Genomic DNA, 72089 nt, shown 5'->3' with positions numbered 1-72089 from the left:
TACTTGATATGTACTTAAGTAAGTAATTTTAATAATTTTTTTAACATAACCACTTTTTAACTAAGCATATTTCTATTTAATTATGTTTAGATTTAGCTAAACTTGTTTTTTGAATTGTGTTACTCGTTTAAACTTGATCTGGTTCAATAAATAATGGGGTTGTAAACAACTCATAATACATTTTGTAAGATAACACTTTAATTGTTCTTATGGTTGTTAAAAAACTTTTAAGCCAAAAACTTGTTAGTTTATTATTTTATTACTATATTAAAATCGAGTTTTTTTTTTTTTGCTATTATTTTTAGAATGAGTTTGTATTATAAATTTAAAATTAGCTAAAACTTTTCTATATTGATCTGGATAAAAGTTTTAAACCTAAAAACAGCTTAAAATTGTGTAGAAATGCACAATACAAAAACATATTGAAGACACTTAAGTCATGTAAAAAAAACTTAACTCAAAACAAAGTTTATTACCATAAATATTTAAAGATAAAAAAAGCTTATATTAAAAAGGTAACTAAAGTAATACAAGCCTAAATGAGCTTAACGTTAAAATATTTATCACTAAATAAAACTCATTGAATTTTTATAAACAAAGTTAAAGTAGTTATGTAATCTAATAGTAGAAAATTGTGTATATAACCTTTAAACTAAGTTTACTTTGTGTTAAAAAAATGCTTTATAAAACTAAATATGTAAAATATGTTTTTTATTATCGTCGAGGAGTTCAATGTAAATACTTAGAAAAGACGTACGATAATAATAAAGCACAGTTAGTAAATTTTTTCTCTAACTTTAGTGTTGAAATATATTCTAAGTAAAACATTTTTTCAATGTAACATCTTAACAAAAAATGTTTTAGAATTTAAGTATTTCAAATTTATTGAATAAGGGGTGCACAACTATTAAAATTTGGACAACATAAACTTTTTAAAAATGTTTAAGAGGCCATATTTAAAAAAACAATATATAAAAATACTTACATTTTCTCTATACATATACACAATTATTTTCTCTATAAAGTAATGTTTTTTGTATAAACTTAATCACTTTCAGCAAAGCCTACTTGAAGGGCTTTTAAATACTTTACTAAAAAATTCGGTTAAAAAAAAACCAGAACATACTTTTCATAAAAACAATAAAGTTGTTTTCAATGACCAGCTGATGGTTTGAAACGAATAGCACTTTGCTAAAAAATGCTACAAAAGTTAAAAAAAAAACTATGGCGTAATTACTAATTATTGTACAGTACAGATATTCAGTGCAAAAACTAATCTTCCATCTACACCAGCGATTCTTAATCTGGGGTAAATTTACCCCTGGGGTTAAATTCCCTTGTTTCAGGGGAAAATATTTTTATTGCAAGTTATATCAATTAATGTTTATTAATTGTCCAAAAACATTTAATTTTTAATTTTAATTTAAATTTAGTATTAATTTTTTTTTTAAAGTAAAAAATATTCTTTAAACATTTTACAATTTCTTATACTTACTAAACTTTAAGTTAAAAAATGTTGTTTTTTTTCTGATAAATAAACAATACTTTTTATACTGGGAGTAAATTTGGTAATAAACTTCCAAAAAGAGGTAAATCATGAAAAAAAAGTTAAACACCGCTGATCTAAACAAAAAACTAAAATTGACATAACTACAACTAAGTGACTATGAAATACTTTAAAACTTATTGCATTTTAAGAGGAGCTTTTTCATTTGTCGACAAGACGATATGAATTCACTCCTCTTATTTAAGCAACCCTCTTTTTTCAACGCATAAACAACGGCCGTTGATTCTTTTAAGCACAGCCTACAAATTATTACTATCTGCTATTGGCTGTGCTTTTTTTATCACCTCCCAAGTTATTCTATAATCAATGTTTTTGCGCTTTAGGTCGCAAATGTACTTTGAAAGCTCACTCTCATTTTCATATACACCACCTTTAAAATATTTTTTATGGTTAGCATATCGGAATCTGAACTGAATTGAGCATAAGCCGATGTAGAACTTCTTCTTCCAAGGTCAAAGTTAACTGTTGCCTTGTAAATAATGTTCTCCGAACGGCAATTGCTTCCTTTCAAATCATATTTGCAGCCACCGGCGCAATTACATTGATTCTGGATTAGATATATTGTTTATTGAACGACAAAAAAATACGCTCAAAAGGTTTGGTCCAAGGACCTGGTGTACAAAAAACCTTTCGGTTATCGAGTCATACACCAGAACAGTTTAATGTCATGCCTAGAACAAAATTTTAACGTCATGCCCAGATTACTTTTATTTATCGTCTTGTCGACGGTTTACTATTATTTCTAACTCGCTATCATTTCTAACCTGATCATTTCTAACCTGATCACTTCTAACCCGATCACTTCTAACCCGATCATTTCTAACCCGATCACTTCTAACCCGATCACTTCTAACCCGATCACTTCTAACCCGATCACTTCTAACCCGATCATTTCTAACCCGATCACTTCTAACCCGATCATTTCTAACCCGATCATTTCTAACCCGATCACTTCTAACCCGATCATTTCTAACCCGATCACTTCTAACCCGATCATTTCTAACCCGATCATTTCTAACCTGATCACTTCTAACCTGATCATTTCTAACACGATCACTTCTAACCCGATCACTTCTAACCCGATCATTTCTAACCCGATCATTTCTAACAAGATCATTTCTAACCCAATCACTTCTAACCCAATTAAACCCGATCATTTCTAACCCGATCATTTCTAACCCGATCATATCTAACCCGATCGTTTATAACCCGATCACTTCTAACCCGAAATTTATTTAGTCGATCTGTATTAATATATTAATTTATTTTTTTTAAGATAAGGATTTTTTTTAAAAACAAATTAATTTCAACAATTTTTTTTTTTGTGAAGTTTAGTTTATTTTGTTTAAATTAAAACTTAATATTCAGATAGCTTTTGTTAAAATTTAATTGTTGATATTAATTGGTTTATTTAATGTTTTGACAATAAGATTTAAAATTGGATTATTAATTAAGTGTAGTTAATTATTTTTAAAAAGCATTAGGAAAAGTATAAGTCTTTTGTATTCCAAGGATTAAATATTAAGTTTTGATAGTCGTCAATGTAAGAAATATAATGAGTATCGCAGCGGTTAAAGTCTATTCTGTACTTTCTTTTGAAATGATTCTATATGGTTAATATATATTTTAAAGTGTAGAAATCAGATTACCAATTTGCCTCCAAATTCAGGGAGAATTTATATGAAATACAACTTTTTAAAAATATTAATATCAGCGTTTATGAAAATTTAAATAATACAGTTAACAAAATTTAGTAATTGTAATTATAATGGTGGTTTCATTTAAAGTTAATATCATTAAATTCTAAGTTCTTTAAACGGAATTGTATACTGTTTAATAAAAAGCCAAAAGTAGAGGTAGAAGGTTTTTTAAATATTTAGAACTTGTCATTTACTCGAACTTTGATTTAATTTTAATTCTTAAATTAACAGGTAAATTGTATATAAAGATTAACTGTAATTAAGTTATAATTAATTATAATAAACTTAACTATGAAAGTTTAGTGTCGAAAATTTATTATTACGCATTTTTCTTTTTCTTTTGAAATAAAATTTATGTAGGGCAAAATAAGTTTACATTTTTCATAAAAATTTAAAAGTTTTCAAAATTTAAAATTGCAAAAACGCGATTATTCTCACGATTAATAGTAGATATTTCTAAAATAACTTTCTTGATATCTATTGAAAATTGTTGTTTTACAGGTTTTAAAAAACACAAAAACTTTAGATTATTTAGCGATCATTGATATGAAATGTAAGTATAAATTATTAGAGTAAATTATATAACTTAAAAACTTATAACAAAATAATAAAACCATTTTGTATTGTGAAACCTATTGTATAGGTTTAAATTTTTAATAAAGAAAAAACTCATCATATTTATAGAAGTTTAGAGGTGCAAAAAACCACCGAGAATATAGTCAATAGACTGCAAGCTGGCTTTACAGTAATGAATAAAAAATATATACGTTTTGCGTAATAATCGTCTGGAAAAAAATTTGATTAAAAGAAACAAAGAACTTAATGGAGTTTCTATAAAATTCTGCTCCTAATTATACTTAAGTTAACTATAATTAATTTATTATTCTATTTCAAAATGTTTTACTTTTAATACTTATTTTGATTTTACTTTCGTTATTTTAACTGCTTATAATAAAGTAATTTAAAAGAAATGTTTGTCAATTAAAGTACTAATTTAAGTCGCAATTAAAACATAAGCAAAATTTAATTACCCTCAAACTTGTTATGCAAATAAACTTGTCTTTTTAACTATTAGTGTTAAACAATTTTTTTGCTCTAAAACTAAGTAGGATTTTATTAATGATGTGAAATCTAGACGGTCAATCGACATAACAACTTTTGCGGTTTAGTTATATGACATAACTGTTTTAATAGCTAGTTTATTTTAAAAACCAGGCTTTTCCACTTAATATAACAAAAGTTTTTAACTTCTCTTAATGTTTGTTTGAATTACATTATCTTAATAGGCCTATGCAAGTTGCATAACAATTTGAATAAGTTATTAAGATGAAACTTAAAACTATCCTACTATAAAAGGTTAATACATTAGTAAGCAATAATAAAACATTTACGTCAGACTTTCAATGTAGTTTTTAAACCGTAATATAAAAGTGTTTGTATCTGAATATTACAATTGTAAGAGTTTAATTTTTAAAATTTGCTAATGTTAAAACTAATGTAGTCACGTTAATTACAATAAGATCCAATTAAAATATAGTTATCACTGCTTATTTTAAAATCCTACAAAGAAGAGTTCAAAATACTTTAAAGTAAACAATTTATTAAATTGTATATGATTAACGAAAAACGTCTCTTAAAATGTATTGAAAAAACAAAAAAAATTATGTGTAGGTAAAAAAATAAAAAATGAGGTAAAAAAAATATATTAAGATTATGTTAAGTTAATACTAAGATTAAAATTTATACTAATTTTACGTAGGACATTAAAATCATTATGTTTTAAAGTAAGTAAAAGTTTATTTTTTTTTTAATAAGTTCATTAAGACTAGTTTGTTTTTGCATGAAGTCCAGTAAAAAAAATTAAAACGTAACATAAGTAAAATGGGTTAGAAACGATCGGGTTAGAAGTGATCGGGTTAGAAGTGATCAGGTTAGAAATGATCGGGTTAGAAATGATCGGGTTTAATTGGGTTAGAAGTGATTGGGTTAGAAATGACCTTGTTAGAAATAATCGGGTTAGAAGTGATCGGGTTAGAAATGATCGGGTTAGAAATGATCGGGTTAGAAGTGATCGGGTTAGAAGTGATTGGGTTAAAAGTGATCAGGTTAGAAATGATCGGGTTAGAAATGATCGGGTTAGAAGTGATCGGGTTAGAAATGATCGGGTTAGAAGTGATCGGGTTAGAAGTGATCGGGTTAGAAGTGATCGGGTTAGAAGTGATCGGGTTAGAAATGATCGGGTTAGAAGTGATCGGGTTAGAAATGATCGGGTTAGAAGTGATCGGGTTAGAAATGATCGGGTTAGAAGTGATCGGGTTAGAAGTGATCGGGTTAGAAGTGATCGGGTTAGAAATGATAGCGGGTTAGAAATGATCGCCTCTTAAAATACAATAAATTTTAAAGTATTTCATAGTTACTTAATTGTAGTTTAGTGAGTTTTAGTTGTTTGCTTAGATCAGGGGTCGGCAGGCAGTTGGTGGTCGCGGGCCAAATTTCAAGTTCACAAAGTCTTCGCGGGCCGCAGTTTTAGTTTTAGTGACAATTGAAAAATATTTTGGTTTTAGTTTTAGTCACTTTAGAGAAAAGTTTTATTTTTATTCACCTTATCATTATCAATAAATTTTAGCTATACATAGAATGACTATTTAAATTAAATAAAATTAGAATAAAATTTACATTGACTAATATATTTAAGTGTTAATAAACTATGTACTTTCATAAGCACTTAATAAGTTAAATTTAATAGTTTTGTAATTGTACATACAATTTAACTCTTTATAAAAACCAAACTTAAAAGACAATTTATTAGTTACTTTTATATATTTGTTAAATTGTCAACCCCTTTTTTCATATTTCTAAGAATATTAACTTTAAAAAAAAGTTTTTGCGTGTTTAATAGTTTACATTCATTAAAAAATTTAGTAATTAGTTAGATTAATAAAATTAATACCTGTTTGTATTATAGAAAGCTAGAACAAATTCTTTAACGTAATTAACTCTCGAATACTTAAATAAAATATCTTATTAGTAACTAGTCTTTTACATGGTTGTCACTTAAAAAGCAAAAATGTCTGAGTTGTCTCAAACCAGCCTAAGTTCATTAAAAGTTTAAAAAGCTAGTAAATCGTTGTAAATCAAGCTCAAGTACCTAGTAAAAATATCATCATCATTAAAAAGTACATAAAGTGTGAAAAAACAAGAAAAAAACTACAATTAGTAAACTACACTACAGTCATAAAAACTATTCTGGGAATTCTAAGATTTATATAAAGTGTTTGAAATAAAAGTTTCACACACATCTGAGTTTAAAAGCTTTTAAAATAGCCTGTTTGTGTAGCAACCCAGTTAAAACAAAGTTCACAACATAGAAAAATAACGAAACTTATTTACAGTAAACAAATTAAATGCCAAAAAAATATAAGTCAGCTGGAATGGACAATTAACTTTCTTAAACATTTTTAACAAAAGTATAAAACTTAATTGAGTCATTAACGAAGAGTAAAACCTCTTTTTTATTAAGCATTACAGCATATCTTTATCTGCAACAAGAATTTAAAAATATTAGTTGTAAAATAAAAGACGAGCAACAAAAAAAAAACGTTAGTTAGGAGTTATTGCGAGAAACGATAAAAAAACAAATCACCAAAGTCAGTTCCAACAAAACACATGATTATCTTTAGTAACTACAGAATTATCAGAAAAAGTTGTTAGGGCAAGTTATAAAGTAGCAAAATTTATTATTAATAATGAGATAACGTTTATAATTGAAAACTTTTTTAAACAACTTTTGTTGGCAGTAATGAAAAACTTTTGTTTATTTCTTCAATGACAACAAAAAGTCCTATTTAGGAAATGCATTAAGGTTATAAAGTCGCATAAATAAAATTATGACATTAATCAATATGTTAAGATGAGAACACTGATAGAAAAACTATTGCTCATCTCAGAATTTTTATTAGAGATGTTTTTTTAACTTTGACACTTTAGTATAATTTCTTGGTTTAGTTTAAACACGAAGCACAACAATCGGTGAAATTTAACAAGTAAAGATGCAATGCACCAAAAGTTTTTAGAAGTACAATTCCTTCTTTTATTTTTAGTATAAAGTTTAATTAAAATTTAAAAAGTGTCTTAAAAAGTATATCAATATTAAAAAACACTGTTAAGCTACTTTAGTATATTTTTTAATAAAGAAATGTTTATTTGCTAAATTTTTTGTGTCCAATCGAAATTTCACAACTTTACATGTAAAAATTGTTTGAAACTCCAGGCTTTTTCAAAAATTCTCAAATTCAAGTTTTTTTCCAAAATTTTTAAGCATAAATTTTAAAGTTCAAAGCTTGAACTTGATATATTATAACATATATTATAACTGAAACTAACACTTTGGGTTGGGCAAAACTTACATCATAAGTTTAATTTACCACTCTTTTACGCAAAAAAGCCAGCCTGAATTAACAAAAACATTCCTGATATTTTTGTATACAAAAAGCAATTCTAGCCAAAAACTTATAAAATGACTTAGTTGGTCTGAGATTTGAAGTCTTCAAATGGTGATAGTCTGAGTGTGTGTCAATGTTTATAAACTATCTCTAAGTCTAGTTTAAATTAAATAGGTAGCTCCAAAAAACAGCAAATGTGTGTATTGATATGCAAAGCATAAAAGTTAACTTAGTTCGACAAAATCAATGTTTTGGTGTGCATATAAATTAGTTCAAGTGCAAAGAAAACTTCTAAAAAATTAAAATGTGTCAAAACAAAACTTAAATAAACCTTTTTTTCTTTTTCCTATGTTATTTCAAATGTTTTTACACTAAAACATAACATTAACAAATTAAAAATTTATAAAAGAAACTTAGGTATAAAAAATATTGGAAAGAATATCTAAGCTATAAAGAAATGACACTTTAGTTAATTACTGTGCATTACTTTTGTACAAAATGGAAAACATTTGCATTTAGTTTATTTGATAAATAGGTATAATATAACTAACTTATTAAATTCAAGCACTCTTTTTTCAGATAATTACTTGCTGTTGTAAAATAGAAGTTATTATGAAACTCAGAAAAATATCTTGTTAGATTGTTAATCTGTCTTTTTCACATTTTTAAATTAAAGTAGCAACTTTTTCTAATTATTTTTAAATGTTATACAGAGACTTAAAACCAAACTAAACAAATTAAATCGAATTACCGAAAAAAATTTTCCTTGAAATATATTTTTGCTCAGCGGGCCACTTTTACATGCTCGCGGGCCACAAAATTTTCTTTCGCGGGCCGCATTCCATTCAAAAAAATAACGTGCTCGCGGGCCGCAATTGGCCCGCGGGCCGCAGTTTGCCGACCCCTGGCTTAGATGGAAGATAAATTTTTGCTTTGAATATTTGTACTGTAAAATTTTTAATTATTACGTCATATTGTTTTATGTATAACTTTAGTATCACTGTTAAGCAAAATGCTATTTATTATTTCAAACCGTACTATCTGAAGATTAAAAACAATCTTTGTTTTTATGAAACGTATGCTTGTTTTTTTTTAATCGCTCTTTCTAAATAAATTATATTTATGAATATATGTGTGGTTGTAAATTTAATAATTACTAGCAAACGTTTTCATCTTTTTTCGAAGCTTTTATTTTTTGAAATAAGGCTGAAATAGGTGTTAAAATAAAGTAAATTTTAGTAATTTATTAAGTTCTTTTTAAATAAATACTTATTTTGATAATTTTGTTTAATTATATTAACCTTAAATAAGACCTACAACTGCTTTTTTTACTTTTTTAAATGTATTCTATTTTTTGAGACGTGACCACTAAAACAATTTTTTTTTAAATTTAAATTGTTGGAATTTAAATTGTACGAGTTAGATTTTTTATGTAACCATGAATATGTCTTATATTTTAGTTTTATAGGTTTAAGTCTTAACAATATTAATTTCAATGGTAGACATAAAATTACTGCTTATATTTTTAGTAAAGTTAATTATTGAAAATTAAATTAAAGTTGAGTAGAAACAAATTTAGTTTTGTTAAGTACTTAAACTTTGTATCATAAACACCTTCACAGATTTTTTTTGTAAATTTTCTATATGTATACTAAAAAATTAAAGTTAGTCTAATAAAAAACAATATTTAATCTAAAAAAAAACTATAACATTTACTTCAGATTAAGCACTTTTACTTCGAAAGAACTACTTATAAACAACAGGTAAGTGTTTAATTATTAACTAGAACACATCTTAACGATTATTATCAATACTTTAAAGTTTAATATTGTTTACTTATTATACTATTCAAACTATAATACAAAAAATAATTGAAATAAAAAAGGCTTCAAGTTTATAAAAAATAATAAATGTTTGTATAAAAAAAGGCATATTGTACAACGACGCTAGTGCGTCATTAATAAGTATATTAATAATTTGTCACAACAAATGAGAAACACAGAACTCCTTACTTTTAATTCAATTATGATCGCTATAGTCACACATGAATCTTTTATAAAACAATTATTTACACGTTCTTTTCCTATCAAACTACGGGCCAAATGTCTTCATAATCGAATTTATTAAATGCTGAAATCTTTTGTTTGTTTTGTCAAAGGCATTGAATGATGCAGTTGTGCAAAGGAGAAAGTAAAAGTTTGCATCGTAAAGACATTGTTTGTATTATTGAATTAATAAAACCTCAGCTGACAAAGTATTGTAACAGTTTTAAACATTTTTCTAGATTTATTTAGAATGATTCTTTAAAATAAAGTTTTAAGCTTTTAGTTTAACAGATAAACAAACATTTTATTTTTTAGTTTGATAGGCAAACGGTATAGTAATTGTTTTAAATGCAAACATACCCCAAATTATAATAATAATTACATTTTACTTAAATCCAAATTTAAAATGAAAAGTTCTTAACTTTATGTTAGGCTGTATTTTTTTTGAGCTAGTGTAACTTTTAGATAAAAAATAATAAGTGTAGTTATTAAACACAAAAATATATTAAAATTTTACTTTAATAAAGTATACTTTTCAAAAATTAATAAAAAAAAGAACTGTAAAAGTAAACTTAACTAGTTATATAAAATAAACAAGTTTTAATATTTTCCTGTCAAACTATATTTAATCACTTTGTTGTAAAACTCGCATATTTTAATTATTGTTTAGTAATCTAAAATTTTAAGACAAAAAAGAACAAAACAAAACAAAACGTAAGACTTAAATTTACACTCTAGTATTATCTAATAAAATTCTAGTAAAATATAACCTAAACAAATTAAGCTTAATTTGAAAAAATCTGAACAAATACAAAATTAGAAGTTATTACAAGTGAAAAATGTTATAAAAAATGTTTTAAAATGTTTCAATCAATAAAACAAACGATGTTTTTACTAACTTAAAGTTTATGAGCTTTATCCCAACAATATTAAAAAACAACTCATTCTTCTTTATTTCTCAAAGCTACTTGATCTTTAGCACATTGTTTTATCTTATTCAAAGCTGTTTTTACCTGATTACCTTTTACAATGTATTTTAATATTAAAAAAAAATACTTGTTTGATAGAAGATAATTTTTTAAACTTATTGAAACAATAATAACTTTAAATACATTTACAGAGAATTTCTGTTTTTTGTATATTTCTAAAAAAAAAACTACTCTTTTTGTGTTTAGTTTAATAAAAAACTAAATTATTAACTAACCAAAATAAGTAGATATAGACAACGGCTTTTAAGCTACCTTAACAATATTTATTATATGGTTTATAAGTATCAATAATAATAATAAAAGTAAAACTATTAGTATTAGACTCTTCTAAATTAGTTAAATTCAGAGATGACAGGAATACTTGTCATACTTTTCCTTTATTTTGTTTAGTTGAATATTCAAAGCAAATGAAGTATAGTTTTAAAGGAAGAATATCACACAACTAATTCTCATTATGCTCAATACTTACTTTTGGAAACGGTAGAAACTGTCAAAAATAAAACTAGTTGTAAATAAAGTTTGTTTATAATTTTTGTTTTCGGCTTAATGTCTATCTAAAACCAAATTTACATCAATGCTCTGAATCTAATTTAAGAACGCAATTAAATAAGGTTGGATAAGGTTGTTTGACAGAGAAAACAAAATCATGTGATACAAATGTAGCAGTAATGCATCGGTATAAATAAAAAAAAAACAAATTGTTAGTGTGCTTTAGGCTCATTAAAATAGTTTAAGAAATATCACTATTATTATCCTTAGTTTAAAAAAAAAGAAAGATTTTAAACAACTTTTAGATTAAAAACTGGGCGATATTTTGAATTTAATAAGACTTATTACTTCAAATTAAAGAACTAGTTTGAATAGTTATGTTCTTTATTCTTCGATAAAGGTATGCTATATCTGTTTTTTTTTCTTATATTTAACGATATTTTTGTTGTATATTATGTTAAACTTAATTAAACAAACGAATTTTTCTGTCCATTTGAAATTAACAGCTAAACAACGATTTTTTTATGACTTTTAATGCATTTCTTTACAGTGCTTTTTTACTTATCCGGTCCTCACATATCTGTTTCCTCGCTAATCCGGCCGGTTTAAGTCGAGAAGTAGATTTATTTAATACAGTTAAAATCTATGCTTAACTATAAATAAATAAATGTCTAATTTGATTTTAATAACTAAACAAGCAGTTTATAGGAACGTGGTAACTCTCAAAAATTAAAACTTGATGTTATAGTTCATATCTTTTGCACTTTAAAATACAAAATTATTAAACTTCGAGCTACTCCAAACATCAAGTTTTTTATTGCGATAAATTCGGGTTGTATTTAATAGTATTGCCAGACATACCACAGCATTAATACACAACCGGCCGGATGAAGCAAGAGACCAGAAACCACACCAAAAAGTGTTTCACAACTTATTTGGTTCCGTGAATTTTATGCTAACGATATACGTCAAAAAAACCTATATTCCTTATTTTTTCATAAAGAGTTACGATATTAACTAAACTTTTTACAATGTAATTTGTTGAAGAAAGTTAAAGGAAACTAAACTAACGTATAGTTTAGTGTACGTTTATTACATGAATTGTATAATATTGATGTGGCAAAGTATTAGAAAAAACTATATTTTGTTTTTATCCGTCTAATGGCTCCGGCCTTATTTATAAAAAAACTTGCCGAACATGGTCGGATAAATGAGGAAGCACTGTATACTACAGTTATACAAGGCTAAAAGTTAAATATTAAACATTTATAGTTTTTAAGTAAAGCTGCATAAATAACTGTTTTAAACTTTTAATATGCATTCAGAAACCTACACTTTGTAATACTGTTTCAAATTAGCATATTTGCTTTACATATAAAGAGTAGATTTAGACCTAATATTAAACAGATGTTTTTATCAGTAAGCTCAGTAAAGGTATTTTAATAAAATGTCATACTAAACGTTATTAACTTGCTTTTCAACATTTTCAAACAAATAGTATTTAGGATGTTCTACTAGGTACAGTTTTTTTAATTAAGCTTGTACTACTACTTGTGATTAACTGTTTAAAAAACTATAAAGATTAAACAAAATATTAAAACTGGTACTTACTATTAAAGAGATTACTTTGCAGTCGGCCAGGGCGTGTCTAGACTTTTTTCAGTTGGGTTGCCCATTTTTTGGTTCAACAATAGGGTATTTTGTGTAATAGTTTTAATAAAACACTTTAGAAAATTACATAACTGTCTACTACATAACTGTTTAAAATTTCTCAAGTTCATAAAAGTGTTTGAGCTTCATTTAAAAAATTTGAAAATAGCAGTAAAACAGATTTATTTGATTTTTAGTAAAATAATTTGAAAATAGACCTAAGCCATGTTTTTATAGACAATGAATGAGTTAATTTTTTGAACGACAACAAAAAAGCGCTCAGAATAATTAGTCCTAGTGCCTGGTGTACAAAACACCTTCCCGAAAACTTACCTAATATTGTGAAAATTGTGTCTAACATTATGAAGCTAACACGAATATAGAAAAACCTTAAACATAAAAAAATAAAAACGAAGTACTAATTAAAACTGTTAAACAACTTTTCTTGATAATAAAAAAACTTATTCAATAAAATGTAAATAAATTACTTAGTCAAACAGCTCATTTCAAAAAAAAATTAGCAAAAAATAAATTTTAATCAAAAACTTATTATACATTAGAAAACAAATTATTAGCAGACATGATCAGTTATTTTACAAATTAATGAAAAAGTAATTTTAAGACTAAGGTTTTTCTATTGTTGTAAAAGTAAAAACAAAATGTGATTCGGTTTCTAAAGTTTCTAAAGTTGAAAATGAAACCCTTTGAGTTGTAAAATAATATCAAAAATAGTTTTTTAAAACACTTTTGATTGGCTAATTTTGAATGAGAAGTTTTCTATTTTAAGTTGTACAACTTTGGTATTTGTATAAGTTTTGTAAGTATAAAATGTACACTTTTTTCTACAAAAAACTTATAAAACTACGTCATTTTGATAGCTTAGTTTCAAAAAATAATAATATTTGAAAAAAGTTAAAAAGTGATTGAAGATGTTAATTAACAAGATTATGGTATTAAAAAAAAAAATGAAAAAAGGTTGTTAGAAATATAATTAAAAAAAAAATATATATATATATTCTTATAGTTATTTTAGCTAGCCATATTTCAAGAAATCTTTTAAATTTTGAAAAAAGAAAATAACGATCTGTAGGTGTTAATTTGATAATTAATACTTTTTTTTTAAATACTTTACTTTATGAGTTGCAGCCCTTTAAAAACATTTTTGAGAATTTCAACTGTCTGAATTTGAATTGTCGTGCACCTTAAAAAATTAACATATAAATATATATTAAAGGTTTTATAAAAAGTTCTGGTCGATAGTGCTCGACAAATTAAATTGGAGCTAAATGTTTATTAAATTATATAAAAACTATAATTTTTTAACAAACATTTCATGTGTGAAACAGTTGTATAAATTATAGTTTTTATATAACTAGATAAATATAAATAAATAAATAAATATATATAATTTTTGATAAAATAAATTAAAACAAGACCATATTCAATAGATTTTTTAACACTTTTCCAGTTGTTTCAGGGGTCGCACAGGAAACATTTAACCAGTCAAAACACGTCCCTGCAGTAGGTAGTTTGTTTAAGGTAAAATTTACTTAGTTTATAAATTTACAAATGCCCAACATCATTTTAATATATCATTTAAAGTTTAATTATCTTTAAAAATATTTGGTTCGGGAAACTTATATCATTTGAAATGATAAATATAGTCCCTTGCTTTTAACTCAAGAAATCGAATAGTAATTAATATTAGAAGAGTGTAACCTAGCTTTTATTATTTTTATCAAATTTTAAAAATGAATTTTATAAAACTTGAGAAGCAGGGCTTTGACAACTCTAACAATTTACTTGGTAGATTAAATTAACAAAAATTTCTACGGTACGTGTGTTTTTATAAACATTTATTAAAGTACTAAACAGTAACACCAACACTAAATAAATACTTTTTCTTAAAAAAAAAACTTAATTTAAATGTTTGTTTGTAAACATAAAAACTGTAAAATTGTGTTTTTAAACAAGTTTAATAAAACGACTAGTAACTAACTATCATAAAATGGTTACAGTATGTTGGTTACATGAGATTCTTTAGAAATTCAAATTCTTTAGAAATTTTTAAGCGGCTAAATTTCAAAAATTCATGTATATTTGAAAAAAATAAATATACGTATGTAAGTCTTATTAGTATCTTTAAGTCGTTTTTTCTCTTTCGCATAACTTTAAATACTTTTTAATATATTTAAAAAATTCTAAAATTGATGTACTTTAAATTTATTTTAGCCATAACAAAAATTTATTGAAATTTTTGAAAAAATAAGGGGCTTGTAAGTATTTATAATACTGGTATAGGTGTTTTTTTCAAATATCTAATACTCTGCGAGTTGTGGCCTTTTAATTTTTTTTATAGAAACTGAATTATCTGAATTCAAATAGTCGTGCAATCCATTACTATGTAATTTGAATTCACATTATTTGAGGGTTTGGTTAATTTAACATATTTTCGACTTTTAGGTAAAAAATAGCTAGAATTGTTTTGAACTATCTCAGGATAATATTAATTCCTTTGCGCTCAGTCATTTAATTATTTAATTGTTTGTATGAACTATCAAAAAGATGTAAATAAGATATTTTACATACTAATATCAATAATAGAAATAATAACTGTATTTTTAATGAAAATAGTTTATTAAAGACGATGAAGAAATCAACGTTCAACAATATAAACAAAGGACCTGGTGTATAGAAAGACTTTTCGGTTTTCGAACTAAACACCAGTTTCTAATTATTTTAAGTTATTGAAATTCTTTTTGACAAAAAACATACAGTAAAATTTAACCAAACGTAACATTTAACTCAGATTGACGGTATTTGAACGGTAGAAAAAACTGCATAGTGTAATAAACTCAGAAGCATAAACCTGTTGTAAGATAGTATTAGTAAAACATTAAAATTTAAAGTCTATGTTCTTTCAGAATTAGTGTTAGCTAAATAGTTTAACTTCTTTAAATAATCTAAAATACACTAACCTATTACCTAGGTACGCACTTTGAACACAGCTCAAAAAGTTCGTACCAAACCGGCAGTGCGTACCTAAAAAACTTTATTTACCTACACTAAGCCTAATACAAAACATGTTTTACCCCTAAAGTTTACAGATGACTATTACACCAAAAAATCATCTTAATTATAATATTACTATAATTTATTAATAGTTAAAGTCTAGTTATTACGTGATATAATGTAGTTGTAAAATAAATAACTGCAACTCAAAAAGTAAAGTATTTTTGAAGAAAAAAAAAAACGTATGTAGATCTAGTTAATATCTGCAGATAATTTTTCATTTTGCAAAACTTAAAAGAATTTTTGAGATCTTCAATCACTTTTGTTATTCTTATCAAAAATTTTATGGTTAAATTAGGTTTTTGAATGCTTTTTAATTTATGTTTCAATCATAGGTTGTGCAAATATAAATTGCACTGTTCTTAACTTTTGTTAAATAAAAAACTGTGATAGGTTGTTTTAAATATTAAAATTTATATACTAATTTTAAGTTCATAAACTTATTTAGTTTTCGTTTTATTTGAATTTAATACAATATAATTTATTTTAAAGTATAATAGTTTTCTATTAACACTTTTAGTTTTTTTTTCAATTTCACAGTAAAAAAGCATTTTGAACACAGCGTTTTACAGCTTAAAAGTGCGAATCTGATCGGCAGTTCATATCTAAGACAGGGTAGCTGTCTAAATTGCACGAGCGTACAAAATTGCACGAAGATACTTTAGCACGATGGGTCACTTTTGCACGAGCAGACAATTTTACACGGGTTAAATTTTCATTTATATATTTTTTAGATTTTTTACAAATTTTATTATTATGTTTTTAATTTAGTTTTTTTTTTTACTATCACTGTTACCCCTAACCTTTACTCTTGGTCGGTAGCTTTTTTTTTTTAACTTTTTTTTTTTTAATCTTTATTAGTTATTTTTTATTTTATTTATTTATTCTCACTATTACCTCTAACCCTTACCCTCAATCAGTAACTTATTTATTTATTTATTCTATTTATTTGGTTTTTAGTTTTATTTTTTCTGATCAATTCTAATTAAATTTTTTTATGTATTTTTTTACTCTCGTGCAAAAGTCAAATTCGCGCAAAATTGACTCTTGGTGTAATATCGTCTTCGTGCAATTTTGTTCCCTCGTGCATTTTTTGCCCTCTTGCAAATTTGGCTTCGTGTAAATTTGGCTTCGTGCAATTTTGTTCTCGTGCGATTTAGTAACCTCGTGCAACTTTGTCTTCGTGCAATTTAGACCCGTTCCTCTAAAAATACCTACCTAAGTAGCAGGTTACTGTATAGTAAAAAAAATAGTAAGTTCTTCAATCTAAACCAGTAATTTAAGCTAAATCAGTAAATTGCAGCAATATTATAAACCAACTATCTGTATTTTCTAAAAAAATATTACAATCATAACACCATGCAATTTATTTGTATTTTGATTACTTTTTTAGTAAAATGACTCTCAGTTCAATCTGGAACTCTTCAAGAAAGCCTAGATGTTTACAAGTCATTAAGTAATAAGTCCCGTACCCTGGTAAGCTAGAGATTTTTAGTGTATAAAAATAAAAACAGTTTTCTTTTTAAATCAGTATTTACTGAAATACTAACTATAAGAAAAGCTCTTTAATTATTGCTATTGAAAAAAACCAAGTTACTTGGAGTGCTAATTATTGTCACTAAAAATCAGCAAAATTAATAATAAATAACTTTGAAAAGGATCAAATTTAAGTTGATGCTTGAAAATTATACACTTTTTCAATAATTGTGAAAGTTTGTATACTCTATGAGATGAAAGAAACACGCATCAGAAATAGTTTAAAGTTAAAGTATACAGTAATTATAACACTACAAATAATAGTTTAACATCACCTTATAAATTAAATAAATGATTCATAAAGTATGCTAAACACTATGCAGAAGAATTAGTATGCACAAAAGTTAATTTACTGTATACAGAAATTTTGAAGAGAAGTGAAAATATTTCATCAATTATTTTATAAAGTTTTTAAGAAATAATCGTATATATTGTTTTGAACTTAAAACTAAATGGTTATAACAGGTAAAGTTATATTAGACAATCTAAAAAAAGATAGAGTTAATTTGAAGCTAATATATACAATAATTATAATAGAGGTCGGCAAACTGCATCTCGAAAAGTACTTTTCAAATGAAAACGTAATCTAAAGTTTTTGTGGTGAAAGTTTTTAACTAGGTTCTTAACTTGATAATACGTGGTTACTAGTCATTAAGTACAAATAAATAACACTCACTATTATTTTTTCGTGACAGTTTATCATATTTCACTACTTGTCGTCAGAAACTTACTGCAGAAAACAATTATAAAACTTCAAATGGTTTTTCACCATAAACAACGTACTTGTACTCTATTATTGCTTGTTCTATCACATTTTTAGTTTATGAAAATGATTCTCTATTGATTACCACGAACATTTTAGAATAAGTGCGGGTCGAGCAAGGCTTTTTTCAATTCAGTACGGTCCGTGAAATATTTTTCTAGAAAAAAGGTCCGCGACTTAAAAAACTTTGCTGGTCTATATTTCATAACGTCACTGATATTTTATCGTGTCTAAGGTTTTTCTAGCGCTTACTAATCAAAAATTATAAAACAATACAAATTTTGAAAAATTAGATGAAAACTAGACTAAGATTTTTTTAGTCAACTTAACAACAAATTTTATAGTAAAGAATAAATTTAGCAATCTTTTCAAATATGTTACCAATTCGTAGGTATTGGTATTATAGAGAATATAATCTTGTACAATAATGCACCCAAACTATAAAGTTGAGTCTCTATGACTTTTGAAAACAAAGTTTAAGATAAAGTGATCGAGATAGATGTGCTATGCAATATATTTTATTTAAACATTTGCTATTTTTCACCTGAACATTACATCTGATTTTTTCTTCTAACAACCTTTTTAACAATAAAAAACATTTGAATATAAATGTTTAGTAGTATCTTACTCTTACAAATAAATATTTAAACTAAATGCTAAATAATAACTTAAACAACAAAAGAAAGAAGATGGCTAAATACAGCAGGTAAGTTTTTGGTTAACTAGTTTGCAGATAGGGTAGTAATAATTATGCTCAAATTAAAAAACTCTCCAGAATATATCATAATTAAAAATACATACTCCAGAAAACATTTTAAGCTTCTTGACATTAAAACTTTTTTCTCATCGTTTAATTGTAATTGAAATTTTATAAATTTAAGCTAAGGAAATTAAATAAGCTTTGTAGAGAGATGAAAGTTCAATTAATCAAGCTTACATTAATTAGAATTTAATAACTAGAAAATAGACACTTAAAACTTATTTAAAAAGTAGTTGAGTTACTGTATGTTATGTATTATTTTAAAAATCTTAAAAAAATAATATAACTGTTTATATGGACACTGGTACTATTTAAACTTGTTACAATTTTATTAAAAAACTGTAAACAGTATGCTTATATTTTCTTGCAATTTGTAGATTTTATTTGCTCTATTTAACTTTGTCCTTTCTTAAACTTATAGCTTAATATATTATTAGTAAAATTTTGTTACAATTACACGATTAAAAAATGAATAATTTTTTTCAGGAGTATTAACTAATCAATAAATGTATCTGAAGTAGTTTAAAACATTTAAATATGATACTGTTTTAGTAAAATTAATGATGCTTTAGAAATGTATGAGAAAACTAAAAGTATTACATAACTAGTATTTTTTAAAAACACCGTTGGTCATAAGCTTAAAATTGCTAAAAAATAGTTTAGCTAGCACATATGCTTTTATAAAAACTATAAGCTTTAAAGTACATATAAGTTTTACTTTTCTACATCTAAAAAGACTGATTTCAATAAACTAATTTAATTAAGTTAAGCTTTTTACAACTGTTAACTTCTTTTATTACTTTTTTAGCTGTGTAAATAGTTTAGAAGAATTTTATAAACTAAAAGTTACCTTAATGTTACCTTGGTTTACATACTAAAAAATTTGTTTTCTTCAGAACTGATACAAAACATACTAATTTACTAGAAACAACAAATTGATTTTAATACAAGGCTAAATCATTTTCTTCATACAATAAAGTGTTTAAGTTGTTTCTTAATCTTATCAAATAAGCAAACCTTTATGTTAACTTCAGCTTGTCTCGCGGCATATTTAATGTAAGCCAAAGCTTAGGTTCTTCAAAACTATCGCCAATACTTTTGTGATCGTTTCTAAATCTTGTGATAAATCTTAACAGCGATTTTATACATTTTTGCTATCGCTATATGTTGTTGAACATAACGAAAAAACGTAACACATCTTTTTTTATATTGCTTTTGACGTCTAATATTTTTGATACGATATAAATTTTGGAAGTACATATGAGAATCAATGTGATTGTATTGTTACACTATAAAAATAATACTCTTTATTTTAATAGTAATAATAAAGAAAAACGAACTATTATTATTAAAAACAAAGTTAAAGTACAGTAAACTGACTTAGTCAGACAGTCTCTTATGCAAGATTTAAGTTTTAATAAATTCATCTTTAAGAAGATTTATTAAAATATTGCCAGTAATTTTTTAATATCGAAAATTCATAAAAATAACCTTAGTATGTTATATATAGAGAAAAAAAGACTTTTATAAAGGATATGAAAAAATCAGTACTGTCGAAAACTTAAAACAAACAAAAAAAAAAACATGTTTTTTAATATTTTTTAATTCTTAAAATTTAAATAGCTTACAAAGCACGTTTAAAATGTTGAAGCTTTGAAGAACGAACTAAAAACACTAATTTTAAATGACTTTTTTATAAAATATTGTACATTAGTTAGAAGACAATAATAAACAGAAAAAAAAATTGCTACGCTAGTAAATTTGATTTAATAAATTTAAAACTATTGCTTTTTTATTTAGTTTGTAAAGTTTAGTACGAGTATATGTAGTCTTTATAGTTAAGTTTAATTTACTAACTAGCTAACAGCTAAGTAGTAATTGTCTATGAACTGTTATCAAAAGCTTAATTTCAAGGTGCAATAACAAAACTCTATTAACTATGAAAAAAAATTGACAACATATTTATGCTGAAAAAAAAAACTTAGATGCTAAAAGTTTTTAGCATAGTAATAAAATTTTCGGTTATAGTTTTAAATTTACTGAAAAAAATATAATAGTAATTTTCGAAAGATAGGAAAATATAGGAAATCTAAATTTATTTTAGAAATCTGGTTTGTAGAGTTTAAAGGTAAATTAAATGATATTACAAACATGCATCTCCATTGATAACATAAATTACTTCTACACAAGTTAATTTCTAATAGAAATTACTGCCATAATAAAAATATTTATAGTAGTAGGTAAAACTTTTTAGCTAAAGTTTTATTTTTGAAACAACCTACACACAACTAGTTTAAACTTATAAGTTCATCAAATATGATGAACGTTGTTTAAAAAAAAATGCTTAAAATAGATACAATAAAAGCTTTACAACTAAATTTTATGATTGCTATGTAATTTATACGCTTTAAATAAATGCCTTAAATAAAATTATTTAGTTATATATACATTTTTTAATGTTTAAGTCATAATACAAAGCAAATTCAAATAGAATAATAAGTTGCTTCAGAGCTCTACGAATAATCAACTCTAAAATTGATAGGATTTTTTTTATCAGTATACTTTTTATGCCTGTTTAAAGAAGAAAATTAACTACTGCTTAAAAATAAATTTTTAGTGCTGCAACACACAGTATTTATCAGCTTTTGATTTTGAAAATCAATCCTTAATTTTCCTTGCTTTTAGTTATTTCACGCACTTTTATAATTTTTTTATCGCATTAACTTTAAAAAAAGCTTAAACATAGAAACATTAAGATATAAATAATCTTATTACTCATAGAAATTTTTAGTGTTGCAAAAATTTCTTTTTAACTGTATGCATAACTATATGTAAATGATATTTTATTTTACAAGTATACTTGTCAGCATGTGAGGAATACTTTTAAAAGCTTAATACTTGTGTAATGATTAGGTACTTTTTCAGATTTGATTTATTTGCAGATTTAAAAGTAAAAAAAAATAGTATTCAGTCTTTTACATATCTTTTCTAATAAAAAACTACAATTACTCACTCTTTCTTTTTAAACAATAAACGTATTATCAAATTCAAGCATGCATTTTAATTTGCACATTTTATTGCAATACGGTAGTGACTAACAAAAAAATTCCGTGTAACTATATGATAAATTTATTCAGAGAATTGTTGTTAGCTTTATTAGGTTGAGGTTTTTTTTTAGGTTTTTAAATATATTACGGCTAACCTGCTTCATTCGAATCTCTTATCACAGGAACATAATGAATAAAAAACTGTTTAAACTATTTAAAATAAGTAATCTAAACGTTTATATTTAAATGTCTAACTGTTTTGCTTCATTATAAGAAACAATTATTGCCCCCTTGGAGGCAATTTTGGCTTTCAAAGAGAAATAAATAGTAAGAGGGTGATAAAATAAATGAGTATTTTATTATTAAAGAGTAAACACCTAGTAGATGAGGACATATTTTTAAAATTTGTGTCAAATTAGGCGTTCATGGAAGCAAATTTGTGAAAGCCTGTTTTAGGTCAAGCTTTCTCAAAACTGTAATACACTATTTTCGTAAACAGCGTAATATTTATTACTGAGATGTAAAAAGAGTAAATTCTCTATTTGAAATATCCTGGTAGTAGAAATATAAGCACAGGACAGATAACAAAAATAACTATCTTCTTTTAATGCAAGCATAATTTAATTTAATTTGAAATTAGAAAAATCAGAAAAATTTATTACGGGTTTTTTCATAGCAGTTAAACTAAGCATTACTGTTTAATATATCAACAACATAAATTTAGATTTAACTAGACAAAAAATTAAATAAAAAATATTCATATATATTAGTACTAAGTGTCAAAAAGACAAACAGTCAATAATAAACTCTTTTTAAATTACAAAAAAACAAATTTGTATCTGACTTATGAACACAGAATTTAAGTGATAAATATACACGAAAATATAAATAATTTTGTTTGAATGTTGCCCAATTACTAATTTTAAACTAAAACTAAATTAGTAAAAAAAATTAAAAGTATCATTATTAAGAACTATTTTTACAAACGTTTAAAAACTCAAGTTACAAATTTAATTTAATTAATTTTATTATTTAGTTATTAAAAGAATAGTTATTAAAAGAATACTATTTGTTATGACAAGTTTTTTCTTATATGAAAACAGTGACTAATTTCTTCCTAAAAATGTAGTTATATTGTTTATTTTTGGTTACGGTTTAAATGTTAGTTATAAAAGTTATAAATTTGATTTATTCAGTATTATTAGAAACAAATACGTCATTTAATCATGATATAAAATAGCTTTTGTATGATTATAAAACTCTTGATATTTAAAAACATATATTTATCTCTTTTCAGTTTTGATATTTGAATATTGTATTTTATCACTAGTATAGCAGCTTTATAAATACCAAAATAAAAGACAAATAATAAAAAAAAAAATATTAATTCAAACAATAATTTCTAATTTATTAATATCTTTATTGAAGTTAGATTTTACCAAGTATATTAGAATGTGATACATGGGAAATACGACCAGAATAAACAAACACTTGTCTTTTTTTTCAAACTTTATTTTAAAAATCTTAAGTTTTTATTTTGTATGTACATGAACATTTTTTAGAGAAGTGTTTATACAAAAGACGCATACAGTACATTTAGATAAACTTAGATATATTTCAGTACATAAATAAAAACTAAAAAAAATTATAAAATTATATTCACTAAGTTAGACATTCTTATAAAACATATAAGTTTTTTTTATATGAGTTTTTGAAATAATATTTTTTGGAAAGTTATAGTATTGATAAGTTTAACAATAAGAAAATCTCAGCAAATACTATCGCATTGTTTACTATACTAAATTTAAAAATAAAGACTGTATAAAAGTATTTGTTACTTATAAATAATGTTTTAAACAATATAATAACTGACTTTAACACTGAAAAATTAGTTTAATATATGTTAATAACAACATTTTGCTGTTAATTTAAAACATATGCATTACAAGTACCATATGTAAGAATATATTGTTTATTATTCTGACAATCAAAGATTTTTTGTTTTTGCGAGAAACTGTTTGAAGTAATGACAAGATTTTGTATATCTTGACAATTACTTAACAATTTTTAACTAATATTGAATGGTTAAGTAACAATCTGGCAAACATTTTTTTATTAATTAATGAAATCAAGTTTTTATTTTCAAATGATTTATTAAACGCTGAGTGCAATAGTACAAATATGATGAACTAAAAAAGGTTTATACTTAATTAAACTAACTAATAGTGATTGAAAAAAATTTAAAATAGAAGATATTGACATACAAAATATCTTTATTTCATATATAAAACTTATAGTTCATTAAACACAAGCTTATAAAAACCTTCTATAGCTCATTTTTTCATAAAGTTTCCAAAACTTAAAATAAAACTTCAATAATTACAAAAAACCTTATAAAATTTAGGTTAAACTCCTTTAAATTATAATTAAAAATAGTTTTTCTTGTTACATTAAAAAAAAAAGTTGTCAAGTTAAAAAAATTACATTTTTCTAATAAACTTTTTAAACTTCAAAACACTTAAAAATAATAAGTGTTGATTTTTAAAGGTATCCTTGGTGTGCGACTCGATAACCAAAAGGTTCTTCGTGCACTAGTTCCTAGGACAAAATATTTTGAGCGTCATTTTTTTTTGTTCAATAAGTTTATTTTCAAAAAATGTGAATACATTTTTAATTTAACTTTGTTTGTATCTTTATCTCATATATAAAATTAATAGTTCATTGAATAGTCCATTAGATCTTTTTATATTGGATTTTTTTCATAAAGTTTCTCCAAACTAAAATAAAAGTTCAATAGTTACTGAAAAATCATATACAATTAAAATTAAACTCTTGAATTTCTTGCATTAAAAAAGGAAAATGTCCAGTTAAAATAGTTACAGTTTTCTTATTAATTTTAAAAAGTTTTAAAACACTTAACAATATTAAATATGCTTTCAAAAAATGTAAATACTTTTTAATTTAACTTTGTTTTGTAGATAGTTGAATTTAAAAAAGTGTTTGACAGCATAACGGTTTAAGGTCTGTCGCAAAAACAGATTTAAACGTTAGATTTAAAAAAGTTTAAGTAGAAATAATCAGTTATTTTTAACTAATAAGTAATAAAAGTTAGTTAAAACGTTATAAAAGTACCATTATGTTAAAAAAATCGAATATGCTAAAGTTCTCTACTGTATTAAATTAGCAAAATGTTTTATAACTTTTCTAATTTACAAAAATCTTTCAATGCATAAAAAGTATACAACATAACTAGTTTTAATATATAACACATATTAATACAACATTACATTTTACCACTAAAAATGCTTCACTATTCTGTTAGACAGAACAGCTTTTCAGTTAGTTAACTACTTTAGTATCTTAAAACATAAATTAAGAGGTACATCAAGTTGAGTAAAAAAAATTAAGGATTTTTACATCTTTATCTAAATCATTAAAAAGTATAAGACACACTAAGTTTGCGTAAACTTTTAAAATAAAGACAAGAAAATGTTTACAATTACTTAAAAGTTCTTTTCGTTTATCTAAAGCTAAATTTGAGTTTAATCTTGAGATTTTATGCTTTTCCATATTATAAATAGTGCAGCCATGTTTTAAATTGATTTTTTTTTGTTTGTGCTAAAATTTCCCATTTAACCTAAAAAAATTATTTATATCTTTCAAATCCCAAATATATTTCGAAAGCGTAGTTTTTAGTCTTTATCTACTGTTGTTAAAAGAACATTTATTCTGAGTGTACTTACTTTTAAAAGATAAACCTGATGAACCAGCATACTGCTTACTTTTTTCTTATGCTATTACCGTCACTCTATAGACGACATTAGTTAATAAACAATAATTAGTAAACAATTGCCATCCACCATGCATTTATCTATGCAGTTGCATTGCTTTCGTTTCTCTGCTTTATCCACTAACATTTTGCGATTATAAGACATTATCTGGCTCTTCATGTACCGTTGTAGAGAGCCTCTCTTTATTAGCATTTACATAACAATAAAAGTATATATATATATATTTATTTACTTATTTAATAAATTATATAAAAACAATAGTTTAGACAGCTGTTTAGTACATAAATATAAAACTTCATGTACTCCTTCGTAAGTCAAAGTTTATTAAAATTTTAAACATAAATTTGGATTTTAGAATTGTTTTATTATAATTCTGACGTAGTAGTAGTACAGTTTATTTTACGTTTAGCTGAATTTGAAAAATACGCTGTGCTTGTTAATTTATGCATTTTAGAAAGTTTGGAAAATGTTTTATTAAAAGAATGTTTTACACTTTTAGAAAGATGATTTAAACCAGGGGTTCCCAACCAGGGGTGCTCGCACCCCCAAGGGGTGCGAGGCTGAATTCCAGGGGGTGCGAGATGGCTTTTCATTTTTGTATGATAAATAAGGAGATTTTCACTCTCTGATAAAGTTTATAAAGTTAGAAAATACATTCTGTTATAAAAAGAAGTTGGTGCTAATTTTCTGAATAAATTAACTTTATTAATACGTCATAGAGCACGAGCGCTTTTCTAGAAGTAAATTCATTTTACTAATTTTGTTTAATAGCTGTTATTTTAGAATTAATATTTCAGTAAAGCTTTCTTAGAGTTTTACACCCGTGAATATTAATCATCTATTCTTTAAATATTTTATTTTCTTAACTGGCCATTAATTGTTTAAAACAGTTTATGAGCTAGCATCTATTTTAATTGAAATACTTAGATGAAAATAAGTATCTTCAGCAGGTTTTTTATTAGCTGTTAAAAACAGGTTCTGTTAAGTCTATTACATCTATAATCTTTTATTAAGCTTAGTTGTGCAAAAAGTGGTGCTTAAAGATTTAACATCAGTAAATTGTAAAGTTCACAGCAATTACTGTATGTTATACCATTGAAGAAAACTTGTTTTTAGATTTAGTGAAACCAATTTTTGTAGATCAGCAAAAGTATTTAATGCATCAACTTTATTTTTATTCATTCCTTTTTTGAACTTAAATTGTTTACCTTTTTCAATCTACTTTTTTCTATTTATGTTGTAAGTATACAAACTTTTTTTGTATTTGTTTTTATATAAATCTTTTTACAATTCAATACTAAATATATTTTAACTTTTAAAAATCTTAACTCAAACCTTTATTATTTTGAAACCTCCTAGCTGATAATAGTTTTGAAAATGAAACATTACATAAGCTTAACTTAGAACAGATAATTTTTATTTTTTAAGTACATATATGCATAACAGAATGTATAAAAAGTTTAGTTTTAAGTTTAAGCCTAATATTTATTACTTTTCTAGTGCTTTTTCCTCACTTCTAATTTTTTTTCAAACCTTTATAAACTAAACGACGAAGTTATAGGCTGAAGCATTGTTTTTGTATAAATTTTATAAAAAAAATGTCTTAGTAATTGAATTTTTTTATTTTTCTTAGAATACAGTTTATTTAATAAGTACTCAATCATGTCAAATATAAGGAAGTGGAATAATAGTTATGTAAGTAAAAAATAAATAATAATAAATATTTTTTAAAGGTCGTGAAATAATAAATGCTTTAAAAAAGTTAAATCTCTGGTGTCGACGAGTTGAAAGAGGCAGTTTATCAAACTTTCCATTACTCGAAGAAGTGACTGATGAAGATGAGTGTTTAGTTCCAAGTGTACGTGAAGAAATTATGAACCATTTGGAATACTATCCAAGTCATTTGACAGATATTTTAAAATAGGAGAACTGGAAATTTCGAAGAATGGATAATAAATCCATAGTTTTTTAATTTGAATCTCATGTCCGATGATGAATCGTTAAAAGATGAAATTATTGAATTATGCATGAACCGTTTTCTAAAAATGCAGTTTGAAAGCAAACCTCTTGAATAATATTGGTGTTGTTCAATGAATATGTTTCCAAAACTTGGTGAAAAAGCATTAAGTACTCTCATTCCATTTGCGACGACTAACTTGTGCGAGTCTGGATTTAGCACTCTTTTGTCAAAAAAAATTAAAACAAGAAACCGCTTGAATGCACAGGCAGACATGCGAATTGCCATCAGCAACAAAATGCCTTGTTTTCAGAAAGTTTTGTGCAATAAACGAACAAACAAGTCATTAACTTTAGAGTAGATTTAAAATCATGTTCTTAATCTTTTCAAAATAATATTCCATGAATAGAACTTTAATAACTTGTTAAATACCTTGTGAGTATAACGATGTGTCATTTAGGATTTTTTTATTAAATATATAATATAAATTTAGTTTTTGTTAATGTTAATTGATTTTTTTTTTGTTTTTTTTAAAGATAGATTGTTTTTTTCGTTTTATTGAAAAGTAATTAATTTTTTTAGTTAGTTTAAAAATGAGCAGGTAGAATTACAAGTGATGAGTTCCAAACTCACTCGCTTGACCTTCAGAAAACGTTTATCGTTGAAGAGAGAAGAGTGAGTTCTGATGTTTTCTACCTTATAAAAATAGATAAAACTTTTTCTAATATAGCTTTTTAAGTTTTTAAGTTTACAAGTATTTTATTTTTGTTAATATAGTACTCTATCATAAAAATTAAAATGCAAATTATTAATTAATAAAATCAATGATTTTATATTCAAATTATTAATAAACAATTATAGCATGTAGTGTTGGGGGTGCGAGATCAAATTAAGAAACTTTAGGGATGCGGGGCATCGAAAAGGTTGAGAACCACTGATTTAAACTGTTAGAAAAATGTTTTATAAAAACAAAGTGGAATTTATGCATCAAACACGAGTAGTTTAAAACATTTTTCTAACAGTTTAAAACATCTTTTTAAAAGTTTAAAACATTCTTCTAATATAACATAATTCTTATAAAAATATTTCAAAATCTAAATTTCTGTTTAAAACTGTAATAAACAATAGCTTACTGAGGAGTACATGAAGTTTTATATTTCATGTACGAAACAGCTGTCTAAACTTTTGTTTTTTATATAGATAAATAAATATTTTGCTCCAATTAAATTTGTCGAGCACTATCGACCAAACTTTTTATAAAGTCTTTAGTATATATATATATATATATATTTATATATATAAAACACTAAGTTTCCAAATAAAATTGTTTCACTTCATTTTGTTTATTGAAGTAATATCTCAGAACATAAGTCAAATGTACATAAAAGTAAGCAAAAACTTAAGGATTGTTACGTCAATAAATTAATCAGTAAAAAATAAAACATATGTACACTAAGTTTACATAAGCGTTCAAAATTGTTTAAAATAAATGCTTGAAAAATGTTTACAATTACTAAAAAGTTCATTTCGTTTATTTAAAGCTTAATTTGAATCTATTTTTGAGATCTCGTATTTTTCCATATTGCAGAGAGTGCAGCCATGTTTTAAATTGAATTTGTTTTTTGTTCGTGCTTAAATTTCCCATTCAACGCTAAAATCTTTATTTCTATCTTTTAAATTCCAAATATATTTCGAAAGCGTAGTTTTTAGTCTGTATTTACTGTTGTTAAAAGAACATTTAAGCCGTGTGTACCTACTTCTAAACGATAAACCGGATGAGCCAAACACTGCTTATTTTTCTCTGATGTTATTACCGTGCCTCTATAGATAACATTTGTTAATAAACAATTGCCACCCGCCATGCATTTATCTCTGCATATATATATATATATATATACATATGTAATTCTATTAAACTTTAGAATTTTTATAATATATCCTTTAGAACTCAGGTATAAATAAGAAATTACTTATTAGGTTTCAATAATGTTTTTACATTAGCTTTTAGTAAAAGTGACTACCTTAAGTTTACAACGTGATATTTTTGAATACTTTAAAAGTTTCAGTGTTTTAATAAACATCAATAAAGTCAAAAAAGTAATGTAGGTTGTAAATAATACAAAACAAAATAATTTAAGAATCAAAAACATGTATCTTTGGTTAACTTTTAAAACATTTAAAACTTAGACTGGTAATACAACAAAAAAAATCATACACCAGCAAACAAGTGAATTAAAAATAAACTATCACATCAATTAACTATAAGTAAAGATAATAAAAATTGTTTTTAGATTATCAAATTAAAACTAAACAGTGGTTTTGTTTTCTACGAAAAAAACTACTATAATAATTCTAATTTAAATAACTTAATTTAAAACATTACTTTTTAACATTTATTAGTTTTTTATATAAGGGCTTAAAAGTAACATGAAGGATACAAAAGAATTTTTAAATTCTAACTTTTATCTTTATTCATTTTAGTGAGATCAAACTTTGAAAGTAAATTTATTAAAACTTATTTTAAATAAAAAGGGATATTTTTTTCGTCTGTATAAATTAAAAAAAACAAAAAAAACTATTTTTTTTTAATGATAAGTAAACAAACAGTGTAACAAAAAAATAAAATATAAAACTCAGCAGCAGGTAAAACAAAAACAAAAATCCGATGCAGAAATACGTCATTAGTATGATATATAAAATTTTATAGATTATCTACGCACGTATCAATGCTGCTATAGTCAGTCTGATGAGATTTTAAACTCTACTGCATTCAATTATTTAAAAAAAATATTTTTTCTAAGAATAATGAGGTTTTTAAATTAATATAAAAAATTGCCTTAAATGATGTTCAAAATGTTGCTTGAAAAAACATTCAACTTAAAACATTTTTTGTAGCAAATGTTTTGTTCAACATTGCTACCATAGGTTAACTACAAAAGTGTATTTAAACAAATATTAGCGAAACACATGTAATATTTTGTATTTAATTCAACCCAACTTAAGTGAAATTATTATAAATTTTGCTAAAAAATTCTTATCTTTCTAAAAGTTTATTTTAGTTAATTTAGAGTTGCTAAGTATTTATAACGGTTAGTTCATTAGAATTTTTTTAGTTTGTAAGTTTAGTGTTTTATTATTTAAAAAAACAACTGTTTTTCTATTAGTTGAAATAGTTAAGTGGTACAACCGCTCTTTAATTTTAAAGTTGTTGATGCCTTTAGAAGATAAAAATACTTCGACAGTTTATTAAGATGCAAAAAGTAATATTTTTTTTGATTGAATTAATTCTTATAAGCAATAAGTTAAGAAAACTTTGTTTTCATCATTGTTAAAACTTTTATTTTAGATAAGTTTTAAATTCATAGTATACCAAATATTGCATAAAAAAAAAACTAACTATATCATTGAAGAAATTAAAATAAGGAACAAACGTCAGACAATACTAAGTTAATGAATATTACCTTAAAGTGTGTGAAAAAATATCTGTTTTAAACTCAAGGAAAAAAAAATAAATTCAAAGTCTTTATTAAACATAAGTTGTATAAAAACTTTGCAATTAGAATCAGGTGAAGCTTGTCATAATTTTTTACTGGACATGACGTTAAACTGTTCTGGAGTATGACTCGATAACGGAAAGGTTTTTTTGTGCATCAAGTCCTTAGACCAAGATTTTTGAGCGTTTTTTTTTGCTGTTTAATAAAAAGTACTTGTATTTTTGTGTCTGTATGTGATATTAAAGTTCGTAGTTTTACTTTGTTGTCTCACCAGTGAAACATAAAGTATAACTAACTAAGACAAACTTCAGAGTCATATTATAGACTATTAAAGTGTAGAGTGTTTCATATAATTGATTTTTTTAAATAATTTAAAACTTTAAGCAATATTTTAACTACCAACTATTAGTGTTTTTATATTATTAGACTTAGCATCTGTACTTCTAGAAACATAGTAATAAAGATATTCAAAAATTTTTATTTATGTATATTCAATTTTATTGTAAGTGTATTAGCTGTTTTTAAATAGTACTCTAGGAAATTTTTTATAATAAAATACTTTGATTTAACCTATATATGTGGAAACGTTGTCAACTAAGGTAAAAAATCTAGCCTTTAATTCTATACCTAAAACTAAGTTACTCAAATAAATTCAAACTATACTCTTTAGAAAAAAAACCATATACAAATAATAAATATATACTAGTATATGTAAACGGGTGCACGACAATTCACATTCTGACAATTCAAATTCCGACAATTCAAATTCTTAAAAAAAAAATATAAAGGGCTAGAACTCACAAAATAGATATATTAAAAAAATAAATGTTTACGTTTGTATTTAATACATAAGGACCTTTATTTTAATTTTTTCATTCTGCAAAATTTTAATTATTTTTAAGATATGGCTAATAAAAGGTAAAAAACATAGTAATTTTAAGTGGGTTTCAAAATTATTTTTCAATAACTTTTATTTTCTGTTTGTTTTTTTGTAATCAAAATGTTATTAATTAGATCTACAACTACTTTTTTTTATATTTTCAAATACTTATTACTTCTCGAGATATGGCCGAAAAATCTAGTTTTTAAGAATTTGAGTTGTCCGAATTTAATTGTCATGTAACCTAAAGTTTACTGCAAAAGGATTGATACATAACAAAAGCTAGATTGAAAATCTAAATCTTACGAAGTTTACATTATAAAATCATACTGTTCTTTTTAAATATCAAAATATAGTTTTTACTTTCGGTAACTTATTTAAACAATTTCAAAATTTTATTAATATTTATAAATGTTTGTTCATAGGTAACATACCTAATACATTAATACAAACTTACACAACTTTAGCTAGTTTTTTCTTATAAAAATTGATCTTCATAGACTCTGTAGGTTTGTTAATGTGAAATTTTGTCAGTTTAATAAAGTATTAGTGTACAAAAAAGTTGTTTTGATTTTCTGAAGGGTATCAGTTAATCGAATCTTTAGGATTTAAACTCTTACTATATTAATAATAATATACTTAAACATACGTTAGAAGTAGGTTACAGATAAAACCAGAATTACTAATTTAGTGGAGTTTTTTGACTGTATTTATGGCTATTTTAAAGCAAAAAAAAATTAGAGAACAGTTCTCTTTTTTCTTAACAAAACGTGATCCATCATAATCAGCAAACGTTTTAATACCGAAATTATTAATGATTTGTTCTTTCAATGAATTTAAAAAAAAGCTAGAGTAAGTAAAATAACAAACTAAATCATTGATAAAAAATAAGATTTATATCTAAAACTATTTATGTAATTTGAGCGATTAAAAAAACAGGGTGTTGACAGTTTTATTTTATTAAGCTATTTAAAGAAAACTATCTTCGAGTTTAGTTTTGATACAAACTAACAAACTAAACACTTTGTATTTCAAAATTGAATTAAGTACCGAATAAAACACAACAAATTGTAAACAACAATGTGTTTAATTATATTTTGTAAAATGTTATAGTCTACATCAGGGGCGTGTTTCAACTGGTTTCCTGTTTCCTGTGCACCCCCTGAAGAAAAAAAAAGAAAGAAAAGAAGCTTAGATTATTTATTTGAAACGTTGTTTGTATTTTTAGTTTTGCTTATTTGCTAAACTTTTAAGTAACAAATGTTAAATTTATTACGTCGAAAGACTACAAATAGAAATCTTCACATTTAAGTGGGCATATGTTGAAGCCAGCTGAAATAAATTTAAAATTAAAACTTTAATGTGATATCACAAAAAAATAGTGTACTTACGTTTTACTTTCGATATGGAAAACTATTTATTAAATTGCTTAAACTTTTTATTGTTATGCATTGTTTATGAACTAATATGTACATTTTTACTTAGGAATATTCAATGTAACTACTAAAAGAAAATTAGACTAACTTTATTGTTGAAATAAATTTTTATGGAGCAACCCATTTAATCTTAAAATACATAGAAATTGAAAATTTAGTTGAATATTTCGAGGTCAATACACATACAATTATATTTAAAAGTGACTTTTATTTTTATGCTCACTAAAAACTGACTATGTCATGTTAACAACTTGACCACGACAATAATTTAGTTAAACTTCAATATTTTCTTTAAAATTTTATTTAATTTAGTGTCTTTTTATGGATATATGTGTCAACAACTGGGTTTGGATCTTAATATGTTCAACTTTGAGAGTTTACAAAACCAAAATAAGGCCTCTATACCATCAGGCAACGCATATAGTTATCATTTCATGATATTAAATATTACTATTTAATTTTTTTTTGTATATGTGTTGACCACAGGATTTAGATTTCAAAATATTTAATCGAGAAAGTTTTTTAAAACCATCAATAGGAATCTAAGAAATTCAATATCACTTAAATACACTTTTATGATATTTTATAAGTTTAACTAGTATTTTTTTAAGTGACATTTAAACTTTTAAAAATTAAAATAAAAAAAAAACACTTCGTGATAAAATATGTGTGATAAAATATGTTTAAATTAAAATAAGATTAAAACCTTAAAAGAAGATCATCCAAGTATATATTAAACCTTTAAATACATGAGTTTTTTTTTTGTATAAGTTTATTACAGTTTTTGCTATTTTGATTTGATATACAATCTGTAGCTTATGAACTTTTTTATGTTTTTTTTTTGTTTAAATTTGCTGTATTACTAGTTATTTAAAAATTATTAATACTTTATTATTACTAACATTCAGTTTGATTTTTAACCTTTAAGTAGAAAAAGCAAATTGAACACAGCGTTTTTTGGCTAAAAAGTGCGTACCCAACCGACAGTGCATACCAAAGAAATGCGTACCTAGGTGGCAGGTTATAATAACAAAAAATTGTGCAACCACAGTGAAAAAAAGTATACACGCCCCTGAACTATATTACATATGATTTATATATTATTTTTTTTAATCATAATTAATTTTTATCTAACTAAAACGTATCATTATGACTGCAGTAAACTAAAAAAATAATAATTTTTGCCCATTTTTTTGATATGCTGTATACGAGTTATTAAGATCATAAGGTCAAAGGGAAGAATAATTTTTTTACATCAACTAACATTTAGTACTTTATTAAAGTTATATTTACGGAAAAAATTCAACTTTATAAAAAACAAAAAACAAAAAAAAAGTATTTTGGCTTCTTATAATTGTTTTAAAATCTATTAGAAGAAAACACAAGAAATAATTTTTTAGTCATCAAAAACCAACAAATATCCTTAGCATAAATCTTCTTTTATCATTTTTAACTAAGAATTTTATGTTTTCCGTGTATTTTATACAAACCTAAAAAAAATTACCTTTGTTGCTACCATTCAAGTAAAACAAATATTAATCTATTAAATTTATCAAAAACTGAAAATAATACTTATTTCACCTGATCGAGTTTGTACCCTTATATACATATAAAAGTTGTTAAAGTTCAACAAATTATTTAAAAACTACTCCAGTTTAAACTCTCTAAAATGAGCTCAGTTTGCAACAAAAAAAAAAGCGCTTAAGCCCTATAAAGCCTTAATATATAATGTATTGTCAATTAGTTTTTGATTTTTATTTTAAATACAAGTTTTGGATTTCATGCTTGCTATAAAGCTTATAGCTTAAGTTTTGTACCTTTATTGCACTACTTAAAATTTTTAGTCTTACTATCTTACCAATATTTTTTTTAGATGATGTAAATAATGTTGTAACTTGTTTTAACTTAAAGAATTTAAATTTTTTGACTTAAATGTCTTTAAGAAGATTTTTATCCAATATTTATTTTATCAGTTTATTTCTAACAAAGCAATGTTTCAATCCTATACTTGCATATAGGAGATCCTCAGTATCATCTCCTATATGCAAGTGTAGGAGTGAAACATTGTTTTGTTAGTAATAAACTGTTAAAATAAATATTGGATGATGTGAATAGGAGTAAAATACTTTAATTTAAAAACATTGTATTTACTGTTCTATATTTATAATGTCATGTAATATATTATATATTAAAAAACTTGATTAAGTTAAATTTTTAGTTGTAAGTTACTGATACCTTGAATTTTTTTTGTAAAATCTCAAATTATTCAGTAACAGATTACTGTATATCTTAATAATTGTAACCAAGTTTCTTTTTTGTCAGTTCAACATAAATTCACCATGTTTACAATTATAAGTTTAGGACTAGTGTGAATCCGATCGGCGTTGTAACAAAAAATGTATTAGTTTGTTATATAATTGCATTTAAAAAAAAATCTTTTAAAAACTTAGTTTTAGGCTGTCCCGTAAACTTTAAAGTTTAAAACAGTTTTTCCTTTATTCGTTTAAAGATATTTTGTTTTTGAGTTAATAGTTTCTTAATACAAATGTTTCAAACATTTAAAAACTTTAATACAGTATTACTTGTACTTGGGGTCAAATATTTTTGTAAACTCATTAAGGGTAACTTCAGCCTAATTCCTAAAATTACTAACAACAGTTTATTTTATTTTTTCATTACTTAGATCTTTTGAAAACAGACAATTCAAAGTTAAGTTTTGATAATTCCTGTACAAAAATTTTAAAGGTATCAAGTTGGTGTACGACTTGATAACCGGAAAGTTTTTTCGTATACCACGTCCATAGATTAAACTTTTTGAGCGCTTTTTTTTTTGTTTTTCAGCAAAATATATTTAAGGGTTAACAATAATAATCAAAATTTTAAAGTAATAATAATAAAAACAACTCGTTCTTTTTGTTCAAAAGTATCTTAAATAGCAAAACGTAAAGTATAAACAATATGTTAAACATGTTTTTTAATAACAGAACTTAGTAACTAACTAAATAGTAGCCAGTAGACGATAAACAAAAAGCCGAAAATGCGTCATTTAGTTTTTTTATAAAGTTGTTCAGACTTATTTAGATTTATCAACATATCTATTTTAAGTATTAAAATAAAATCTTATTGTTTATTTTGCTTTCACAAACATTTTTTGCAGGATTTCATTCACAATTAAGGCATTGATTTTTTTAAAGTAGTCCACATCAAACAAAAAAGGAGTTTAACTTACTTTTAATGTTTTATGATAATTTATGTAAGGCAATAAACTGCAACAAATTTATAAAAATCTTGTCTGTGTATATTGGTTATAACTGTTGATATATTTTTAAAACTTGATTTGACGAAAAAAATGTTTAGCCAAGTAAAGATAATTCAAATAAAGGTTTATTATTAGCTTTTACGTCTAAGCACTTTTATTTCTCTTTTCCTTAGTGATTTGGAAAATCTATGCTTCTATTTTTTTAACAAAATAAATTTAGCAAGTTTTTCTATCGATATTTACTCGAATTATTCTCTTCCTTCCTTGGCCTAATATGATTATAATAAGAGGTAAATTACGTATCTGCTATACTTGATTTTACTTTTGTTAGGTCAAAAGTCTAACAAGGTACTGTCATTTTATTATTATATCCATCAACTGATGAATTTTAGATATCGTCGTTCACAAAAAGCTTAAAAACTTGAATACCATATTAGTAGAGAAAAAAAGGTAAGATTTGTTTTTTTAGAAAAATAAAATTGTAAAACAAATTTTTAATTTTTTTCATAGAAATTGTACTATTAAACTTACACTGATAAAAAGTTTAAAAATAAAAAAAAAGAAAATTTTTAAATTAAGTAAAAAAAGTTCTATTTTTTTAACTGTTAAGTTTTTTGTCGACGAAAAAAAAAAACACGCATCAAAACTATTAAGCTCACTCGTATAAACATTTAAGAATTTATGGTGGTTTATTTATAAAACAGTGGTATATGTCTTAGAAAATTAAAACTGTTAAACATGTAAAACTAATCAAAAATCTAATTTGCAAAAATGATATTGTTATTTTAAAAGGTTTTAAATAAAAAATAAGACAAAAAAAAGTTTTGTTACATGAAAAACAAAACAAAACAATATTTTTCAAGTAACTATAGTGTAAAAAATTAGTCCTCTTCAACAATTATAAAACATGGTTGTGCAGAAAACTTAAGGTAAGTCAATTGAAAGCAATTCAGAATTTTTTTTTGATGCTTCTATATCTTTGTGACATTTAAAAAAATTGTATGAAAAGAAATTAGATATGTCAGTGCAAAAATAGAGCAAAACTTAAATTGTATTTTATAGAATATTAGTAAAGAACACAGATAGGATTGTTGGCTTAAAGTCAACAAAAACAGCTAAATGTTAGAAAAACTTTTGAGAAGAGTGTACTTTAATTAAAAAACAAAAAGTTGTTTTTCTTAAAATGTTTAAAAATCTTTTAATCGCTTAAAATAAAAGGGTATGCCGACTATAAGCGAAATAGGTCATTGGTCATCAAAGAAGCTTAAGTGAGAAACGTAAAAAAGTTGGAAGAAAAGAGTTTTTAGCGGTTTGGACGCTAATTACCATTACAAACAACTGCGTCATTTTATAGTGGAGTGTTATTATATCGAGCCACTTGAAGAAAAAATGGAAAATGTTTTTATAGGTAGCAATTAAAAGTAGTTCTACTGAAAACAAGCGCCAGTGTTTTTGAGGCTTTTTTTAGTACAAAAGCTTATAGTTCAGGTAAAAAATATAATTATCTTACTTTAAACACTTTGTTTTAGTATAAATAGGTTAAGTATATTTAAAACATATTTGGTATTTTTAATTTAGAGTTTTACAGAAACTCTATAAAAATTAAGAAAATACTTGAGTTAATACTTTTGAACCTTTAGACCATTAGTACTTTTAAAACTACATGCTTGTTTATTTACGAAAAGATATAATACATACTTTAAATTAAAAACAAGTAGTCATAACTTTAGAAATAAAACTATATTACAGTAATTAATCTTGAGCTAATTTAAGCTTCCTAAGTCTTAAACTAACTTAAAAATGGAAATTTTATTTATAAGATTGTGTGCAAGAAGTTTTCAATTAAGTGTTATTGTTGTTATTTATTCAATGTTCTTATGCTTAAAATTTTTAGTTTTTCTCGAAAACTGAAAAAAAAAGTGTTGAACAAGGCAATATGTGTTTTTTAAGACTCATAAATTTGATTAAAAAAAATATTTTTAATAATTTTAATTTTCTACTACTTTGTTTAATTTCCTACTACTGGAAACACTTATTAAGACAACTTCAGGTCAAATAACTTAAAATAAACTGTTTAAGAACAAAAATGTCTTGCTTTAAAATGATGAAGTACTCATTTGGTATTCTGAATCTAATCTTTTGGGTAAGATCTTTAATTATTTTTAATTAAAAAATTTGTGTTTAACTTATATACTGATGACAAAAATTTTGTATTGTTTATCTACAGAATTTAAAGTTTTAAATTAATATACAAAAATAAATATTAGCAACTCATATTTTTAATTAAGTTTATATATTTTTGAAAGTATGAAAATGAAACTAAAAATTGTTTTAAAGTAAAAATCATATACAGAATTTTTATTTGCAAATGGAAACAGATCATAAATGATTGACATCATTTAGTATGTATTCAATTTACTTGAAAGTATATAAACATAATGCTAGCAAAATTTAAATTATTTAATTAAAACAAAAAGGAAATATTAAATAGTTTTTTTCACAATCTTCAACAAAAGTAAGCTTTATGTTTTATATTCAGTAGTACAAGTGTTTTTGTTGTAGTATGAAATAATTAAGTTTCTAAACATTTTTAAATACTTGTTGACTTTTTGTGTAAAAAAAATTATGTATGTGTTTTAGTTACTGTCTGGAGCTGTGCTAGGTATCGGAGTTTATATTAGGACAAACACTATGCCAGATTCTGTAAGAGATGTCATACCTGGTCTGGAATCTACGTTTAAAATTGGCTAGTTAAGTTTATTAAAAGTACTTAATTTAAGTTTACATCGTAAGATAATTAGTTTTTTTAAGAATAAAAACTTAAGCTTGATTTGTAGTACTTTTACTCACTATTTCTACTAAGATAGTAAAATATATTTATCAGGTACTATTACTGCTTTCTAACTTAAATTAAAAATCAGTCTACTACTTTTGTTCTACTTCTAGGCCATTCAAAAATTTGAAAGATAATAACAGGTTCAAATTTGTTTACCAACAACATGAAAATTGTTTAATTACTGTTGAAGATAATTTGCCAAGACTTTAGCTACACAGTGTTAAAAGTTATCGAATTTTTTTTTAATAATCTTTTTTTAATATATACAAGTTTTATATATACATATACAGAATATAAATTATTAGTATACATTTTTGACAGTTTAAGTTCAAAATTCCCAAGTTCGCACTTTTAAGTCAAAAGTTTTATGTTGAAAGCGTTTTTTTTAATTTATTATCAAAACAAAATTCTCTAACAAGTATTCTTTAAACTGAACTGAACCATTAGAGATTTAAATGTTTGAAAAATAAAATGAATCCGTACGAAAACACACACCAAACAATGGATAAAATTTATGAAAAATCGCAACTTATTTGTAAATGTCAACATTGAATACCACATTGTTGATTATGAATACGCCTACCGAGAAAACTCCGTGATTAAAACATAAAAACTATGTAAGAAAGTCACACTAATAACGAGCAGTAGGGTTGACGTATATTTCGAGCTGTATGTTCTTGGTAGCATGTTTGCTGTAGTAGCTTTCTGTTGAGGTCTAGTAGACTTTTTTTTTTGGATAAGTTATTTCTATAAAGTATTTTAATTGTTTTCGAGATCGGTTTGCTTTTTTCCATAGATGTAATCAAAAGAAGCTTACAATTTCACTAAAAACAGTTCTCCCACAAAAATAACATACGTGACGCTTAGTTCACTAAAAATAAACCTAAGTTATAATTGACGCTCATTTAAAAGTAAAATATACTACGAAGTTTAGTCTAAAAAGTTAAACATTTTGCTGAGTTCTTACCTTCCGGTTGGTATGCACTTATGTGCTGGTTTAAAATACGAAATCATTCAGCGGGGTGTTGTTGTATATGTTTTTTTTCAATTTAAACCCATAAAAATTCTGCTTGGTAACTCAATATACTAATGACTACTCTAAAGTCGATAAAATCTTAAAACGTGCAAAACTAAAAATCTATCTTTGCTGTTATTGAGTTTAAAAAGTCAACTGCTGGATGTTTTACAAAACTTTTTAGAGCACTATACTTTTTTAACGATAAAAAAAACGCTTTAGTCCTTAACCTGGTGCATGAAAAAGGTTGCGTTTATCAATTCGAACACCACAGGTACCACCTTTTGAAATGTCTAATGCAGAAGCATTTCAAAATTAAAGTTTAACTTGATTAAACTTAGTATGTATTTTTACTATTTGCTTACAAAGTTGCGGATCTTATCGAACTGGGAAAATAATCTATAGTTATTTTGTTTCACGTCTATTTGAAAAATACTTGAAAATAAATTTATTAAGTTGATAATATTCAAAGTTGAAAGTATTGATAAAATACTATAAAAAACTGATATTGCTGTCATTATTAATGAGCTGTTTAAATACTTTGCAGGTGCTGATTTGATGATAGCTGCCGGAGTTTTTATGTTCATAGTTTCCTTTTTAGGCTGCTACGGTGCTTTCGGCGAAAACAAAGCTTTTCTTGCAGTAGTAAGTATTTCTCTCTGCAAATATTTTTTAATTTTAGCTTTTTTGTCGTAAAATTAAGGATCAAGTCTTAGCTTTGGTAGTGCATACATATTTTGAAACAGTACATTGGTATCGTTGGACTTATCTTAGGGTTGGAACTTGCAGCGACCTTGTGGGTAGATCCAAAAGATGAATCAGTAAGATTGTTTTTATAATCAAAGCGTTTTGATCTATACAAGTAAATAAACCTCGACTAAGTTTAGCTGTTTTTTGAATGAGAAACTAGCAGTTTTAAAAGTATCTAGGTGCTTATCAAAAATTCTATTTTTTTTGAAACTTATCATAGTTTTGAATGTTACTTTACGTTTACCTTTTATTTTCTCAAATATCTTTTTACTAATGTATATTTAGGTAGTTATGTTGGTAAAAAATATAATTACTAATAATGAATTTTAGACTAAAAATTGTACCTTTTTAGTGTTTCAAAAATACAAACATCATTAATTACGTTTGTAACTTTAAAAAAATACCAGTAACAGAAATTAATATTTTATGTTAAATTATAATTGTAATATAATTTAGTTTTGACTATAATTTTTAAAATCTAAACTAATTTATGCTCAATAACTAAAATTATGTATTAAAAAAAAAAACTAAGCACAAAATTTGAAAAGTTACACGAAACTTCACTAATAGTCATTTTTACAGTTCACAAAAAGAGTGAAGCAATTGCTCGTTGAAGCTGATAAACAAATGGATGACACCTCACGTGATCTTGTTCAGTCAACCGTAAATATTTTGTTAAATAAGTAAAAAGAGTTTTCTCTCAAAGAAAAAATCAAATGTTAAATACGTGAAACCATAAAAAAAGTTTTATAGAGTTTCGTCATACTTAGGTAACTTAAGTAAAGAAAACCTACTTACTTTTATTGAAAAGTTTATAAATCTACAACAGTAAATAAAATCTGTTTATAGTTGAAATGTTGCGGATTCGGAGATACAACTTGCGATAGTTTTGAAAACGGAATTCCGTCATTAGGTTGTGTTTGTGACCAGGCTGAAGATCGGAACTCTACCATATGTAAACGATTAGCTGATCTAGATGACTGTAGCTTACCAACTGGAAATCCAAACATAACCGCGGAAACAATGATTTACAACATTGTTGGTTAAAGTTAAAATAATAAATCAACTTTTTGGATTTCTACACCTTATTTGATTTAAATTTATCCATATTTTTCAAAATAATAACGACCAAAATAAGTTATGTCTTTAAAAAAATACCTATTTTATTTAAGATTGTGTAATTAAATAAATTTTATGACAGTAAGAGCTTTAGTTTTTTGACTGCTCGTATATTATTAACAACGAATATTTAATTAAAATCATTAAAATATTTCACGATCTACAAATTATATTTAAATATTTTCAGATAGATTAAGTGATTATTTTTATCAGTTAGTTTAATCTTCAATGTAGTTTTTAGGTATTTTTATTTATATATTTGAAAAACCTCTTTTTTGATTAATTTTCTGTTATGCTTGTTTTTAGTTTTAGATTAGATCATACTTTTTTTAAACGGCAAATATCTAAATATCTTAATAAAAAAATATATGAATTTGTAAGAAATGTAAAAAAAATAAACAGAGTTGTACACAAGTAGTACTACTAAACTTAGAGGAAGGAGATAGATTACTATCACAAGTGGGAATTGGAATGATTGTAACACAGGTAACCTAACGTTGCACAGTTACTACAAATATCTAGTATAAGCACAAAACTTACAGTTGTATTATTAATTTTTTCATGCATTATATAGTCAAAGTGTTATAAAGATATTAAAAAAAAAAACTTGATTTAGTTTTATTTCAGCAAAAATTAAAATGATTTTGTTTTTCATTAAAAAAACTTTTATATTTTGAATATTTAGTAAATACTACTATATAATTTATATCAAAAAGTTATCTATGTTTTTTATTCTTAGGGAGTCATTCTAGTGTTAGCTGCGTTAGTTTTTGTCAACCTCAAAAAAGAATCAAGAGACATGAAAGTCTAAAAAGCTTGGGCTGTATGAGTTTTGATAATTTGTCTAAAAGTAAACTGCTGCTTGCTTACTACGCTTTTAACTTTAACAACTAAAACTTAATATTTTTACATTACTTTTCTTACTGAGAACTCGTTTTAATTTCAGTTATTTGTATATATCAAAGGATATTAGAACTAGTTTAATATTAATCAAAGCTCTATATTGATTATTTGTAGAAAAAGCTAAAATCATTTGAAAACTTATGTTTTTTTATGCTTTTGTATACTTATTTAGTTTTAAGTGCATCACCAAAACATTTAAAAGTCAATTTTTTTTCTCAGTTAATTAATTAACATCCAATCAGAATTATTAGAAAAAAAATAACTTAAGTATGACCTTTGCTTAAAAGAAATCGCTGTTAATTATTAAAAAAGTTTAAGTTTTCCCATAAGCTACCTTAACTTATATAAATATTTTGATAGTAAAATGGTTATATTGTCATTAGTCTTCATGAATTCAGACTTTTTTTTGTTTTATATCAATTAATGAAGACGAAATTAAAAAACTAGTAACTTTAGATTTAACATTTTCATTTACATTAAACTTACTTTAACAACACTATTAGTTTTTATGTTAAATTTTAATTTTTAATCTACAAACAACTTTCTGTTAGTTTTATTTTTTTACAATTTTATAAGAAATAGAATTGTTTTTTCGAAAATTTCAAACACCAGTAGAATTAACTTGTTTTTTTTAAACAGTATAATACTTCTTACTTGTTGACAACTTATTTTTTTCTATCTTACTTTAGTTCTATAACATCAGAAACTTTAAACATTAAAAGCTTTGATTTAAAATATTTAAACAATTAGTTTCTTAAATAGTGTATCTGATTTTTTAATTAATTTTTGTTGTTTTGTTAATATTTTTGTTTTTCTATTATTAGCTATGATTTATGTTTATTTTAGCTAAAATTCAAAAGCACTAAAAGTAATAGTTACTTTAAGGTTATTTACAACAATGGAAAAAAATGAAATTTCTTAAAAAACTAACACACGTATAACAAGTACTTATTAATTTGTTAGATTTTTATTATCAAATTAATATTAACTACAATAAAAATAACTTGTTTATTACATGACATATTTGGTGTTTTAGCATACTATACGAAAATTTATATTCAATAGATATTTTACTTTGGAGATATTTGCTTATGTAGTTTCTTAGACTTTTTATTATTATGCATAACTTTATTGCATCTAACTTTAAAATTGGATAAGTCCTATACTAACTATGATTTAAATCACATTTTTATAAACATAAACTTATAATTTAAAATTGACTTAGTTGCTTTTTACTATCACTTAAAACAACTTTACTTTAAACATTCTAATGAGTGATAAAAATAATGGCTTTTATAACTTGACTGTGTTTACGTTTTTGAACAGAAGTAAAAAAACTTTTAATAAAAATGATTTGTTTCACAAAACCACAAGTTCATAAATATATTTACTGTTAAATAGTGTTTTTAATGTTCAAAATAATTGTACAAACTTTCAACATTTTTATGTTTCAAATACTAAAAATAGCTTTAAAGTTAAAAAAATATTTCAAAACAAAGCTTTTTATTTCTAAGCTTCTAAATCCAAATTGAAAGTTTGTAAGTATGGTCAACTTTATGATAACTTTATGTAATGTTAATCAATTGAAGACATTTAAGAACCGCTTAAAAGTCTTAACTTTAAAAAGTCAATAACAGTTCATGCAAGTCTAACTTAGTCGTTTGCTTTTTTTATAAACACTCCTTCGTCCAGTACAAAACAAAATTATTTAAATTTCGAGTTGAACTTATTCTATTGAAACGAAAATACGTAAAAAAATTATAACTGTTCGGGACAAATAATTAAAAATAAACTTTGAAATTAGGCTAAACACAAGATAGTTTACAATTTGTTAAATTCAGATTTACGCAACTGAGTTTTGTTTTACCTACGTGTCCTAAAAAGTTTAAGCTTAAAATTGAGCAACTTATTGTGTTTTTACTAACAGTACTCTAGTTCAATCTAAGTTGAGCCTTAACTAATTTAGATGTTTTGGTAAATTATACAAAAAGTTACTAACAGTTGTTTTTTTGTTAAGTCTTGAACACCTATAACTGTTTCCTTTCAGATAATACTTACTATATTTATAAAAGAAATGAGTTGGGTGAAAAAAAAACTTCATCGTATAAATATAAAATAATTTTTATAAGATTCTAGTAGACATAAAGTAATGACATTTTAATAATTGTGCTTTAATCTCAAATTAAAAGCAGCAAATTTAAATAATTATCTTTTAGACTAAAAACTATTGTTTATTGTCCTGGACAAAACTCCGAGTGGTGTACAAGTCAAAAACCGAAATGTTTTTTCGTGCACCAGGTCCTAAGACTAAACATCTTGATCGACAAACAATTTTTTTGTCGTTCAACAAACAATAATATTGAACGATAAAAGAAAAGCGCTTAAAAGTTTGGTCTGAGGACCTGGTATACTGTGTTCTAAATAATTTTGTATGGATTCTAAAAATTAAAAATTTGCCATTCAGAAGTTTTTATAGTGTTTTCTATAGAACAGAAAGTTTTATTCATACCTTTAATATTTTATCAGTAAACAAATGTCCACGAATACTACTTACAAAATTCTATATTTTAAAGTATAATAACGAACTAACAAGCCAAAAATTAATTTATAATGAGTTTTTTCATAAATTACTAGTTTAACATTAAATCAAATATTATACAACGTAATAAGTCGTTAAACTCTAAAGATCCAAAAAATCAAAGCCTTAAATAATAAAGTGCTGATTTTAATTAATATACTTTGAAATTTTAAGTTTTCCAAGTAAAATATACCAAGCTATTATTGAGATTTATTATTCAGCTTAAGTTCTGTATAACTTTTATTCTCATATTGCTTTAATTCGAAATTTTTATATATTTTAAATATTACTTCAACTTTAAGTATCTCATATTAAAGTATTAAAATATACCCCATAATTTTAATAAACTTAAATTTATTGTTAATCTACACATACTTGTTATGAATAATTTTTTGTGTCCTGTTTAATATTATAAATAAGTATAGTATATTAACTAAAAAAGTTATGACTAGAAATGGTTTTAAGTAAAAAATATATAAAAGTAAAACTGATCACAAAATAGAATAAGTAGAAATAATGTCATCAGAATGAAAGAAGTAAAAAGACCTATTCCAAAGTTGAACAATTAATCTTTTGTTATACTTATCTTTATAATCAACCTTACTTACTTTTTTGCCTTAACCCCGGACCCACTGAACTAAAATACAAACGAATTTGAGTGATTAAAAGTAACATAAAATAAATTAAATGACAATTGTACATTAATTTCAAATTACCATATACGTCAGGGTTTCCTAAATTAACTTTTATAACCACCCGTTTGGTAGAAAATTAAAAACAAACACCTCCTAATTAATAATATACCGCCCATTTATAAGTAAGTTACCCCTTTACTTTTTTGTCTCCCTACTAGTTATTGCCTCTGATAGCTAAAAATGCACCAAATAGGCAATATCGTTAACTTTAAGAAAGTCTGATATATACCAGTGGCGTAGCGTGGGGAGGGACACTGGCGCATTTGTGCCACCTAAAAAAACGAAAAAAAAAAGAATGTTTTATCCTTATCCTTTAATTTCCTTGCTTTTTTTTTATTATGTTTATACAGTATTCGAAAAGTAAAACGAATTTTCGAATACAAAATATACATAGCCGGGTTCTGGTGCGTAGAGATTACTGTGTACCGGCTTTGATGAAAAACTTGATAATTTTTATTTTAATTCATAAAATCTATATAAATTACGATTTAAAAAGCGTACACCTGTTGTAGTGCACCGCAGTAGTATAACAGTTATGATTGATTTTTTTACAAGGAAAAATGCTAACATTTTGTAAACAAACCATTAAGCTAAAATTATGGTGATAATGATTCAAGAATAAACAAATTGTAACAAAAATAGCAATAAATAAATATAATAACAATAGTAAAAATAGTAATAAATAATATTTTTCACACAACTTGATAATATGGTTATCAAAAAAAATTAAATAAAACAAGTAATTAACAAACAGTTGATACTCTGATTACAGTGTTAACCTCAATTTAATCTTTTTTTTTTAATTTCATTAAACTTAAAATCTTTAGTAAAAGAAATTTCTTTATTACTTAGAATTTAAAATATAAAATCTTAAAAGAATTTTAAAATGCTCATGATGACTCAGGACATTTTTTAACTAACTCAGGATAGTTTTTTGACTCAAAGAGTGCAAGGAAATCCTGATTTCTTCAAACTTAATTGATTTTTTTTATAAAATGTGTATTGTAGTTGTTAGAAAAATGTTTAAAAAATTGTTTTGATTAACTTTTAGATTGTTACAATAATAAATATGCAAAGTACCAAAAGTAATATTGTATGAAACGTTTGAAATCTAAAAAAATGTCAGATTGGAAAATTATCTGAGGTTTGAAAGCTCAAATTGAAAAATAGTAGACCAACACCAGATATTACTATTACTCAAGACTGCAGTTAAAGTGGTATGAAACATTTAACTTTTTTTTAATATTGTTTTTATTTATGATTTTCTTCATTTGTTAACATTTATTTTTACAGTTTTATTTTTTAATATAGCTAGAAATATATAAATTAAGACAAAAAACTATTTTTTTAGATTTCTTCTAAAAAAATTTAAAACTTTCAATTTTTATACTGAAGATGTCACATTTTTGTTTACAAAATTAACGATAATGAAGAAGATAATATATTAAAAACTGCGATATCTATAAGTATGAGTTATTTCAAGTTTAATACAATTCTATCTTATGATATAAAATAAATTTTGAATTTTATTTTGTTAATATCTTTAAAAATACTTAGCTATTTATATAAAAAAATTCGCCGCTTTCAAATACTTATTAACATATTTAGTATTGTTTTTAAGTTACTTGCAATAGAATACTTTTTAAAATATAAAAATTTTTGTAAAGTTTAATTCGTTAGAAAATATAACTTTATTCTTTAGATATTTAGATTTACTGTCATGAAGTCTTATGTTTCAAACTTGCAATAAAATAGTTTTTCACTATGTCTTGTTTTACATTTGTCGTTTAATATGCTTCTTTTTTGATAACTTTTGATTTGTGTTTAATAAATGTTTTAAAATATGCGTTAGCTAGGTTTGTTTTGCTTTAACTTGTTACAATTCATATATAAATTTCTAACATTAATACCTTACCTAACCTAAATAAGCAAGCAATCTATTTTAATTATAAAATTTCACCTTCGTTTACTAAAAGATAATTTTATGTAATATATATATTCTATGCAATGAGGTGCTGTTATCACTACTGTATACATTCTTTTTAAATTAAAAAGCTAATTACAAAAGTCATAAGTTAGGGGTTTTTTGAGAAAAAAAATTGAGCACCCTCTGACCAAAGTACCACGATACGCCACTGATATATACTGAACAATATTTTTGCCTTGCTTTTACTAATGTAAGTTAATCTAGTAAGTCTTATTTTATTGGAAGCGAAACTAATAGTAGAAAATAGTATATGCATACAAAATAGCTTCTATGAAAAGAAGTGGTATGTTTATGCACTCTTTCTCCAATAGTTCTCATGAAACAATAAATAGCAGAGTTTTCTAAACTCATTTCCACAACCTCCCTTTTTGTTGTTAGATTTCACCCATTAACTACTTAGTTGCCGTTTACGCTCATTAACTTTTTCCCTTTGATAATTTAAATTGATATAAGGTAATATTTAGTTACAAAATAAAGTTTATTGGTGAGACAAATCTGTTGGATAATTGAGATACTAATAACAAAGCATGTGATCCATGCCTAGACCAGGGTATCCAAGTTCTGGCATTTGGTGGTCGCATAGAGAATTTCAAAATAAAATCTTCGTGGGCCGCGGTTGTAATGACAATGTAGCTCCTTTACGAAGCCCAGTATAACTAGTGTAAGTTTTACATCTCGAGTCTGTTACACAGACTTGAGATGTAAAGCTAAAATCTTCCGGACCTTTATTTTTAATTTCCCATTAAAAACCCCAGAGAAAACAATTGTAAGTCAGGTTGTTGCCGCTTTACTGGTTATCACCTCCGTTTTTTACTTTGTTACAAACCCAAGACTGTCTGGCTAGGTTTTTTATTAAAAGTTATATTACTGCCCAAGTGGGGCGGTGATCGATCCCTTTCCCAGACAATCTTTCAACCTCTGACTAGTTTTATAGCGATTTCACGAAATACTTTTATTTTGTTTAACTAATTTAATAGTAGGAAAATAAAGCTAAACTTATAAAATACTATCAGCTTATAACTACAAAGAGTATTAATATTCAAAAACAATTTTACTATAGTAAAAAATTATTGCGGATAATTATAAACCGTTTAAGTTTTCTTTTTCTTATTTTTACTAATATAAGATATAATTCATTTACTCAAACATATATAACGTAACTTATGTTAGTTTGATTACTGTTTAAAAAACTAATATATTAAAAAGCAGTGTTTACTTTTAAGTACATAATTTTACTTAGATATATCAAAATATTCATTGAAAAGTAATTTTTACTCAGACATAATTATAAATATTTAGAAACAAAAACTAAAAAGTAATTGTTTATATAAAACGTATTTTCTAATTAATTCAAATAGAGACTTTTTTAACTGCAAGAACTATGTATTTAAAAGTTAAGACGCTGCTACTTTAGAAATAATGTAATTTTTTTAAAATAATTTAGAATTTTTTTTTTGCAAAAATTTCAATCTAATTATTAACAACGAAAATCAATTAGTTGATATTGTAAACTAAAAATAAAACTACTACAAACTTGAAGAGTTGAAAATATAATTAGTAAACAAGTCAAAACATGTTTTAAATAAATTCTCTAACAGTATGAATAGTTAGAACCCTTATTACATCACTATTGTTGACCTCCACTAGATATTGTCATCATTACAACGAATATGACAATGTAAATCCACTGCAAAAATTTATTTAATTTGTAATGCTTTCAAGGTTTGTCATGAATTATTGTAATTTTAAGCAAACAAATGTTTGAATTAAACTTTGTTTAAAAAACTTATATTGCTGATTCTTTATTTTATCACAAAAGTTAAATAACTTTGATAAAAAAGATTTTATTTTAGATTGAATATTATATTTAAATAATATTTTGGAATTTTTTTAAAGTAAATATTATAAAAATTTAAAACTAATCAAACTTTAGCCTTTTTAAATATTAAGTTGATTTAATAATGGTAAAAAACAACAAATTTTAAAACAATATTACCATAAAGTTAAGTATTTAGCATAAAATACTTTTTTGAATACTTACAGGGTGGCCACTAGTTTTTGAGAAGTTTCTTCCAGGTTTTCGAAAGTATAAGTTTTTTGGTCTATTTTTAGTTAAAAATTAATTTAAAGGTAAAAGACTGTGCTAAATAGTGTAAAAAATTTAAAAGATACTGTAAACCTACTTTAAATGTGTTTAAAAAATTTTTGATGATGACAAAGAATTTTTATCTTTATGATAGAATTTTTGTGTCAAATCGAAATTTTACCACTTAACATAAAAAAATTGCTTAAAATTTCAGGTTTTTTTTGTGACTTTCGCACAAATTTCAAGGTTTTTTTTTAATTTCTCAGAATCAACGTTTTTTAGCCTAAATTGTCAGAACCCAGGTTTTTCCGGGATTCCAGGTTTAGTGGCCACCCTGTACTTAGTACTAATTTTTCATTTTAATAAGTCAACACATAAACTAAAAAGTGTTAGAAGTACACATTAAAAGGTAAACTCATCTAGTATCTAAGACGAAAAATTATATTAATTATATAAAAAAGTGTAAACTTTAAATTTCAAAGTAGTAATACAACTTAGTATATAACTTGGTATATTTTAAAAAGGTGATCTTGAACTTTATAAAATGAGATATGCACCAAATAATGTGTCTACAAAATTTCCTTAAAAGTAATATATACTGGACTCTAAACTGATTTATTTTTTTTTTTAATTAATTTTATGAATAGTTCATTTATTTTAAGATACCTTTGTCATGAGATAAACTATATTACAAAGCAAAACTTGAATGCAATAGCAATCAATCAATTTTAAAGGCATTGACGTATTTTATCTAACACTGGAAATTATTAGTTTATTAACAATTCAGTATTGTCTAAATTATATAAAGGCTTAGTAGATTATAAAAAAAAAGTATAACACAAAAGTTTGAGGGTGCAATGCTTATGTTTTCTTGTAGATATTAGATTAAACAGTGTAGTTTATATAAACAACTATGGAAGCTTACATATTTTTGAAGGAAACTTCTGTTGTCTACATTTTGATTCTTTCTCTGAGCCATTTCTTTTTCAATCTTTTCAAGAAACCCAGCAGTGTCTGGGCTAAAATTTTTCTTAATTTAATTAAAATATATGTAAATTGCTAACTTTAATTTTCCATTATTATTTATATAAAAAATCTACTTCAAAATAAGACATACATGATCTATATATTTAAAGAAAATCTGTAAATACTATATAAAAATTGCTAAATATCTGTTCAATTTAGGATTCCGTAAGAATCAAATCAAGCACAAAACATTATTTTGGGTTCTCTCTTTTTTAAAGCTTGTAGACTATGAAACAATCTTTGGACTATCTTACAAATATTCAGGTACCAGCAAAAAATAAACAAATTGAAAAAAAATTGGTTAAAATTTACTGATTAGCATTGATTGCCACTCGTTTTTTCAAATTTATCCAGATTTTAAAAATTTCCTCCAGGATTTTAAAAGTACACACTTTTGGGTCTATTTTTAGTTTAAAGTTAAGTTTAAGGTAAAAAAAACTGTGTTAAATAGTATAAAAACATTGAAAAGATACGGTAAAGCTACTTTAAATGTGTTTTTGAATTAAAAAAAAATTTTGACAGTGACCAAAAAAATTATCTATATGATAAATTTTTTGTGTCATACAAAAAAATTTCTACTTATGTGTAAAAATCGTTTAAAATTCCAGGTTTTTTCAAACTTTCTCAAATTCCAAATTTTTATGCCTAAATTGTCAAATTCCAGGTAAAGTGGCAACCCTGAAATAAGCTATAACTTAACAACAATACTTTCTAAAATTTCAAGTGTTGTTAACAACAATACGTGATATAAAATAAAACAGGATTGCCAAACTTCTTCGGGAATATCCTTCCAAGTTTTCTGAACTTTTCCAGGTTTTAAAAAGTACAAATTTTTAGGTCTATTTTTACTATGAAATGAAGCGAAAGGTAAAAAACTGTCTTAAATAGTGTAACAACATTAAAAAGATACTTCAAAACTACTTTAAATTTGTTTTTTAATTAAAAAATAATAATGACGAAGACAAAAAAAAATTTGATCTACATGATATAATTTTTGTGACAAGTCGAAATTTCACTAGTGAACATGAAAAATTTCAGGTTTTTCCAGGATTTTAGGCAACCCTGAATAATATAAAAAACAATTACAAAGTAACCTGGGTTTATTAGTAATACGGTTGAAAGTAGACAAAAATTAGAAAACTAAACGTAAATTGATGGTGAAAAATACTAAATGAACTAAAACTAAACACTAGAACTTAAATCAAATACAGAAGACGACAAAAACACCTATTGAATACGGACTTCATTAAAACTAAATTAGCCTATGGTTTCCCAAAACTTTTATAAATAAAACTGAGCTGTCTTGAAGTTTTCCAAAAATTTCAAAAAGCCTCAGTATGCAATAATACTAGATATAAATACAATTTAAAAAAAAATAACGATTAAAAAGTAGCTAACTTTTGTTTAATGAATAAACTAAAAAAAATATTTAAAATTACATGCAAAAATATTTACCCGCTTGCATATTTTGGCTGAGTTGTGTTGACAACTTCATCGAAGGTTATTTCAGATTGGTCGTCAAAACTAGAAGCTGATTGGCTCATCGAAACTGAAATGAGATTTCCAAATCCATCATGTTCAACGGTTAGTTTGATAGAAGTTCCGTAGGCAAGCAAGGAACTCTTGAAAATTTAAATCAATCAATATGTTAGACTTAAGATTGCTATTACAACTATCATTAGTAAAATTAGACAAAAACTCAATAATAAGATTACTGCTTTAAATTTATGCAATTAAAAAAACTGAAGAAGAAACGAGGTTTAATACATAACTTTTATTAGTTTTTTAATTTATTAGATTTTTAATTTATTAGATTTTAGAGATAAACCTACAGTAAACACCAGAATATCTTTTTTAGTATAAGATTATAAATGTCTTAATTTAAATTTTATATTATTACCATTACAGACATAATATTATTTTTCTGTTAAATATTTCAATGCTGATGTAATATTTGTATTACAAACAGTTTGTTTTTTCTTCACAAAACTAAATTATTACTACCACGTAGTTTTACGTAAAGAAATAAAAAAATATAACCTAAGATTAAATTAAATATGTTTAATAAGAATAACATCTTTATAAACGAGTGTAAAACTTAAAATATTTTTTATTGATTTGATAAAACTACATATTTGTGTTTTAAAACTACTATTCATAAAAACTTATTTAAAAAAAAATTTACTTTTGTAACCGTTTTGGTTTAGAAACTCGGTGAATTATTTACCAGAGTTGTCGTTAAACAGTGCTCTCAAATTTTATCAAGTTGTCAAATAATACTAACTAGCAAAAAAGTAAACCTTGTGTTTAAGTTAGCTACTACTTAAAAAATTTTCATTTTCAGCATTATTTAAATGAAAAATTCATAAACCTGTTGAGAACTTGAATGAAACACAAATACAATTGTAATAAATATATCGTTTAGCTAACTTTTGAAATTAATCTTATCATATTTGTTAAGAACTTCAATTCGATTATTAAATCAAATCTAAAAAATCATAATTAAACGTTGAAAATAAGCTATTTTCTAATACATTACAACAACTAAACTAATAACATTTTATAAAACTAAATACAAAACATTGTTTTAAAAAAGTAATATAACACTACACATGTAGAAAATAATAAAAATAATTTATTAAATTGAAAAATTTAAATTTAAACTAACGAGTTTTAGTATTCTTAGAACAAAACTACATGGTATTTAAAGTTACAAAAAACATGCTTAAACAGACTAATCTTTTTTTTTATTAAAATAACATAAAATAACAGGGTTGCTACTCATTAGGCAAAAAAGTCAGCCAAAGTGAACAAAGAATGGTCTGAGTTACATCAAGCTAGCATAAGTTTATAAAAAATCTTAAAAAATAATAGTATGATCCAAAAACACAATTAATAAAGCTTCTTAACTATCTGAAGATACCAAACTACAAAAGGACTTATAAAAGTACAATTTGTAAAAAAGAAAAGGGTTTAAGTCAAAAAACTAGATTAAAATTAAGAAAAATATTTAAATAAGCCAGAGTTTTAAAAAACATCAAACTAGCCTGAGAATTTAACAAAAGTTGACCGAATTTTTTCAAAAAATCTCAAACTAGTCTGGTTTATTTTGTGTAGCCTGAGTGTGTGGCAACCCTGGTATAAAAAACTTCAAAACATAAATTTAAAACCTTAGAACTGTTATAAAATTTAAATAAACATTATAAATTTGCTTGCTGCAAACAACAAATTATTGTTAACAAAAATAGTATTGCAGTCCTATGAAGTAGTTGTACAAACGTTTGACCTAAAGTTAGCAACAGTTTTAAAGGTAGATTTTCATGTAGTTAAACATGCAAAAAAATAAAATACTGTTACAGTAAAAAAAAAAATATATATTACATCGAACAGGTATTTAACAGCAATTTTATTATTCTTGAGTTTTTTTCATGTATTTTACGTTCTGAAACTAGTTGTTTTTATCAAGATAACTTCTGTCCAATGAAACAATTTCTTCAAAAACCGAGTTGTTCCAATTAGTAGCATTTTGAAGGGACTGAACTAAAATAAACAAAGCCTCGTTCTCTGGTTGATAGAAAATTTTTCCAATAACCTGAACTCTGGTATTGTTAAAATAGTTTTTGAACTCGCATGCTGAAAGATCAAGTAAGATTGACTTCTTTCCATCAGAAAGAGTTGCCTTTTGGCTTACAATACAAATTTCGTCAATCATTCCATAGACTAAGACTTCTTTGTTAAGTAGGGATTTAGACAACTCAGAAAAACTTATTATTTTCATTTCATGAATTTTATACCTTATATCTGAATATAAGACTCAATACTAATTATGTATTTACTTTCCAACAACTTTAAATTATTAATAGCAATTACTAAAACATTAAAATATATAAATAACATAAACAGAATTTTCAAAAAACCAACTATAAAATGTTTAAAAACATGGATAAAATTAGAATAATTTGAATCAGATACTAATTAAGGGCATAGGGGTTAAACACTTTTTTCTCACATTTTATAAAGTTTTTACTAAGCAACAAGATGCTTCTTACAGATTTTAAAAATTATAAATAATTTTTGAGATATAGCCGGTCAAAGTCAAAACCAACAATAGGTTCCTTATGGGAGGCCCAAACCAAAACGACAAAAATAGACTATTTCTATAAAAATCTATCTTCTCCTATGTTTTTTGAGATAACTACCTCGAATTTTTAGGAAAAGTTCCTTGCAATATTTAGAAAATTCTGTCGGAACAAAACTTCATAAATTAGAAGTTTTATAACAAGAGAAAAATTGTAAAAAAACTAAAAAATATCTAACTGTGAAAAAAGTGTCAATCTGCAAACGGTTTATATATGCAAGCATAAAGCAACCATTTGCTGGTAATGATCAGTGACGTCAGCAATGTCTTTTGCTGTGCAACGTTCAATACATTGTCCACTAGGCAAGACATCTGCTACGCTTGTATTATATACAATCAACAAAAACATCGGCGAAAGTCTGCAGAGCAGAAGCCTGGACTCTTGTATGATGTGAGACAAAGCTCAAGTTTAACAAAAGGGTTGATGAGTCCTAATCAGGATGAAACTGGTCTTAGTCTAACGAGGGCTTGTGGTCTGATGATCAAATTGATATGATCAACCCTTTTGTTAAACTTGAGCTTTGTCGAGAAAAACAGTGTTTTGTAACTCAAAAGATAAACTGTTCAGTTTTCTTACAAAATGTAATAAAATACTCTGTTAAACAGTTTTATATTAACAATAAACTTTATTAGCACTTAAACTAAAATATTTTATAAGATTTCTTAAAATATCTTTTTATTATAGGTTTAGACTATGTTTTTTAAAGAGTTGTTAGTAAACTAAGACATAAATGTTTTAGCAGACTTAATTCCTTTTTAAGAGTTGCATCAATTTCCTGATACAATAAATTTATAGTATAAAATTTTTAAGCGGCTTGCAAGACATTTCTCATTATTGATTAGTTCAAGACAAATTCATTCACATATCTTTTTTAACTTACGTTAAAAACCTTTACGAGAAAACTTATTAAAATATGTGCTGACAGCTCCAATGGAGATTTTTGGTAGTCCTCAGCTAGTAAGTAGAGCTACCTTAAGTGTAATGCTTGTCTACTTAAATTATTGGAAACTATTATTAGGCAAGCCTGAGCAATTGTAATTTTATTTAAATGTTGAAGATTTAATGGACTGTGTGAGTATGGAGGCTTTATTTTCAAATAGCATACCTTTAATTAGAATATACTTATTTTTTTTAGCATTCAAGTGTGAAAGATTAAACAAATTTTCATCTAATACCAAAATAACTTTTGAGAAATAAAAATGCAAACAAGTGTTTGAGTTATGTAACCCTTGCTTGTAACCTTGTTTAAACTAATTTTACTTATTTTAAGTAAACTTACTTTGTTTTCAAATTAAAAACAAACACTTAACATTATGAAGTCATAATCAAAAATATGAATGATATTACATTTTTTTTAATTCTACAAAACTTGGTGACATTCGAAGCATGCTGAAGGTTAGGATTGCAGTAAAATTTGAGATGATGGTGTGATGCATGTCAAGAAATTTAAACTTGTATATCTTCAGATAAATTTCATTTCAATACTTTGGAATTTGGCAGGACAATAATTAAAGTCCTGGGAAGTCTTAAAACGCTTTGTAAAACTGTATAGTAACCTGACAATTTAGTCAGGATTGCAAACTACAATTCATTTTGAAATTTAACAAATTCTAGAAATATAGCTAATTATTTTAGTTTTTAATAACATTACCATTTTATTTTACGGAACTTTAATATTTAAAATAAAAGTATAGAACTTTGGTTTGAAATACTTAAAGTAACAAATATATAATAATATAAAATTCAAGTACCCATGTTATTTTATTAAACCTCTAGAATGAAAAAACTTTAGTTTTGTTAACAATTTAATGTTTTTAAGCATAACTAAATTATGTTTAAGCAAAATAACAAACAAAATTTTACACTGTATTCTATTTGTAGATAATAACAAATATTAGTAATACTCTCAAGCTTCAAAAAAAGATATAAAACAACTGATGAAAATGTTTGAATCGTTTTTCGAAAATTATGTTTAAAATGCTTTGAATTTGTTTTGAATAACAATTTGACATTCATAGAGATGAATAAAACTTATTCCGATAGTTTTTAAAATAAGTTGTTGAACTAAAAAAAATCTAATTTTATAAGCATTTTTGAAAACACTTGAACTGTTTAAAAAAAAATAATTTATTAATAATTTATGAAGTTGTAATAAATTTTTTAAGAGTTGCAGGTTTTTTACAAACGTCTTATAAGTTTTCTGATTTTCTTACAGATATCGAAATTAGAAGTTTTTTACGGTTATTTTTAGTATAAAAATAAACTGAAGAAAAATTGTACTAAATATTATAAGAACATTGAAAGTACACTGTAAAACTACTTAAAATGTGTTTTTTAATAGAAAAAAAAGGATGTTTTTTGCCTTTATGACAGACTTTTGACTTTTCGTTTTTAATCTTAATTTTGTTACTTTAAATTTAAAATGAGCTTAAATTTCCAGGTTTTTTCAGGTTTATTAGTGATTTTTGTTCGAAATTTAAATTTTTTAAAAATTCTTTAATTCCAGGTTTTTCTTGCCTTAGTTGTCAAATTTGAGTTTTTTCAAGGTTTTTCTAGGATTGCAGTTTGTTTTACAACCATGATGTTTACTGCAACAATTTCTGAACTATAATAAAAATTTAAACAAAAATTATACTTTCTAGCAACTATAAGTAAATGAGTTGCACAGTGGAAGTATTTATACAAATCAATTAAAAGCATAGGAAACTGGCTCTCACATAAATACTTTATGTATAAACTTGAAGTCAGTTTTTTGAGATTATAAAAGCTTTATTGTTTAAAATTTTTAATATATGAATAAATATTTTTTAATTGTTGACTTTCTTAAAATTTCAACTTTAGTAAAAAAATATTTAATTTATTTTTTTTATTTCTGGAGAACTTAAATATAAAGAAACATTTCTTACATAGTTTTTAATACTTTTAGAATTATAATTTCAATAAGTAACAAAATTATTACAAAACTTTGATGATTTAAAGTTTTTATATTTACTTAAATAACATAAGTTATAAGTCTTTTTAGTTGGTGCCTTCAATAGGAACCTAATGAACTTATCATCTTTAACCTATTATATCACTAAAGCTACCTTTAATTTTATTGATTAGTTTAATGTGTCTGATAGCTAAGATAGTACTGTACAAAATAAAATTGACTTGAAAAAACTATCTACAACCTACCCACTATATGCCCTTATAAAAGTTTAAGAAAAAACCTTGCTATGTTAATTGTTTTATATAACAGACAGTAATTTTTTTTTTTACTGCATTAATTTTTTAATTAATTTTCCTGATTCATAGCTAAACAATAGTTATTTGCTTTATTAAGGCCATAGGGGGGGGGTCCACTTTGTTTTTTACAACTTGATCTTATTTTGTAGAATTTAATCTGAGCTATCAGACACTTTTAACCGCTTAAAAAAACTCAAAGTAACTTTTGAGATATAAGCGATCAAAGAAAGGGCGTTCAATAGGTTCCTTATGGAAGGCGAAAACTAAAAATGCGAAAAAAGACTATTTCACTAAAAATCTATCTCCTCCTTCATTTTTTGAGTAATCTTTCTCAAATTTTTACAGAATGTGTATCATTAAACTTTAAAGAGATCTATTGTAGGAATTTGTTTAATTTTGAGTAAAAAAAAATATTGTCAAAAAACTACCCTTTTTTTTTAGTTTTTTGTGGATAAAATTTTTATTTTTCAAAATTTCAAAAATTCCAACATTAGGATTCTTCAAAATATTAAAAGGAACAATTCCTGAAAATTTGAAGTCTCTAGGTCAAAAAATGAAGGAGAAGATAGATTTTTAGTGAGTTTTAAAATTTCCGAGAAAATTGACCCCGAAAAATTTGCGGTCCAAACTTTTGTATCGGAAACTTTTTACAAAAAATAAAATATCTCAAAAGTTAAATGATATTTTTAAATTCTATAAAAACAGGCTTGTAGTTTGTATTTAAAGCTTTCATATAAAAGCCAAAGTTATTTTTTGTAAAAAAAAAGTTGGACCCCCCCCCCCCCCCTATGGCCTTAAACCTCTTTTGCTTTGTATCACTTAATACTTACTTTTGGCACTGAGCACAATATCCACCTTTTATTTGTTTCATCATTACCAATATCATCAGACAACTTTACTGCTATCCTAACTTTCAGCATGCTATCAACTTTATCAAGTAACAATGACGGGTTTAAGTTCTCTATTGTAACATCATCACCCTTCAAGTTTCTGAAATGTATCTCACCAAAGTCATTGAAATTATCTAGGAAATAAAGTCTTTTTATTCGTTTTATATTTTAAATACATGAATAAAAACAAATATTTATACAAAATTTTTAATAATACAATAAATAAAACTATGTTGCAATTCTTTTATTATTAAACATAAAGTTTTTTATATCAAGTAAAGTAGAGTATTTTAAATTTTATACATAACCTTAAATAATAAATATTTATTAAATTTTTTTAACAACAAATTTCATTTATATTTTTGGCTAAATGTATTGGTATGCATAAACATTGCATTTATGTTTAGTTTTTATAAGTAACTGCTACACCATATACTTCTGTAGTAATAACAGTCTTAAACTTCTTATTTCAATTTACAATAGAGAGTACTAAAATTCTAAAACTTTTTAAATATTTAACTTTTAGTTGATTAACCAAAGTGTTCCTGCTAGTTTATGAAATGAATTTGGTATAGCAGCTTACCCTATCAAAATTTTTTTTTGTTGTGGTAGTTAAAATAAAGTTTATCACTAACCAGAAGAGTAACTGACTTGAAGTGGAGTTTTGTATGCAGCTTCTGATAATGTTATCAGTCCAACTAAAACTATCCAAAGTTTAAACATTTTTATATAATCTAGTTTAAAATAATATGTAAGTTCCTATTACACTAGAGTTAGTAAAAACACTATTTTTAATTTAAAATTCTACAGCCTTCAGTGTGCAAAGAAATTTTTACACATGTAGCTATATTGTTTGAATAGTTCTTTAAAATTGCATATATTTGTACTACAGTTTTGCATTTAAATCTTATTCATTTATAAGTATTTTCAATACTACTACATCTTTTTAATGAGCTTTAGTATTATGAGCAAAAAATAATGTTTTAGGAAGAAAATATATCAAGAATACTACTGTGTTACATTTAATAAAAAAAGTAACCTGAGTATTTTACACGTTAAAAAAAAATTTAGTTTTTTTAAGTACAAGTTTTATTGTCCCTATTTAATTAAAACTATAACTTAATGTAATCATTTGTTTAATCATTCTGAAAATATACGGTATTGTCACTTTGAATGTGTTGTATAATAAATAAAATGTTGATTATATAAATGTCTGTAATAGTTATTTCTTATTTAATGTAAAATTTATTAAAAAAAAGTGTTTAAATTTTTTTTTTTTTGGGTATTTTCATAATTTTTGTTTAAAACTTTAGTTTTTTACAAAAAGTTTTAAAATCTAAATTTTTCACGCTTATTATACTTAAAAGTTCAAATTCCAAGTTTCCAGGTAAAATTGCCATCCTTATATGAATATAAGAAGTTAGAGGTTTTAATTTTTATCTATTGATTGAATAATTTATATACTATGGCAATAGGAAGTCATAAGTTTTTTTACAACTTTATCTTAATTGAAAGATCTTTAAATTACTAAAAATTTTCTTATACTGTTTTTAAGAATTAAGTTAGTTTTTAATATACAAGGGTATATTTTAAATACATAAATAAAAACAAATATTTATACAATTTTTTTAATAATACAATAAATAAAACTATATTTCAACTCTTTTACTATTAAACATAAAGTTTTTTATATCAAGTAAAGTAGAGTATTTTAAATTTCATACATAACCTTAAATAGTAAATATTTATTAAATTTTTTTAAGAACAAATTTCATTCATATTTTTGACTAAATGTATTGGTATGCATAAACATTACATTTATGTTTAGTTTTTATAAGTAACTGCTACATCATATACTTCTGTAGTAATAACAGTCTTAAACTTCATATTTCAATTTACAACAGAGAGTACTAAAATTCTAACTTTTTCAATATTTAACTTTTAATTGAAATAATAGTAGAATAAAATAATTTTTTATAATAATAGAATAAAATAATAAATTTTTTTTGGTCATAAAATTACTGTTTTTTTAAACACTTTTTTACACAAAAAATATTAAATTTTATGCTTAAAAAACAAAACAGATAAATTTTTACTACATAATATAATGTTCTAAGAAAACTATCAATCAAAAATCTTTTCTTCAAAGATTTGTATCTGAAGATTTTAACTAAATTGATAATTTTATTAAGTAGATTAAAACTTTTGTATCTACAAACTTGCTGAAAATTTTAGCTTACCATTAGAAATATGTCTTTTTAATCAACATTAAGTATTTTTTTTCAAATAATTATCATTATTTTAATTATTTTATTTTCAAGTCTTTTGTTTCTTTCAATTTTTTTTTTCTAAATAAAAATAAAATATACAATTTTAAGCACTAATTGGTTTCTATTATAAATAGTACATTTTGGGAATATAAAGGTTTTTACAGTATTGTTGTTTAGCATGCTATTATATTAATTTTCAATTTTGAAATTTTACCAAGTTTGTTAAATTTATGAACTTATAAAATTTTAAAGTTTTTAAACTATAATTATACTATAACAAAAACTTGGGTAACCAATACTTAACTACTGACTAACACTGTTACCTTTTACTTAGCTTGTTCCCATTTTATTTACCTTGCTATTAAATATACAAGGTTTTAAGTTTCAAAAGTTAGTATGTAGCTTTTCATACTAAAATCCGCAAATTACCAAAAGTTGTTAAAAAAAGGCACATATACAAAAAAAAGTTAAGTTAAAAGATTTATTTTAAGAAAAGTTTGAAAAGTTTTTGTTGAAAAACTTGATAAATTAAGATCTGAAAGTAGTTAAATATTTTTTAGTATAAGACTTAATTTTTACTTACAATGAAAAGTTTTTTTAGTAGAATGTTACTATAGAGATACTATGATCTCTAAGGAATTAATAGTTTAAGAAATATGAATAAAGGGTTGCCAATCTTTGAGACAAAAAATCCAGCCTGAGTGAGTAAAAACCAGAAGTTATGGTCAGCAGGTCAAAAAAGGAAATTTTTTAATGTGCTTAAAAAAGCATTTTTAACATAAAAAGGCTATAGATCAGTGGTTCTCAATCATTTTGATGCCCTAAAATAACTCTTTTTTTTTCACCCTTTGCAGTACATGCAATAATTTACTTAAAACAATTTGAATAAACACATTGAAAATTTGTGTATTTTATTTTTATAGTTTACTACATTAACAAAAATTAATATATGAAAAGTAAAATATACAACAAACTGCATTAAAATAATTGTTTTTTTAAGTTAGACATCAGAACTAACTCTCCCTTCTTCAAAAATAAAAGTTTTTTTGAAAGTCAAGCAAGTAATTTTTGAGCTTATTACTTGTTATTCTACCTGCCCTACATTTATTTATTTTTTATTTAATTACCTTTTAATCACACGAAATAAAAACAAGTCTATTTTAAACTTATAATTTTATCTTTAACTAATGAAAATAAAAAAACAAAAACTAATCTTATATTTTTAATGAAAAAACCTCTATGACACGCTGTCAAACACTCACAAGGTATTTAAATAAGGTATAATGATTTGAAAATAAATAGTTATGTTTTGTTTAGTAAAAGAAATTTTGACTTACAGTCGCCAAAATTAACAGGGTTGCCACTCGTTTTTTCCAAATTTTTTCCAGGTTTTCCAAATTTCTTCCAGGTTTTTAAAATTAAACATTTTTGGGTCTATTTTTAGTTTTAAGTTAATTTCTATAAAAGAAACTGTGTTAAATAGTACAAAAACATTTAAAAGATGCTGTAAAATTACTTTAAATGTGTTTTTTAATAAAAAAAATTTTTAATGATGACAAAAAAATCTTATTTATATGATATGTTTTTGTGTCAAATTGAAATTTTAGTACTGAAAATGTTGAAATTATTAAAAATTCCAGGTTTTTCCGGGTTTTTTTCAAAATTTCTCAAATTCCAGGCTTTTCCAGGTTATTTTTGCCTAAATTTTCATATTCCAGGTTTTTCAAAGTTTTTCCAGCTTTCCAGGTAAAGTGGCAACCCTGAATTAAAGAAAAATCTCCTTATTTATAAAACAAAACTGAAAAGCCATCTCGCACCCTCTGGAATACTGCCTTGCACCACCAAGGGGTGCTAGCACCCCTGGTTGGGAAACCTTGCTATAGATTATTCTTTAAGATAACAATAAAATTTTGATTTTATTTTTTGAAAAAAAAAAAATTAAACTGGTTGACAAAAAATTTTGAATGCAGCTTGTAGGTTGCAAATTTCCGACCACTGGTTAATAAGAAAATAAAAAGAAAAACTAAATAAACATACATAAAATTGAAAGAAAAAATAATCAAAATTATATACATATGTACACCAATAAAAAAAAAACAAAAGAAAAAATAAACAACAAATTCTAAAAAACAAAAGGTTTTCAGTCATAAAAACTAGTCTGAGACTAAAAAATAAATATCTAAATAGCGTGAGTCAACCTGAATTCTGAAAATAACAATCAAAGTAGCCGGAGCCTGAGTTTCTTGCAAACCTATTTAAGACATGGTTCTCCAAACTTGTATTTTAAATTTCCCACTTGGCAAAAATATTTTTTTCAAAATCACCCTTTTCTATTTATTAGAAATCCTCCAAGTAAACTACAATTTTCTTTTATTCATATTTCAAAAATTTAAAACCTCTTAAGAGCTGAAATCCATCCAAATAGAGTAGTATTGGCCACTTTTAGTGACCCTGGCTAACAGTGAACATACAATAATGATAACTTGAAAGTATCAAAAAAATCTATATAAATGTAAATATTCTGCATGAATCTGTTTCAGGGATGCAATTATTTTTAATAGATTTTTTTTTTGATTAAAAAAATATTAGTATTCTCTTTTTTGTTTAAAATTGAGTTTATTTCGAAAATGTATTTAATTATGTATAAAATTAGTAACTAGATACTATAATGCTACTTTAAATGTGTTTAAAATAAATAAAATTGGTTAAAGTTTTAGATTTAAATACTTTATTATTTTTGTCATAATATGATCTTAATTTCATTATTTTAAATTTATTTTTTTAACTGCAGGTTTTTTATTATTATTTTTCAAAATTCCAGAATTTTTCAAGTTTGTTTTCAAAATGTACCAGATTTAAGGTTAACTTTCTGGTTTATTTTCCTAAATTTTACAACTTCAGGTTTTTATAGGATTTCAGTTTAAATAGATACCCTGCTGTTTTAATTTATTTTATTCCTTCAGCTTAACATTCATTGACTATAGTTACAAGCCTTCACTTTTTTTATGAACAATAAAAGACTATAAAGTTGTAGTGATCAAATAAGTTAACTAGCATGGTTGCCACTGATCAAGCTGAGAAAAATTTCCTGACTTTTCCTGACTTTTTTTAATTAGTTTTACTTATATAAATTGTTCACTTAGTATAATAAAATACTACCTAAACTATGCAATATAAAATCTGTAAATTAAAATTCAATTAAAAAAAGAATATACTTAAGTAACTGTAAAAAAAGACATAAAAAAGTAAACTATATATCTGTTGTATAAAATATCTCCTCTTATCATTTTATTAAATTTGTAACAAATAAATATACTTTTATTTACTTTAAAAATTTAAGTTACTCTACAAAAAATACAAACAATAAGTAAACTTAATCTTGGCACATACCTGTCTTATAACTTATTTTAAAAATTTAAACAACTTTGAAAAAATTATAAAGAGGTAAAGTATACACATTAACTTGTTACACAAAATACTAAACTAACTGCTTAGTTATAAAGAGCTCAATTATTTAAACAAAAAACACTTTGATTCTAAAATTATGCTAGATAACCTTTTGTGCATATATCACAGTTTCACTATGGAAGTGTCCTTGCTACAGATCATCAATACTAAAAAGCTTAAAAAATCTGCTTGTTCAAGTAGGGTACTTGTTCAACATGTTAATAAAAAAATTTTGCAGTTTTATAAGAATATTTTACTAATTTATACCAGGTGAAGGCATTAGAAATAAATTCAAATATTTTTGTAAATTTCTAGGAAAATTTTGGAATCTTTTCTGACTTTTAAAGGACTTTTAATTAATTTTTACCATTTGAAGGCTTTGGAAAACAAGGAATTTTGTAAACTTTAACTAAGAAATCTGATTATTTTTTTAAATTTTATCAAATTTCCTGACTTTTGTCATATTTTTAAATTTTTCCTGACTTTTTCTGATTTCCTGACTTTTCCTAACCGAGAGGCAACCCTGCTAGTGATGTTTTTTTTACAGTGGCAGATACTTAATTAGTACAGGGTTGCCACTCTTTGAGTCAAAAAATCTTCACTGAGTGACCAGAAACTTACCTGAGTCTTTTTCAATTCCTTTAAATTTATCAAAAAATTACAATGTTAATTTTAAGAATATTGAAGAACTAGCCACAAGGATGAAAAATTTCTAAATAAGCACTTAAAAATGAATAAAATTAACTTTTTTGAACAAAATAATGAAACTGGATTAAGTAAATATCATTCTAGATCTAGAAAAAATTTTCCGTGAGATATTTAAAAAACCTTAAAATTTCTGTTCAATTTTTAGAAAAAACCAAAAGTGCCAAGAGTTTCCTTGAGTTAAAAAAAGAATCAAAATTCCCTGATTTCCTGAGTTCCCTGAGTCTGTGGCAACCCTGTTAGTAATTTTAGCTTCATGATCTGCCCACACTTTGTTGTTTCCAGTGTTGAGACCTTATCAGTTTTTGCCAAATGACATGTCACCAAAGGATTTTCTTTCAGTTAAATTAGATATTTTTTTTTATTTTTGGTTAGTTTTATGTTAAATCTGAAGGGGCAGGTAGAATCACACATGATGTCACACTAACTTGCTTGGACTTCAAAAAAAATTTATTGTTGTAGAGGTAAGAATAAGACTGATGTTTTCCTGCCATCAAAATATTGGATTATTGTCTAGTTTAGAGGTATTTATTTTACTTATTAAAAGAAAAAACTGATAATTTACTACAATTATGTTAAATTTATTAAAAATTAACAATAGTTATTTTTATAGTTGTTGGGATCCAGCAATCATCAAGACTGAGGTGCTTATCCACACTACTTCATTCATCATTATTACAACTAATTTACTATATAATAAATTTTATGCAAATTTACTCAAAATTTGTAAGTTAAGAAAATTACCCTACTACAAAACTTTTGAATTTAAAGACAGTTTATCAAAGAACTTTTTGTAAAAAAAAACACATTTTAAGTTTCGTTTTTGGGGTACATACACATTTTAATAAAAAATGTCGACAAATTCGTTGCATTGTTTTATCAAGTAAAAAATATTTTTTAAAACACACTCACAAGTACTTCTGTGTTTAATATAGAATATAATATTAACATGCATAAAAGCTAGATAATGGATACGTCATGATGAGTTTTAAAAATATGAAATAAGTACTGTTTAGATAAGAGTTTGATAAAAATAAAATACACAAAACTTTTTAGCTAAAGTAAGTAAATAGAAAACTTAAGATGGTAAAAGGATATTACAAAATAGTATGTACATACAACTGTTAAAGCTAATCAAACGTAAATGTAAAAACAAAAAAGCTATAAAAACGTTTGAAGTGTAACTATTTAAAAGGAATAAAGCTAAAGTATTAAAGTTTCAGAGCGAATTACACATATTAAAACTAACATATACTTGCGCAATTTAAAAACAGTATATAAAGTAAAACAAAAAAATACACTAAATTAAATTAAAAGGTGTAAAAAAAAATTACAGTTTGTACAAGTTTTTATTGTAAACTGACTTTTGTTTACAAAGCTTAGGCTTGTAGGTTTTTATAAAAAATATATTCAAAAACACTTAAATGATATATGTTACGTCCTTTAGTTAAATAAAATTGTTAATTTGTTGTCATGAGGTACAACTTTAAAGCAAAGGTGTCTCCCCTAATATTTGCTGAATCATCAATTTTTTTTTAAAATTTATACACTTAACCCTAACCAAGCTTACTCAAAATATTTTTTTTGTTTAAACCCTTAACCCTAACCCAATTTACCCAAACATATTAAAAACTAATTAAAACATAAAATGTTTTTATATTTTATGCTGACTTATATATATATATATATATAAATATTGGAGGATTTCCGTATCAACAAAAGGACTCCATTATAATTTTTGGAGCATTCGGGGTAGTTAAATAGGGTAGCTGTCTAAATTGCGCGAGCGTACAAAATTGCACGAGGGGACAAAATTGCACGAAGATACTTTTGCAGGAAGACTAATTTGCACGGTAGCACAAAATTGCAAAAAGAAAAAATTGCACGAAGGTTCACTTTTGCACGAAGACAATTTTGCACGAGGGGATAAATCTGCAAGAGCAGAAAATTTTGCACGCAGACTTTGCACGAAGGGTCATTTTTGCACGAGTGACAATTTTGCACGGAGGGTTATTTTTTTACGGGTTTTGTTTCTTGCCCAGGGACGGGTCAGAATTGCACGTAGACATTTTTGCACAAGGGAATAAAATTGCACGAGAAGACTCTTTTGTACGAAGTGCAAAATAATGTTTTTTATTATTATTTCTTTTTATAACATATAAAGGTTTTATTATACTTTTTATTTAGTTATATCAAGTCAGTATTTTTTTGTGCAAAATTGACCCTCCGTGCAAAATTAACCTACTGTTCAATATTTTAACTCCTGCTAAATTAAGCTTCCGTGCGAAAAAGTCTTCGTGCAATTTTGTCCCCTTGTGCAATTTAGACCCGTTCCCAGTTAAGTAAGTGACCTTCAATTGCCGAAGGACTTTTGGACGGTTTATTACCTCTATTAGCCATCCAGAATATGAGGGATTTTGAAATGTGTTGATTTCTTAACAGATGGAATCTCTGAGATGTTCTCCCAATGTAGACACTCTCTTAGTGACACTTAAATTGATATATAAAATCATTCTTTTCAGGATCGGGAATAACGTCTTTAAATATTCTATTTAGAGGTTTTCTGATAATAACTACATAATTCGAAGATTAACTGCTCAAAATGAATTATTGATTGTGTGCTTTAATTTATTTTCCAGGAACAACTTATCTTCATTACCTTAATAGTTTCCTAATAAATCTTTACTTGTAAAAATCTTAAAAGTTTAGTTTGCTGCAAAATAAATAATGAGTTATTTTTGAATGATGAAACATATTACTATAATATTTTAATGTAACTTTAGAATAAAAAAAACATTATTTTTTTTCAATATTTTGATAAAGTGAATTGTTTATTTAAAAAAATTGCACATTAATTTTTGTCAAATAACACTTAAGTACATAGTCTTTAATCAATACACTACCGTAGATAATAAGCAAAAGTTTTAAAAATTAATATCTTTTACAAGTAATTTTTTATATATCATTATTTTTCTATTGTTCTCAAGCGTTAACTTTACAGTTGAAATAGCACTTAGCTTAAAATAAAAACTTTTTTCTTTTATGTATTTTATAATTACAGTTGATTATTTGTAGTTATGTATGTTAATATCAGAGACCTAAAAAGTGAACTAATTTGATTTGTACTTAAATTACTAAGAAATAAGCTAACACTTATTTAAGAAAAATTTTATATATATCTAAATGATATGTGGAACAATAACAACGAGACGTTTGCCTTAACTTAAATTTGTACAAGTTTTCCCTTGAAAATGATTCCAAAACGAAGTTAAACAAGTCGGAAATTTATCCTTTACAAAAGAAAAGTTCAAAAAACTTCCATTTTCTCACAGCTAGCCAAATTGTTCCAGCTAAGCAGTCATGCAGTGCGGTTTATTAAGAGCCGAATTTTATTTAGCCGAAAAATGCAGCGTCGATTTAATCCCAAAGCAGTTATTTAGAAAAATGAATGTTACTTTTTCGGTGGCAGTAGTTGCATGAGAACTTCAAAGAATAACTCAATTAGGTTGCAAAGTATTCATTTATTTCTCATACTTGGAAAACAGTAGCTAAGTTTAAAGAAGACCGTAAAGGTTTTGGCTCATATGGACACTGTAGTAGTCATTAGTGATCTCATAATTGCTCAGCATTGTGAATAAAAACCACTCTTGTCTAGAGTTTAATGCAAAAGAAAACAAATGTGAACAATTTGCTAATATGAATACACATTTATTTTAAAATTAGTATCACTTATAACCATAAATTCTGAACTTAATACTTTAATATAAGACTCGTTTGGACATATAATTTTAGAGAATACTTTTATTTTAAGCACACTTAAAATAAACTACATTTATTCCTCAAAATATTTTGAGCTATTAAACTGTTTAAGTATCAAAGTTTTTACATAGGCTTAATTAAATGTTAGCACAACAAGTAATACCTATAAAAGTATAAAATTTAAGCTGTGTGACTCGAGAATTTTTGTAAGACTTTAAATTTTATATGGATTTATCTTATTCTCTAACAAGTTTCTATAGTTAATTTTTCATCTATACACGCTTTAGTGTAACAAAGTAAGCTGAAAATTTTGTTCATAAATATAAAAACATTCATTTTTATTTATGTAAAAAAAAAAATTATTTGTGAAAAATTATGATCCTAAACTTTTAAGTATGAAATTATAACATACATATTTCAAACGTAGTGGCTGTTAAAAACATTTTATATAAATAAAAAACTCAAATAACAATTTGTTTACGATTTAGAAACAAATATAGTAGAAACATTCCGATTGATAGCACAATTAAGCATCGAATAGTTATTGATATTGGGTATTGTAAAGGATTGTTCACAACGTATACCTGTAGCAAGCATAGATACAAATTAACTTATAAAAATATTAAATGCGGAGTAAAGTTATTTTTTTTTACTACTCTTTGTTGCATTAAAGAAATAAAACTTATTTCTACATTTCTATTTAAAAAGACAATACTACACGTTGTCATAATTTTGATTGAATATATTTAATTTTAAACTATTAAATGTTTAGTAATCGTGCTTTTAAAAATACTACAATGTTTACAAACTTTTAATTTTTAATAAATATCTTACTTGAAATTCGTCATATAAATGACAGTATGAATATCCACGAATTAACGAAATTCTAAAATGAAATAAACCCTCTCCCTGAAAAATAAAAACAAACCAATTTAATTTAAATTAATATATAATTTAGTCTAATAAAAACGAATAACTTGATGCAAATAAGCAATTAGTAAGAAAACTATATTTGTTCTAAATAACAGTATCTTCATAACACGATTAAATTAATCTACAGAGATGAAAAGTTTATAATGTTATAACCCAAAGTAGAACTTATAAGTTTAGTTAAAATAAGTTTGCTTCTATTTTTCTATAGTAAACATAATAAAATCAAATAAAACCGACATAAAATGTTAAAATAGCAATATTATAAAAAAATACAAGTTTAATATAATAAATTATTAACCATTATTTTAATGCAATTCAAAGACAGTTAATTTTTTCTAGGTATTTTTTTTTCTCTATAAGCTTGAATACTTTGTTATACTGAGGAAATAAAAAGAAAAACAACATTCAAATTTACTTAGTTAGGAGTATAAAAACAACATCTACTTAATAAATAATTTGAGTTTGTGCTTCTAATTATTTGAAGTTATACAATCATTTTTAAATTGGACAACAAATTTTACATTTTGTGAAAACTTTACCCAGAATAATAAGTTCATAAAAAATTAAATATTCATTCAAAAAATTCCCCTAACATGAAGAACGATGCGGAGGGAATTCAAATTGTAAATTCTTGAACCATGTCCGTATGTCACGTGATTTCTAATTTCTTCCGCCTCCTGTATTTGTTGCTCGGTATCCTGGAACTCCACGTTGCTTCGACACAAAAGACTTTCCGGATTGCTTTCACCTGCAAAAAAACAGTGATTTTTATAAAATGCATTAGAAGAATTGCATAATAAGTTTTAGCAGTTGTGAACTCACAGAACGTTATTTGAATTTTTTTTT

The 72089-nt window shown here is 24.6% G+C and overlaps 2 protein-coding genes across 2 annotated transcripts; one reads left to right on the top strand and one right to left on the bottom strand.

Moving 5' to 3' along the window:
* The first annotated feature begins 38896 nt into the window (after positions 1–38896).
* Positions 38897–44257, top strand: LOC145838379 (CD81 antigen-like). The gene is made up of 8 exons (XM_082945958.1): positions 38897–39020; positions 39518–39623; positions 41276–41373; positions 41475–41549; positions 42061–42141; positions 42328–42516; positions 43000–43083; positions 43337–44257. Exons 1-8 carry the CDS (start codon positions 38964–38966, stop codon positions 43406–43408), a joined length of 762 nt encoding a protein of 253 aa, XP_082802084.1. The 5' UTR covers positions 38897–38963; the 3' UTR covers positions 43409–44257.
* A 5744-nt stretch (positions 44258–50001) lies between these two features.
* Positions 50002–60859, bottom strand: LOC145838592 (ER membrane protein complex subunit 10-like). The gene is made up of 5 exons (XM_082946210.1): positions 60765–60859; positions 60070–60263; positions 53328–53494; positions 51772–51865; positions 50002–50447 (listed from the first exon to the last, which is right to left on the bottom strand). Exons 1-5 carry the CDS (start codon positions 60850–60852, stop codon positions 50388–50390), a joined length of 603 nt encoding a protein of 200 aa, XP_082802336.1. The 5' UTR covers positions 60853–60859; the 3' UTR covers positions 50002–50387.
* Positions 60860–72089: the final 11230 nt, after the last annotated feature.

Source organism: Thalia democratica, chromosome 6, assembly GCF_965202585.1.
Source record: "Thalia democratica chromosome 6, ktThaDemo2.hap1.1, whole genome shotgun sequence".
NCBI lineage: Eukaryota > Metazoa > Chordata > Thaliacea > Salpida > Salpidae > Thalia > Thalia democratica.
Note: the sequence above shows the minus strand (reverse complement) of the source record. Positions and strands in the feature narration are given on the sequence as shown.

What these genes read in the sequence shown, in the direction of transcription:
- LOC145838592 (XM_082946210.1), bottom strand. Translation starts at nt 60,852, where the DNA reads ATGTTTAAACTTTGGATAGTTTTAGTTGGACTGATAACATTATCAGAA. An exon ending in CAGCCAAAATATGCAAGCGG is followed by an intron (nt 51,866 to 53,327) that starts GTAAATATTTTT and finishes GAAAAATTTTAG; the next exon opens with CCCAGACACTGCTGGGTTTC. An exon ending in GAAGTTTCCTTCAAAAATAT is followed by an intron (nt 50,448 to 51,771) that starts GTAAGCTTCCAT and finishes AAATTTTTGCAG; the next exon opens with TGGATTTACATTGTCATATT.
- LOC145838379 (XM_082945958.1), top strand. Translation starts at nt 38,964, where the DNA reads ATGTCTTGCTTTAAAATGATGAAGTACTCATTTGGTATTCTGAATCTA. An exon ending in GTGATCTTGTTCAGTCAACC is followed by an intron (nt 42,142 to 42,327) that starts GTAAATATTTTG and finishes ATCTGTTTATAG; the next exon opens with TTGAAATGTTGCGGATTCGG. An exon ending in AAACAATGATTTACAACATT is followed by an intron (nt 42,517 to 42,999) that starts GTTGGTTAAAGT and finishes AAAAATAAACAG; the next exon opens with AGTTGTACACAAGTAGTACT.